General features: G+C 54.6%; 3 protein-coding genes across 5 annotated transcripts; 1 reads left to right on the top strand and 2 right to left on the bottom strand.

The window, feature by feature from the left end:
* Nucleotides 1–7,683: 7,683 nt before the first annotated feature.
* Nucleotides 7,684–10,381, bottom strand: LOC111525372 (cytochrome b-c1 complex subunit 9). 3 transcript variants are annotated; one of them, XM_023190751.3, is made up of 3 exons: nt 10,072–10,275; nt 9,037–9,173; nt 7,940–7,952 (listed from the first exon to the last, which is right to left on the bottom strand). In XM_023190751.3, exons 1-2 carry the CDS (start codon nt 10,219–10,221, stop codon nt 9,054–9,056), a joined length of 270 nt encoding a protein of 89 aa, XP_023046519.1. In that variant the 5' UTR covers nt 10,222–10,275; the 3' UTR covers nt 7,940–7,952; nt 9,037–9,053. The 3 variants fall into 3 exon arrangements, with proteins under 3 accessions (XP_023046521.1, XP_023046520.1, XP_023046519.1); XM_023190753.2 differs by lacking the exon at nt 9,037–9,173 and having other exon boundaries at nt 7,684–7,952; nt 10,013–10,275; XM_023190752.1 differs by lacking the exon at nt 9,037–9,173 and having other exon boundaries at nt 7,686–7,952; nt 10,072–10,381.
* Nucleotides 10,382–10,560: 179 nt separating this feature from the next.
* On the top strand, nt 10,561–45,070 carry ZMAT5 (zinc finger matrin-type 5). Its single transcript, XM_023190756.1, has 6 exons — nt 10,561–10,685; nt 29,323–29,475; nt 35,713–35,775; nt 37,477–37,557; nt 38,254–38,365; nt 44,677–45,070. The coding sequence occupies exons 2-6, from the start codon at nt 29,349–29,351 to the stop codon at nt 44,804–44,806; spliced, it is 513 nt and encodes a 170-aa protein (XP_023046524.1). The 5' UTR covers nt 10,561–10,685; nt 29,323–29,348; the 3' UTR covers nt 44,807–45,070.
* Nucleotides 44,182–55,970, bottom strand: CABP7 (calcium binding protein 7). Its single transcript, XM_023190754.2, has 5 exons — nt 55,435–55,970; nt 48,197–48,340; nt 47,249–47,361; nt 46,784–46,937; nt 44,182–46,549 (listed from the first exon to the last, which is right to left on the bottom strand). Exons 1-5 carry the CDS (start codon nt 55,541–55,543, stop codon nt 46,422–46,424), a joined length of 648 nt encoding a protein of 215 aa, XP_023046522.1. The 5' UTR covers nt 55,544–55,970; the 3' UTR covers nt 44,182–46,421.
* Nucleotides 55,971–68,401: the final 12,431 nt, after the last annotated feature.

Below are 68,401 nucleotides of genomic sequence, written 5' to 3'. Positions count from 1 at the left end.
TTGAAGACAGCACAGGATAGAGAATGCAACCACCCCCGCCAACATCTCTTACCTGAGTTTAGATTCCTTGAAAGGTAAATGACTCCAGGCTGGGCGTGGTGGCTCACCCCTGCAATCCCAGCACTTTGGGAGGCCACGGTGGGCGAATTGTTTGAGGTGAGGAGTTTGAGACCAGCCTGGCCAACATGACGCAACCCTACCTCTACTAAAAACATATAATTAGCCAGGCATGGTGGCAGGTGCCCGTAATCCCAGCTACTTGAGAGGTTGAGGCAGAATTGCTGCAACCTGGGAGGCGGAGGTTGCAGTGAGCTGAGATCACGCCACTGCACTCTAGCCTGGGTAACAGAGCAAAACGGAGCACAATGACTCACGCCTGTAATCTCAGCACTTTGAAAGGCTGCGGCAGGAGGATTACTTGAATCCAAGAGTTCAAAACCAGCGGCCGGGCGCGGTGGCTCAAGCCTGTAATCCCAGCACTTTGGGAGGCCGAGACGGGCGGATCACGAGGTCAGGAGATCGAGACCATCCTGGCTAACACGGTGAAACCCCGTCTCTACTAAAAAATACAAAAAACTAGCCGGGCGAGGTGGCGGGTGCCTGTAGTCCCAGCTACTCGGGAGGCTGAGGCAGGAGAATGGCGTGAACCCGGGAGGCGGAGCTTGCAGTGAGCTGAGATCCGGCCACTGCACTTCAGCCCGGGCGACAGAGCGAGACTCCGTCTCAAAAAAAAAAAACAAACAAACAAAAAAACCAGCCCAGTCAACATAGCAAGACTCCATCTCTACAGAGGAAGATTTTTAAAATTAGCTGGGTGTGGTGACAGGCAACTATAGTCCCAGCTACTGGACAGTCTGAGGCAAGGAGATCCTTTGAGCCCAGGAGTTGGAGACTGCAATGACCCATGATTGTGCCGTTGTCCTTTGGCCTGGGCAACAGAGACCGTTTCAAAAAAAAAAAAAAAAAAATTCTTAGTAAGCCTAATTCTTGGCTAGAGTGCAGTGGCATAGTCTCAGCTCACTGCAATCTCTGCCTCCCAAGTTTAAATGATTCTCTTGTCTCAGCCTCCTGACTAGCTGGTGTCTCCAGAATTTGTGGGTTCTTGGTCTCACTGACTTCAATAACAAAGCCACAGACCCTCTCAGTGAGTGTTACAGTTATTAAAGATGGTGCATCTGGAGTTTCTTATTTCAGATAGTTCTGGAACTTCTTCCTTCTAGTGGGTTCATGGTCTCGCTACAGACTTACCCATGGTGTTACAGCTCTTAAAAACAGCACGTCTGGAGTTGTTCATTCTTCCCGGCGGGTTCGTGGTTTTCTTGGTTTCAGGAGCGAAGCTGTATGGTTTTCTTAGCTTTAGGAGCAAAACTACAGACCCCTGCAATAATAGCTAGAGCTCACAGAGTGACTAGGAGCCCAAAAAAAAAACAGCAACATTTACCACACAGAACAAACCCTCCACAGCCGGAAAGGGAAATCCAGCAGGTTACCACTTGTTGGGTAGGGCAGCCTGCTTTTATTCCCTTATCTGGCCCCACCCACATCCTGCTGATTGGTCCATTTTACAGAGAGCCGATTGGTCTATTTTACAGAGAGCTGATTGGTCCGTTTTGACAGCGTGCTGATTGGTGCGTTTACAATCCTTGAGCTAGACAGAGTCACAGAGTGCTAGTTAGCTAGATACAGAGTTAGCTAGATACAGAGTACCAATTGGTGTATTCACAAACCTTGAGCTAGACACAGAGTGCTGATTGGTGTACTTACAAACCCTGAGTTAGACACAGAGTGCTGATTGGTGCATTTACAATCCTTGCGCTAGACAGAGTCACAGAATGCTACTCCTCCAAGTCTCCACTAGGTTAGCTAGATACAGAGTACCAATTGGTGTATTCACAAACCCTGAGCTAGACATAGAGTGCTGATTGGTGTATTTACAAACCCTGAGGTAGACACAGAGTGCTGATTGGTGCACATACAATCCTCCGGCTAAATGTAAAAGTTCTCCAAGTCCCCATCCGGTTCAGGAGCCCAACTGGCTTCACCCAGTGGATCCTGGATAGAAGCTGCAGGCCGAGCTGCCCACCAGTCCTGAGCTGCACTTGGCATTCCTCAGCTCTTGGGCGCCACGGAGCAGGGAGCGGCGCCCGTGGGGAAGACTCAGGCCGCGTGGGAGCCCACCGCAGCGGGAAGAGCTCAGACATGGCGGGCTGCAGGTCCTGAGCTCTGCCCCGCCGGGAGGCAGCTAAACCCGGTGACAATTTGAGTGCAGCGCCAGCGGGCCGGCACTGCTGGGGGACCCGGCGCAACCTCCGCAGCTGCTGGCCCGGGTGCTAAGCTCCTCACTGCTCTGGGCCGGCTCAGCCGGCCGCTCCGTGTGCGGGGTCCGCTGAACCCGCGCCCGCACCCGCAGCCGCCGGAACTCGCACTGGCCCGCGAGCGCCGTGTGCAGCCCTGGTTCCCGCCCGCGCCTCTCCCTCCACACCTCCCCACAAGCAGAGGGAAGCAGCTTCGGCCTCAGTCAGCCCAGAGAGGGGTTCCCATGGTGCCGTGGTGGGCTAGAGGGCTCCTCAAGCGCTGCCAGAGGACGCCGAAGCCGAGGAGGCGCTGAGAGTGAGGGCTGCTAGCACATTGTCACCTCTCACTGGGACTACAGGCAGACGCCACCACACCCAGCTAATTTTTGTATTTTTAATAGAGACAGCGTTTCACCACGTTGGCCAGGCTGTTCTCGAACTCCTGACCTCAAGTGATCCACCTGCTTCGGCCTCCCAAAGTGCTGGGATTACAGGCATGAGTCACTGCGCCTGGCCTCTGCTTTATTGTTTACCAGAACGTTGCCCTCAAATCATTGGGAACAATTTAACATAAATCGCAATCTTCAACCCCCAGAGTCATTCTCTACGTGATGCTGAAATCATTCATAAGTCTGAGACCGGTCGGGCGCGGTGGCTCACGCTTGTAATCCCAGCACTTTGGGAGGCCGAGGCGGGCGGATCACGAGGTCAGGAGATCGAGACCATCCTGACTAACACGGTGAAACCCCGTCTCTACTAAAAATACAAAAAAAATTAGCCGGGAGTGGTGGCAGGCACCTGTATTCCCAGCTACTTGGGAGGCTGAGGCCAGAGAATGGCGTGAACCCAAGAGGCAGAGCTTGCAGTGAGCCAAGATTGCGCCACTGCACTCCAGCCTGGGGGACAGAGCGAGACACCGTCTCAAAAAAAAAAAAAAAAAAAACAGTCTGAGACCAGGGATAGTGCCTCACGCCTATTTTCCTAGTGTTTTGGGAGGCCAAGGAGGGAGGATCACTGGAGGCCGGGAGTTTAAGACCCTTCTGGGTAATGGCAAGACCACGTCTCTGTGGAAAAACTAGCTGGGCACAATGGCACACACCTATAGTCCCAGCAACTCAGGAGGCTGAGGTGGGGGAGCCCAGGAGTTCAAAGCTGCAGTGAGCTATGGTGGCGTCTCAAAATCGAAAGTCTTAGAATAGCCTCTGCTTTGGTTCAGGTCTTTTTTTTTCTCTCAAAAAAAAAACAAAACAAAAAAAAACAAAACCGCAAAAAACAAAAAAAAACTTCTGAATAAAACTTAGTTTAATTTTTTATGTGTTTTTTGTTTGTTTTGAGATGGGGTCTCGCTGTTGCCCAGGCGGGAGTACAGTGGCACAATCTCAGCTCACTGCAACCTCTGACTAACAGGTTAAATCGATTCTCCTGCCTCAGCCTCCCGAGTAGCTGGGATTACAGGCACGAGCCATCACACCCAGCTAATTTTTGTAGTTTTAGTAGAGACAGAGTTTCGCCATGTTGCCCAGGCTGGTCTCCTGACGTCAAGTGATCCACCTGCCTTGGCCTCTCAAAGTGTTGGGATGACAGGCATGAGCCACCGCGTCTGACCGTGCCTGGCCTGGCTTAGGTCTTAATTTGACCCGCAGAGCTGTACTATCTCTGGCAGGTTATAATTTTTCTAGGCTTCAACTTCATCTTCACAAAGATATGCCTCAGGTAGGAAAAACTGGACGATTTCTAGGGTCTCTCCTACCTCTCCATGGGTTTCCTGACCTGAATCTTCCTCCGTCAGAGAAGATTCTGGATAATCCAGCTCTGGCTGAATCACATCAGGCTGTAGGTGAAAGATGGCAGACTGGTGAGTCATTTACCTTACCCAGTCCAGGCAGCTTCCCCAGCTACAAAACAGAGCTGCTGTATCCCTGCTCAGGGCTTCCCAATGTTCTCCTCTGCCACTCCCAGCCAGGAGGCACAGTTTCCAGCCAGGCTGCAAGGTCTCTAACAGCTATCGGCTCTAACCAGGAGCCAGGTATCAGCCTCCTAGTTACCCTCTCTGCTTTTATTCCCACCCACTTCCAATCTAATTGCCCCACAGTTGCCAGAGTGAGGTTTTTATATGACAGAGCTTGTTGCTCCCTTGCTTAGGAAATTTTCAGTAGTAGCTACTCATTCTAATTTTGGTAAAATCCAGATTCTTTTTTTTTTTTGAGATGGGGTCTCACTCTATTGCCCAGGCTGGAGTGCAGTGGCAAGATCTCAGCTCACTACAACCTCTGCCTCCTAGGCTCAAACGATTCTCCTGCCTCACCCTCCCAAGTAGCTGGGATTATAGGTGCACGCCACCACGCCCTGCTAATTTTTGTATTTTTAGTAGAGACGGGGGTTTCACCATGTTGGTCAGGCTGGTCTTGAATTCCTGATCTCAAGTGATCCACCCGCTTGGGCCTCCCAAAGTGCTGGAATTACAGGCATGAAGCATACCGCACGCAGCCCAGACTCTTCACTGTGACTTACAAGGTCCTGAATGATCTGGTCTCGTGTATTCTCCACCTTCAACCTCATCTACCTGGCCTCTTAGCTCCTGCAACACAGCAAGTGCTTTCCCCACTTAGGGGCCCTAAAACCTGCTACTTTCCCTGCTTTGCCTCTGACGCCCAACATAAGTGGCTCATCTTTGTCACCTATCAGTCTCAGCTCTTCTGAGGCCTCCCTAGACCAGCTGTCACTCCTGGTTAATCCCTCCCTCTCCTTGCACTGCTTCCCAGAGCCCTTGGCTCAGTCTGTAATAATACAGGATGGCTTTTGGTGTCTTCCCCATAGGAGTTTAAGCCCCAAGTGCTATATTACCACTGTATGTCCTGCTAGCACAGTGCCTCACAGTGGCCAGCCAAACGCTTGCTGAATGAATAACCAGACGTTTCTCCAACTCCTCCTCTTCACATTCCTGCTGCTCCAGCCTTCCAGCAGAATCATCTGGTTTTCTGAGTCCTTAGCATCCATGTCTTTGCCAACAGTTTCTTCCATGTGCCAGTATCTGTGACTGTGCTAACTGCATTACAGCTACTCTTTTTTTTTTTTTTTTTTTTTTTTTTGAGACGGAGTCTGGCTGTGTCCCCCAGGCTGGAGTGCAGTGGCACGATCTTTGCTCATTGCAACCTCCACCTCCCCGGTTCATGCTGTTCTCCTGCCTCAGCTTCCCAAGTAGCTGAGACTACAGGCGCCTGCCACCATGCCCGGCTAATTTTTTGTATTTTTAGTAGAAATGGGATTTCACCATGTTAGCCAGAATGGTCTCGATCTTCTGACCTCCTGATCCGCCCACGATAGCCTCACAAAGTGCTGGGATTACAGTCTTGAGCCACTGTGCCCAGCCTACAGCTCCTCTATTTTTAAAAATTTAATTTAAAAACATTTTTGGTTGGGCATGGTGGCTTGTAATCTCAACACTTTGGGAAGCCAAGACAGGAGGATGTCTTGAGTCCAGGAGTTCGAGACCAGCCTGGGCAACTATGGCAAAACCCTACCTCTACAAAAAATACAAAAAAACTAGTGGGGAGTGGTGGCGCACACCTGTAGTCCCAGCTACCTGGAGGGCTGAGGTGGGAGGACTGTTTGCACCCAGGTCAAGGCTGCAGTGAGTGGAGATCGAGCCATAGCATTCCATTCTGGGTGACAGCAAGACAGAATCTTGCTGTCTCCCAGGCTGGAGTGCAGTGGCGCGATCTCCGCTCACTGTAACCTCCACCTCCCGAGTTCAAGAAATTCTCCTGCCTCAGCCTCCTGAGTAGCTGGGATTACAAGCATATGCCACCACACGTGGCTAATTTTTGTATTTTTAGTAGAGATGGGGTTTCACCATGTTGGCCAGGCTGGTCCTGAACTCCTGACCTCAAGCAATCCGCCTGACTTGGCCTCCCAAAGTGCTGAGATTACGGGTATGAGACACCATGCCCAGCCAAAAATTTTTTTTAAAGACAGTGTCTCACTATGCCCCAGGCAGGAGTGCAGTGGCACAATCGTAACTCACTGTAACCTTAACTTCTGGGCTCAAGTAATCCTGCCACCTCAGCCTCCCAAGCAGCTGGGATTATAGGCTTGTGCCACCATGCTCAGCTAATTTTAAATTTTTTTGTAGAGGTGGGGTATCTCACTGTATTGCTTAGACTGGTCTCAAACTGTTGGCCTCAAGCAATCCTCCCACCTCAGCCTCCTAAAGTGCTGGGATTACAGGCACAACTCCTTTGAATACTCCCCCAAATCCCATACAGTATGTTCTACTACCCCATTTTACAGATAAGGAAACCGAAGTTCAGCAAGTTCAAGTGCCTTGCCGTTGTGTATTAGTTCATTTTCACGCTGCTAATAAAGACATAACCGAGACTGGGTAATTTATAAAGAAACAGAGGTTTAATGCACTCACAGTTCCACGTGGCTGGGGAGGCCTCACACTCATGGTTGAAGGCGAAAGGCCGGTCTTACATGGTGGCAGGCAAGAGAGAATCAGAGCCAAGCAAAAGGGGAAACCCCTTATAAAATCATCAGATCTAGTGAGACTTATTTACTACCATGAGAACAGTGTGGGGGAACCACTCCCATGATTCAGTTATCTCCCAGTGGGTCCCTCCCACAACAAACAGAACTATGGGAGCTACAATTCAAAATGAGATTTGGGTGGGGACACTGCCAAACCGTATCACCTTGGTTCCCATAGCTAGAGTCAGTGGCGTGAGGATTCAAACCCACCAACTGAGCACCTTTATGAACTGAACTAAGCACCTTTACAAACTGAACTCATCAGAGTGGAACGGTGGCAGGAGGCTGTGAGCCAGAGAGGTATGACAGCTTACCAAAAGATACTCAGTAAGAGGCAGAATACACCAAGCTTGTCCAACCTGAGGCCCACAGGCTGCATGCAGCCCAGGATGCCTCTGAATGACTTTCTTAAACCATTACAAGATTTTTGCACAAACCGTTTTGTCTTTTGTTTTAGCTCGTCAGCTATCATTAGTGTTATTTTATGTGTGGCCCAAGCCAATTCTTCCAAGGTGGCCCAGGGAAGCCAAGACTGGATACCCCTGAACTAGACCCTAGGATGGGGAGTGGCTAAGACCCCCAGGCCAGGGTCTTTCCCCCAGCTGAGGCCATAGTGCTTCCTCATGGCCAAGACAGTGAGTTATTTAAGAATGGAATTAGTGGCTCAGAAGCCAAAGTTGACTGTAATATCTCCAACTCTGGCTCCTGTTTTGAAAAGCAGAATTCTTTGGAAGTTAATGGAAAACTCAAAATAGCAGACTCTGCCCTTGGGGTGTTTGCAGAGGGCTTTGAAGTGGTCTCAAATTACTGACAAGTGAAGATCAGGTAGAGTTAACAACGCAACCAATGCAGAAGCAGGTCTCAAGGGCAATTCAGATTTATTTCCTGAGCATGCTCACTAAACATACTTCAAACACAGCAGAAGGTAAAGAGTCTGTTTTGTAAGTAAAGCCGTTTCTTGCCAATGGCGAACGGTGGTCCATGAAGAGTAACTTGAGCATCATCTTCAAGCTCAGCCTCCAGCTCTGGGCAAACAGCTGCTGGGTGGACCTGGTCCTTCTGGCCTGGATGGGGGCCTTCAAGGAACTACTTGTTCTCATACTTGTGCTTGATGTGTTTCCACAGTTTCTGCATTTTAAAGACAAGAGCCACAAACTTTGACCTTTGCCTCTCACATTTTACAACTACTCCCACTGCCCTGGTCTCTAAAATGAGCTTGGGAGAAACACATGCCATGTCCTGATTAAAAAGATACACTTGTGGTGGGCAAACTCGCAGCAATCCTATGCTTGATGCATTTTTTTTTTTTTTTTTTTTGAGACTCCTCTGTTGCCCAGGCTGTAGTGCAGTGGCGCAATCTCAGCTCACTGCAACCTCAGCCTCCTGGATTCAAGCGATTGTCCTGCCTCAGTTTCACGAGCAGCTAGGAATACAGGTGTGCGCTACCCGGCTACTTGCTGTATTTTTAGTAGAGATGAGGTTTCGCCATGTTGGCTAAGCTGGTCTCAAACTCCTGACCTCAAGTGATCTGCCCGCTTCAGCCTCCCAAAGTGCTGGGATGACAGGCATGAGCCACCGTGCTGAGCCTTCATGCATGATTCTTGGCATTTATAAAATACTATGATGCTTTCAATCACGAGATGAAGTAGAAAGGGGTGATTTTAATTTTATAGGAAATTCAGGTTGAGATCGAGGGAAGTGCCCCAAAACACACAATTATTAAGGAAAACAGCCTGGAAGATGTCTCAGTTCTTTAACTCCCAGGTATTACTGAAGAGGTTGTAAGTGTGTAGTCCCAAAACATTTCACCATGAGCCATTTAAAACATTTCCTGGGACCTAAATTGGCCGAAATTCTCATTCCCAAAAGCACAAGAGGTTGAGCACAGTGGCTCACACTTGTAATCCCAGCACTTTAGGAGGCTAAGGCAGGAGGACAGACTGAGCTCAGGAATTTGAGACCAGCCTGGGCAACATGGTGAAACGCCATCTCTACAAAAAATACAAAAATTAGCTGGGCGTGGTGGCACTTGCCTGTGGTCCCAGCTACTCAGGAGGCTAAGGTGGGAGGATCACTTGAACCCAGGAGGTCAGGGCTGCAGTGAACTGTGATCATGCCACTGCACTCCAACCTGGATGACAGAGTGAGACCCTGTCTCAAAAAGGAAAAAAAAAAAAAGCACAGGGAAAATAGGTGAGTTATAACAACATACTTGGATGTCTCTCCAGATCAGTGGGAGTGGTCAACAGAACCAATTGCAAGAGACGGTACAGTGGCAATGCTTTCATATGGGCAGGAAGTTGCACTGGTCACAGGCAGCATAGCACTAGTGGACAGTGCCTTCTCAGGCTGCAGAATCAAACAGTCTCAAATTAAAAACACAAGTGAGTGGTGGAACAGGGCTAGATGTATAAGGCCTACTCCAGTACAGCCATAATTTAGTGATATAAAGCATGCACTGCACCTAGCACAGTGCGTGATACATAAAAGTCAAAAATGTGTTGCCATTCCTACCTCATGCTTCCACTTTCTCCTGAGGAATGTAAGCAGTGATTATTTTTCAGTGGTACCACCTACCAGGCATGTGGCACCCTGCTGCATCTCATGTGATCCTCACAATAGTGCTCAGGTTACTACTATTAATATCTCCATCTCGGAGTTAAAACGGAGTTCAGAGAAGAAACTTGCTCAACTTAATGCCACAGTTAAGTGACAAGAACCAGTGTTCCTATCCAAGGCTTTCTGATTTCATAGCTCCCACTCGCAACCATTAATAACAACTGCCTACGTGGGAAGCCTTGGGGACCGAAAGCGTCACCTGAAACTTCAGCCACGGCGTCTAATGTGTCTAATGTCCTTTTCACGACCGTCGCCTGCTCAAATCTGCCCTTGAAACCCTGAGAGACGGGGTCCCGTTTCTGGCCCTGACTTGCCCCTGGCTTCCTGTGCACCTAGTAAGTCCTTTGCTCTCACTAGCCTTTAGATTTTGCTTCTGATAATGGACAAGTGGGTATGTGGGGTGGCACACAGCAATACTTACAACCCCTGTAAAGTGAGATATATTAACCTCGCTTAATATTTTATAATTCACATCAAGCCAAGGGGACAGACGGCGGACTCGAGACAGAAGACGCCGACGATTTACCCCTTACCCCCTTCCTGGTTAAGGTTACTGAGTCCCGTCCCACCTCTACTCCACTGTCACCCCTCAGGCGGGTCCAAGGTCAAGGATGGCACAGGCCCTCACCCCCTCGTTGATGTGGTCGTAGATCGCGTCCGCGCCTTGATCGAAGGCGCGCTCGAAGAACACGACGCCCACGACGATGGTGAGGGCGAAGGTGGAGGTCCTGCGGAACAGCAGGGAGTACAATTTCGAAGTAAACGTCGCGACCGCCATGTTTCTTTCTTCACAGTCCAACTCGCGCCACCGCGCCTGCGCCTGCGCCGGGGCCGACCTCGTTCTCCAAAGTCCCTAGACGTGCAACAATTTATGGGATTTGTAGTACCTCTGAATCTCGGCTTTGGTTGTTTTGAACCACAGACGTACTGCTGTCCTGGGCATGAGAAAAAAAAAATCTCATAAGATTCATATCAGGACAACCCAAATAATCTGATAAAATTTATTACCCAATTTTTCCTCTCCAGAATTCCTGGCTGTTTGAATATGTTAAACTACAACTCCCAGAAGCCCTCGCGCGCCATCACCTTCCCCCCGCCCTCCGCCCGGTCCTGGCTTCGAGTCCTAAAGCTCTCTGGGAAGCGCGAGCCGATGGCCAAGGCGAGACTACGAATCCCAGCAAGCAGTGCGCGACGTGGGGACGCAGGAGGAGGAGCGCGGAGCTGCAGCCACCGGGGAGCCAGGTACCTTCCGCGAGACGCCGAGGGGCGAGTCCTAGTGTCTTTTCCCCGCATTGGAAGACTGGAGCGCTTCCCTCTTTGTCCGTACGCCCTGCGGCGGGACGCACCATTTCTTGGGATGGGGAGTGGATAGAGGGGTGAGGGGATCTGGGTTCCCGAGACCCTGGCTCATCTCTTCACCTCGTCCCCTCCATCAGCCCCAAGTCTAGGCCAGGAGCTGGAGCCTGTGGCAAAAGTCTTGTCCTGGAGGTTAAACCCTTCACGCTGGCTTAACGGCAGGGAGGGATCTGCCCTGCTTCCTGTTCCTCTCACACCTGGGCTTCGCACCCGGCAACCCTGGTCTGGAAGGCTGGAGACTTGGGACCTGCTTGGTATTGAAAAGAGCAAGGGTTACCTGGGACTTTCAACAGATGTTTTCCCAGCGCCTGTTCTGGTCCTTGCTCTGGGGACCCAGCAGTGAACAAGTCCCTGCTCTCATAGAGCGCTCAATCTACTGAGTGGGCGGGTGGGGGTGGTACAGTGCAACAAACACACAGTGCTTTGGTTGACTGGAGAGGCAGTGGTGGTGACATTGCACCCTGGGTGGCTGCTCTGGGGGTGACACTTAACTAGATACCTGAATGAACAGTAGAGTTGAACAGGAAAACGGTGCAAAGGCCTTGAGGCAGCTACAGTCCTGGGATGTTTGAGGGAAAGAAGTAGAGTGGACTATGAAGAGGTGGACTCCGGTCAGCTGATATCTGACCTTGAAACCCACGTTACGGAGTCTTGTTTTCTTTGATTTTTGTTTTTGATAAGTTGGTGTGTCCAACTTCTGGGCTCAAGCGATCTTCCTGCCTCGGCCCGGCAAGGTGCTGGAATTACAGGTGTGAGCCACCGCGTCTGGCCAAGGAGTCTTGTTTTTTCCTAATTGCACTAGGAGGCCACTGAAGGGTTTTCAGCAGAAATGCGACAAGATTTAATTTGCACTCTAATGTCATCATCCTGGCTGGTCTATGGAGAGTGGACTGTGAGGGGGAAGTTATTGTAGTAGATCAGTTGAGGGAAGTTGGGTGATTATTTATTTATTTATTTATTTATTTATTTATTTATGATGGAGTCTCGCTTTGTTGCCCAGGCTGGAGCGTAGTGGTGCTATCTCAGCTCACTGCAACCTCCGCCTCCCGGGTTCAAGTGATTCTCCTGCTTCAGCCTCCCGAGTGGCTGGGATTACAGGTGCCTGCCACCATGCCTAGTTAATTTTTTTTTTTAGTAGAGATGGGGTTTCACCATGTTGGCCAGGCTGGTCTCAAACTTCTGACCTCAGGTAATCCTCCCACCTTGGCCTCCCAGAGTGCTGGGATTACAGGTGTAAGCCACCACGCCTGGCCTGATGGGTGGTAATTTAGGTTAGGGTGTGGAGCAGAGGAGTGATCAGATTTGGGATGTAATTTGGGAGGTAGGGCAGACAGAGCAAGCTAGCAGATGTGTGTAGGGTGCACAGGAAAGAGGAATCAAGGAGGATAATCTAAGTTTTTTTGTGTGGTTTTTTTGTTGGTTTGTTTTTTGAGACAGAGTCTCGCTCTGTTGCCCAGGCTGGAGTGCAGTGGCCATCTCGGCTCACTGCAACCTCTGCCACCCAGGTTCAAGCAATTTTCATGCCTCAGCCTACTGAGTAGTTGGGATTACAAGCAGACGGCAACACACCCAGCTCTTTTTTGTGTTTTTAGTAGAGACAGGGTTTCACCATGTTGGCCAGGCTGGTCTTGAACTCCTGGTGTCAAGTGATGCACCTGCTGCGGTCTCCCAATGTGCCGGGATTACAGGTGTGAGCCACCACGTCCAGCTGACATCTAAGTTTTGACCTCAACAATTTAAAATCAACAGGAATTATCTTAAGTTCTGTTTTGTCCATGTCAATTTGAGCTGGCCCACAGACATCAAGTGGAGGTGTCTAGAGGCAAATGAGGACACGGATCTGGAGTTTAGAGGAGAGATATGAGCCTGAGAAGAGTCATCCGGATAGGAGTGGCATTCAAAACCAGGGACTGGGCTGGACGTGGTGGCTCATACCTATAATCCCAGTGTTTTGGGAGGCCAAGGCAGGAGGAACACTTGAGGCCAAGAGTTGAAGACCAGCCTGGGCCACACAGTGAGATCGTCTCTATAAAAAGCAAACTAGGGGCCGGGCGCAGTGGCTCACACCTGTAATCCCCGCACTTTGGGAAGCCAAGGTAGGTGGATCACTTGAGGTCAGGAGTTCAAGACCAGCCTGGCCAACATGGTGAAACCCTGTCTCTACTAAAAATACAAAATTAGCCAGGTGTGGTGGTACCTGCTTGTAATCCCAGCTACTCGGGAAGCTGAGGCAGGAGAATCACTTGAACCTGGAAGGTGGAGGCTGCCACGAGCTGAGATCGTGCCACTGTGCTCCAGCCTAGGTGACAGAGCTCAAACGAAAACAAAACAAACAAACAAAAACCAGGGATTGGATTATAGGCCTGGCTCTGCCTCTGACTCTGTGACATTGATCAGGCTTTGACTCTCTGGGCCATCTTGTAATTCATCTGTAAATAGCAACAGTAATACCAGGTTAGGGGATCAGAAGGTAAAAAGTGAAATGCTTTACATCCATGAGTTATCCTTACTGTGGTTTTTTACTATTTGCAAAGCATCCTGGGAGCCCCTCAGAGCAGGAAGTTGTGAGACTCTAGGGGAAGACTACTTAGGTCTTGCTGATCATGTCCAACCAATCTGGCTGATGGGAAGTTCAGAGGAGAGAGAATCATTTTAGGTGCAATGAGTAGGGAAGACCACAGGGAATTAAAGGTGTGGCTTGTTTTATTTGGTTTTATTATGTTTTATTTTTGTAGAGACAGGGTCTCCTTCCATTTCCCAGGCTGGAGTACAGTGGCACATAATTCCTGATTGTAAGAATCATAGTTCCTTGTAGCCTGGAACTCCTGGGCTCAAGCAATTCACCTGGTTCAACCTCCCAAACAGCTGGGATTACAGGTGTGCACCACCATGCTGCGTTATTATTATTATTATTATTTTGAGAAGGGTCTTACTCTGTTGCCCAGGCTGGAGTGTAGTGGCATGATCATAGCTCACTGCAGCCTCCAACTCCTGGGCTCAAGTGATACTCCCACCTCAGCCTTCCAAGTAGCTGGGACTACAGGTGCATGCCACTATGCCTCACTCATTGGTTTTCTGGTTTTCTTATATATTTTTTGTAGAGACAAAAAAATTTTAGGGGTGTCACCATGTTGGCCAGGCTGGTCTCAAATTACCGAGCTCAACTGATGCACCCACCTTGGCCTTCCAAAGTGCTGGGATTACAGACATGAGCCATCTCCCCAGCCTAATTTTTATTTTATTTATTTATTTATTTTTTGAGGCAGGGTCTCGCTGTGTTGCCCAGGCTGGAGTGCAGTGGTGCGATCTCAGCTCACTGCAATCTCCGCCTCGTGGGTTCAAGCGATTCTGTTTTCTCAGCCTCCCAAGTAGCTGGGATTACAGGTGCCTGCCACCATGCCTGGCTAATTTTTGTATTTTTAGTAGAGATGGGTTTTTCACTTCTTGGCCAGGCTGGTCTCAAACTCCTGACCTCAGGTGATCTGTCTGTCTGTCTCAGCCTCCCACCCAGCCTAATTTTTTAAAAAATTTTTGTAGAGAGAGGGTCTTGCCACGTTGCCCAGGCTGGTCTCTAACTCTGGCCACAAGGGATGCTCCCACCTCTCAAAGTACTGGATTTTGGTTTTATATTTTACCTTTTAAATTCTCATTCAGAGGTAATCATTTAAAAAACTTAATTTCCCTTAAACTAGCAGTCCCCAACCTTTTTGGCACCAGAGACCAGTTTTGTGGAAGACAATTTTTCTACGGACAGGGTACGGGAGGGGGTGGTTTCAGGATAATTCAAGTGCATTATATTTATTGTGCACTTTATTTCTGTTATTATTACATTGTAATATATAATGAAATAATTATACAACTCACCATGATGTAGAGTCAGTGGGAGCCCTGAGCTTGTTGTCCTGCAAATAGACAGTCCCCTCTGGGGGTGATGGGAGACAGTGACAGATCATCAGGCATTAGATTCTCAAAAGGAGCGTGCAACCTAGATCCCTCACATGCGCAGTTCACAATAGGATTCGTGCTCCTATGAGAATCTAATGCTGCTGCTGATCTGACAGGAGACCAAGCTCAGACAGTAATGTGAGCAATGGGGAGTGGCTGTGAATACAGATGAAGCTTCGCTCACTCACCTGCCACTCACCTCCTCCTGTGCGGCCCAGCACCTAACAGGCCATGGACCGGTATTTTTAGTAGAGTATTTTTACTCTAAAATAATGGCCTGCAGGTTGGGGTTCCCTGCTTTAAACCATGTATTTCAACTTAGAAATTATTATTCAATACATAAATATCGGAAAATAAGTCAAATGACCTTAATCTTTTTTTATTAATATTTGAACTCAAGTTGAAGATTCTAAATTTCTGAAGACAGTCATCCCTATTTACAGCTTAATTTCATTCCTGCCAACATTTCTTTTTTTTTTTTGAGACAGAGTCTCGCTCTGTCACCCAGGCTGGAGTGCAGTGGCGCAATCTTGGCTCACTGCAAGCGCTGCCTCCTGGGTTCACGCCATTCTCCTGCCTCAGCCTCCCGAGTAGCTGGGACTACAGGTACCCACCACCAAGCCTGGCCAATTTTTTGTATTTTTAGAAGAGATAGGGTTTCACCATGTTAGCCCAGATGGTCTCAATCTCCTGACCTCATGATCCACCTGCCTTGGTCTCCCAAAGTGCTGGGACTACAGGCGTGAGCCACCGTGCCCAGCCACCTGCCAACATTTTAAATCTATTTGTAAATTTAAATCTATTTGTAAATCTAAATTGTAAATTTAATATATTTGATTTTCTTTTTAAGTACTTTATATGTATAACATAGCAAGCACAATTTTCCCCAGAATAAACAGTTACTACAAAATCTAATCAATTAAACTTATAATGAATTTCAAGTTCTGGTAAATAATTGTTTTTACAGACTTAGTAAAATTCTCTATGTCAGTAGCTCTTCGTATAGGGAGCTAAAAAGAACAAAAACAAAAAAACAGTCTATATTTCTGACGTGAAATAGGAATATATGGGGGCCCCTTAGTAGCCTTTACAGCACGCCAGGCAATTCTGTTATGCAGTTCATATTTCCAATCATTGCTAACCTCTCAATCTAAAATCACAACTCTAATATCAATTACTGACATATATTTTATCACTTACTAACTCTATATTTTAACTTCTGTGTTTTAAATAGGAATCACAAAGCTTATCTGTTAGACACTAAACATATCACATTATTTTTCAATATTACAGATACTTTTTTTGTTTTAGGCATTAGATTCTCATGAGGAGCACATAACCTAGATCCTTCACATGCAGAGTTCTAGTAGGATTGTTTTGAGACAATATCTCACTCTCTCACCCAGGCTGGAGTGCAGTGGTACAATCTTGGCTCGCTGCAGCCTCCATCTCCCCAGGCTCAAGTGATCCTCCTAACTCAACCTCTTGAGCAGTAGCTGGGACCACAGGCCCGAGCCTGCACCACCACGTCTGGCTAATTTTTAAAAAATTATTTGTAGAGACAAGGTCTCCATATGTTGCTCAGGCTGGTTTTGAACTCCTGGGCTCAAGTGATCCTCCTGCCTCCCAAAGTGCTGGGATTACAGGTGTGAGCCACCATGCCTGGTCTGCAGCTACTTTTCTTTTCTTTTTTTTTTCTTTTTTTGAGACGGAGTTTCACTCTGTCACCAGGCTGGAGTGCAATGGTGCAATCTCGGCTCACTGCAATCTCTGCCTCCCAGGTTCAAGCAATTCTCCTGCCTCAGCCTCCTGAGTAGCTGGGACTACCGGTGCACGTCACCAAGCCCAGCTAATATTTGTGTTTTTAGTAGAGACAGGGTTTCACCAGGTTGGCCAGGATGGGCTCGATCTCTTGACCTTGTGATCCGCCTGCCTCTGCCTCCCAAAGTGCTGGGATTACAGGCGTGAGCCACCATGCCTGACCTACAGCTACTTTTTAATTCCAAAAATATACTGATTATTACTCAATTTAGGATAAGAACATTAATACAGTGAATTTGATTTGCCCTTGTGCTTCTATTTTTTAATTCTAAATTTTCCAGGAGTGTGACAAGACGCTTATCTAGTAAGAAAACAGCTTTATCCACTTTAACTAATTGTGCTTAGCATGCAGTTGTATTACCACTTCAGTGACCTGAGATTATTCTTCATTGAACTGATTTCTAGCTGGGACAGGAGTCCAGGGGGCTGTGTCTACCTGGAGTAACTGTCCCCAGCAGAGGCTGCATTTGGAACTCGAGGGAAAGCTCATTCCTCCAGGCTTTTGCTTCTTAAAGGGTATTAGACTTGCTAGTTAAAATGCAGGTTTCTAGGTCCCCCTCCAGATCTGCTAAATCAGGATTTCTGGGGACCTGACCCAGGAGACTTTTTTTTTTTTTTTTTTTTTTTTGACACGGAGTCTTGCTCTGTCACCCAGGTTGGAATACAGTGGCATGATCTGGGCTCACTGCAACCTTCACCTCCTAGGTTCAATCTCGTGCCTCAGCCTCCCAAGTAACTGGGATTACAGGTGTGCACCATCACGCCAAACTAATTGTTTTTTTCTTTTGAGATGGAAGAGTCTGTCTCTGTCACTCAGGCTGGAGTGCAGTGGCGCAGTCTCGGCTCACTGCAACCTCCGCTTCTCAGGTTCAAGCAATTCTCCTGCCTCAGCCTCCTGAGTAGCTGGGATTACAGGCGCCTGCAACCATGTCCAGCTAATTTTTATTTTTTTTGAGACAGACTCTTACTGTGTTGCTCAGGCTGGTGTGCAGTGATGTGATCTCGGCTCACTGCAACCTACACCTCCCGGGTTCAAGAAATTCTCCTGCCTCAGCCTCTTGAGTAGCAGGGAGAAAGAGGTGCATGCCGTCATGCCCGGCTAATTTTTTGTATTTTAGTAGAGTTGGAGTTTCACCGTGTTGCCCAAGCTGGTCTCGAACTCCTGAGCTCAGGCAATCCACCCGCCTCTGCCTCCCAAAGTGCTGGGATTACAGGCGTGAGCCACCATGCCCGGCCTTTTTTTTTTTTTTTTTTTTTTTTTTGAGACGAAGTCTTGCTCTGTCGCCCAGGCTGGACTGCAGTGGCCGGATCTCGGCTCACTGTAAGCTCCGCCTCCCAGGTTCATACCATTCTCCTGCCTCAGCCTCCCGAGTAGCTGGGACTACAGGCGCCCACCACCTCGCCCGGCTAGTTTTTTGTATTTTTTAGTAGAGACGGGGTTTCACCGTGTTAGCCAGGATGGTCTCAATCTCCTGACCTCGTGATCCACCCGTCTCGGCCTCCCAAAGTGCTAGGATTACAGGCTTGAGCCACCGCGCGCGGCCCTAATTTTGTATTTTTAGTAGAGACAGGGTTTCACCATGTTGGCTAGGCTGGTCTTCAACTCCTGACCTCGGTAATCTGCCTGCCTTAGCCTCCCAAAGTGCTAGGATGACAGACATGAGCCACCGCTCCCGGCCCCCTTTTATTTTTTATTTTTTCGAGACAGGGTCTCAGTCTGCCGCCGAAGCTGGAGTACAGTGGCATGATCAGAGCTCACTATAACTTCAAACTCCTGGGCTCCAGTGATCCTCCCATCTTAGCATCTCGAGTAGCAAGGACTACAGGCACATGACACCCCAACTGGCTAATTAAAAAAAAAAAAAATTTTAGAGACAGGGTCTCACTATGTTGCCCAGGATGGTCTTGAACTCCTGACCTCAACTGATCCGCCTTGGCCTCCAAAAGTGCTGGGATTATAGGTGTGAGTCACTGCATTTAGCTGAGATTCATTTTTAATAAGGTTCTCATTTGGAAGCCATGGAAAATTTTGAGCAGGGATGATTTAAGAAGAGTTGATCTGATGGTGCTTATGATACAGTGAACAGAGTGGGCTGTCCAGATGTGAGGAGTCCAGAGGTGAGGAGCTGAGTTCTGTCTTGGGCAGTAGTGACAGTGGAGATAGAGGATCAGATGATATTTGGCGCCCAGACTGGGGAGAGAAGAAGCGGGAGGCAGAGACAGTTTTGAGTCCAAGTATCTGGTTCAGGAGCCTCATTCAGACTATTTTTACCTTTCCTATTTGGAAACTCTGGCCTCCTGGGACCTATAACTATCTATTGAGAAACTGTGTCTCCAGCCCGCAGTCCCTGGAGCCCAGATTCAGGCTCAACCGACCTTCACCAGGCCTTGGGGTGTGCTAGGCCAAGTCTGGTTGGAATCAGGGTTTGCCTTGTCAGTTTTCATCCGGGGGCTGCGGGGAATGTCTGCTCTGTTTCTTCCACTCACCACCCCTGGCTGGTTCATCCGAGTGAACCAGGTCTCTGGAACCCTCCATGGCAGCCTCCGGAGGGAGAAGGAATAGGATTTTTCCCTGCCTTACAAATTTCCCACTTGTTCTTTTTCTCTTTTTTTAGAGGCTAGTCAAGCAAAGCAGTGGGAGTGGAGAAGGAACAAAGAAATCTGTATCTGGTTATGATCAGTTAGTCACCAACACCGCTGCATTCGGACTAGCCCCCACTTTTTTTGAAGAGAATTTATTTTTTATTTTTTTGCGAATTTTAAAACAATACATGCCAAATATAGAAACTTTAAAAAATAGATATCAAATGAAAAAAAATCTGCATGTAATCCTATTAAGTTTTCTTTTCTTTTTTGAGACGAGGTCTTGCTCTGCCACCCAGGCTGGAGTACAGTGGCATGATCTTGGCTCACTGCAACCTTCATCTCCTGGGCACAAGCAATCCTCCCACCTCATCCACCCAAGTAACTGAAACTATAGGCATGCATCACCATGTCCACCTAATTTAAAAAAAAAAAAAAAAATACTTTTTGTAGATATAGGGTCTTATGACGTTGCTCAGGCTGGTCTTGAACTCCTGGACTTAAGCAATCCTCCTGTCTTGGCCTCCCAAAGTGCTGGGATTACAGGAATGAACCACTACGTCCAACCTAAAGCAACAAACTTTTATTCTCATACTGTTTCTGAAGGTCAGGAATTTGGGCACTGCTTAGCTGAGTGGTTCTGGCTGAGTCTCTCAGGAGGTGGCACTCAAGATAACAGCCAGGGTACAGTCATCTGAAAGCTTAACTGGGGACAGAGGGTTTGCTTCCAAATTGATTCACATGGCTGTTAGCAGGGGGTCTCAGTGCGTCGTCACGTGGGCCACCCTGCAGGGCTGCTCACAGTGTGGCAGCTGGCTACCGCCAGACCAAGTGATCAGAGAAAGAAGACACTGAGATGGAAGCGGCAGTGTCTTTTGTGTGTGTGTGTGGCCCCGGCTGGAGTATAGTGGTGATCTCAGCTCACTTCAACCTCCGTCTCCCAGGTTCAAGCAATTCTCCTGCCTCAGCCTCCCAAGTAGCTGGGACTATAGGCGCACGCCGCCACACCCGGCTAATTTTTTGTATTTTAGTAGAGACAAGGTTTCCCCATGTTGGTCAGACTGGTCTCGACCTCAAGTGATCCACCCGCCTTGGCCTCCCAAAGTGCTAGGATTACAGGCGTGAGCCACCGTGCCCTGCCTGCCGTGTCTTTTATAACCTGTTTTTGGCAATGGCATACCCTCACCTCTGTTCTGTTGGTCACACAGACCAACCCTGACCCGGCTTGTGAGGGGACTACACAAGGTGTGAAAGTCAGAAGGTAGGATTGCTGGGGGCTTGGAGGCTGGCTGCCACATGCACAAGCGTGTATGAAGCACCAATGGCGTGCCAGGCACTGTGCTAGGCACCTAGCACGTGTGATTTAATTCTCATAGTAATCTTATGAAATAGAGTCATTACCCTCATCGTCCAGATGAAGCTTAGAAGTAAGTAGTTTGCTGAGAGTTACACAACCTGAGAGTGGCAGGGGTTGGATTCAGACCTGGGTTGGTGATTAGAGTGTTGTGTTTAAGGAAAAACAGCTTCAAAGGATTGTTCTGTGTGACCTTGAGCATGCTCTCACCCTCTCTGTTCTGTCCATCATCTGCTACCTTAGGCTAGCGTTTCTTTTTTTTTTTTTTTCTGTGAAGTCCTTTTTGTTTTTTGTTTTTTTTTGGTTTTTTGGTTTTTTTTTTGAAATGGGGGTCTCACCCTGTTGTCCAGGCTGGAGTGCACTGGCGTGATCGAGGCTCACTGCAGCCTTGAACTCCTGGGCTCAAATGATCCTTCTACCTCAGCCTCCCAAGTAGCTGGAACTACAGGTGTGTGTTACCATACCTAGCTAACTTTTTAATTAAAAAATAATTTTTTTTTTTTTTTTTTAGATAGTCCAGGCTGGAGTGCAGTGGCACAATCTTGGCTCACTGCAACCTCCGCCTCCCAGGTTCAAGTGATTCTCCTACCTCACCCAACTAGCTGAGATTACAGGCATGCACCATCCTGCCCAGCTAATTTTTGTATTTTTAGTAGAGATGGGGTTTCACCATGTTAGCCTTGAACTCTTGACCTCAGGTGATCCACCTGCGTCGGCCTCCCAAAGTGTTGGGATTAAAGGCGTGAGCCACCGTGCCTGGTCAAATTAAAAAAAAAATTTTTGTAGAGATGGGGTCTCATTATGTTGCCCAGGCTGGTCTTAAACTCCTGGGCTCAAGTGATCCTCCCATCTTGGCCTCCCAAAGTGCTGGGATTGCAAGTGCGAGCCTCCGTGCCCGGCCTGGACTCACATTTCTCTGTGGAGTCTGAATCAGGGCTTTCTTAGATCCTGGCCCTGTCCTAGACCTGCCCAGTTAGAAATTGCAGTGGGTGGGCCCCTCGCTGCCTTAGACCTGTGGGAATAAGATGATGTGCCTTACCCCAGAGGAGGGCAGGAGGCAAACATAGGGATGAGGTCGGGATGAAAAAGGTGTGTGGCTGCCACCCAAGGATCTCAAGGATGCCTCTAGCATACAGGGATCCGGTCAGGAAAGACATCTGGATTTCCTTGGCACTTCTTCGGAGCAGGGTCCTGCACCAGCAGTCTGCAGGCTACCCCCACAGGGTGGTTCTGATGCCATCAACTCCAGATGGCAGGCATATGTGACACTGGGACATTACTGAGCTCCTAGTGGGCGTGCAATAAAACCGTCCTCTGGCTGTGGTTTACTGTTTACCTGGGGTCTGGAGGTGCCATAATTAGAAAATATAACAGGTGAGCTTCAGGGTCGCCCATGGTGAGCACAAGTCCAGGCTAATTACAGTGTGCATCCCGGCCCTGTTGGCTTACTCTTGCCTTGTGCCAAAGCCAGCTCTGTCTGTACCTGAGACACACACAACGAAAGGAATGGAGAATATTGATGAAGCACAAATGTTTGCCCTGTAACAGCCTCACGGCAGGATAGTGGGATGGGGAGAGAGTGGGCTCTGGGGTCAGCCAGACCCAAGTGTGCGTGCCAGCTCTGGTGTGCCTTGGCTGTGGGGCCTTGGGCACGTGGCTTCACAGTGTCACAGTGAAGGCTCCACAGGAGGGGATGTGGGGGCCCCTGGCACCCTGGCCCACTGGCAGCTCAGGATGATGAGACGTGATTGTTATTGGTTACTGATGTGAGTGTCATTACTGTTGCCGACACTAACAGTCATTGTTATGATTATTGTTAGAGTCTTTGTGGCCGTGCCTGTGAACAAATTAGGACTGAGCATTCCCAAACCTGTTTTCTGGTCTGCAAAATGGACACTTGATATTGATATCTATTCAGAGCGTCTCTAGGAGGATTAAATAAGGGAATGAAAGTGAAGTGCCAAGCAAGCGGGAATCAGATCTGAAGCTGTCACCCCTCACCCACCATCCCCAGCCTCTTTTCTCCCCTCTGCCGCCCCACAGTGCCTTGACTAGTTTTTGCCTGCCTGCCTGCCTTCCTTCCTTCCTTCTTCTCTTTCTTTCTTCTGTCTTTTTTGACAAGGTCTCGCTTTGTCACCCAGGCTGGAGTGCAGTGGCACAATCTTGGCTCACTGCAACCTCTGCTTCCTGGGTTCAAGCAATTCTCCTGCCTCAACCTCCCAAGTAACTAGGATTATAGGCATGTGCCACCATGCCCGGCTAATTTTGTATTTTTAGTAGAAATGGGGTTTCACCATGTTGGTCAGGCTGATCTCAAACTCCTGATCTCAGGTGATCCACCCACCTCCCAAAGTGCTGGGATTACAGACATGAGCCACCGTGCCCAGCCTTGACTGCGGTTTTAAAGCAGGATTCAGAGTGTGTTCACTTAGAGGGCCAGGGGATGGGCAACCTGAATGATAATAGTAACAACAGTAACAGCCTCCGTTATTGAACGGGAAATGTATGCTAGGCACCTTTTTTTCTTTGTTTGAGACAAGGTCTTTGTCACGTAGGCTGGAGTGTAGTGGTGCAATCTCAGCTCACTGGAGCCTTGACCTCCTTGGGCTCAAGCTATCCTCCCACCTCAGCCTCTCAAATAGCTTGGACTACAGGTGTGCACCACCATGCCTGCCTAATTTTTTTTTTTCTTTCTGTAGAAATGGGGTCTGCCCATGTTGTTCAGGCTGGTCTGGAGCTCCTGGGCTCCAGTGATCCTCCCACCTCGGCCTCCCAACATGTTGGGATTACAGGCCTGAGCCATTGCAGCTGGCTACTAGGCATCTTAATGTACTACTGCCTCGGTAAATCTCAGCAGCTGTGGGATCCATATTTTATAGCTAAGGATAGATCCACAGAGATGAAATGACTTCCCAGGGGTCACCCAGCTTATAAGCGGCAGAGCTGGAATTCAGATGTGACCCATGTGACCCAGAGGTTGTCCCACTAGCCTTGCCCGCTGCCCCTTGGCCACGAGGAGCCAGCACTGTCGCCCCGGAGCCAATGCTCCGGGGATCCAGCAGATGCCTTTGCAGCCATGCATCTGGTCCCTGGGAGTGGGTGGATGGCACCACCTGTGTTTCTGGCAGGGAGTGAGGCCGGATGGTTCTGTGTTCCGGACGGGACCTCGCTCACACTCTGCTGTGCGTGCCACCCTCAGAGGATGGGGATGAATCACAGCAGAGGGGGCCAGCTTAGTCAGCACCCCGTGCTGGTGTCTGGGCGCTGTTTAGAGACACTCCAGCTGTCCCCTCCCTCCCCCGTCCCTGACCCCCGCCTTGGCTGCCAAGTACGGTGGTGCAGGTTGCACCTTGTGCAAGGCCACCTGGCTGAGGGGTGAACTGGAGCTGAACTCCAGCCAGCATTCTGCTTGCCAAGTTGTGTGTCTGGCAGGGCGCTGCATGTGTCCAGAGGATTCTGCAAGTTGAACCCTATCCTAACATGGGCAAAGGCATCAGAGCGGGAGGCATTTGGTTCAGGAGCTCTAGAATTTTACACCTGAGCGAGGTCATCTTGTTGAAGGCCAGCCTCTGTCTAGGAATGTGGCCTCAGTCACATGCCTGTGGGGACAGGCCTGTGAAGTAGGTGGAATGTGTGCCCCCTTACCCCAATGCCATCCCTGGGCAGTAGGGGATCTGCACAGCTGATTCTTTTTTGTTTTGTTGGGTTTTTTTATTTTTTTGCTTTTCTTGAGAGGGAGTCTCACTCTGTCACCCAGGCTGGAGTGCAGTGGTGCGATCTTGGCTCACTGCAACCTCTGTCTGCCTCCCGGATTCAAGTGATTCTCCTGCCTCAGCCTCCCGAGTAGCTGGGATTACAGGTCCGTGCCACCACACCCGGCTCTTTTTTTTTTTTTTTGAGATGAAGTCTCAGGCTGGGGCAGTGGTGTGATCTCTGCTCACTGCAACCCCTGCCTCCCGGGTTCAAGCGATTCTCCTGCCTTAGCCTCCTGAGTAGCTGGGACTACAGGCACCTACCACCGTGTCCAGCTAATTTTTGTATTTTTAGTAGAGACAGGGTTTCACTATGTTGGCCAAGCTGGTCTCTAACTCCTGACCTCGCGATCCACCCTTCTCAGCCCCCAAAGTGCTGGGATTACAGGCGTGAGCCACAGCGCCCGGCCTGAACACTGTTATTATCCCAGTTTTCATAGCAAGAAAACAAGGTCAGAAATGCCAGGATCACCAAGTGAGAAAATTAGGAAGCAGTGGTGACTGGATGTTAGCCCTGACATCTGACTCCAGAGACAGCTCTTAACCCTGTCCCCGGACAGCCTCCCCAGGCACGGAAGTGCAGAGGTAGCCGGTCCTGGTGTTCAGTGCTGTCCCCAAGCTGGGTATCCCGCTCTCGGAGGTGAGATGGGGGTGCTGTGACCTGCTTCTCAGGGCGAGAGGGTCAGGGAGGGGCCCGCCCAGGCGGTGCTCAGTGAGAATGCTTTCCTGTCTCAGAGGGACTGTGCTGACCGCCGGTCTCCCTGGCCTGACACTGCGCACGTGTCTGTGACAGGTAGATAGAAAGCATTGCCGGCCGGGCACGGTGGCTTGCGACTGTAATCCCAGCACTACGGGAGGCAGCGATGGGAGGATCACTTGAGCTCAGGAGTTTGAGACCAACCTGGGCGACACGGCAAGACCATTTTTTAAATTTTTAAAAAAAAGCATTGTTGTGGGCATCTTCTCATCTGATCACTGGATATTAGAACCAGGGAGGCCTTTAGAGATCACCTGGTCCTGCCGCTTCCCACATGGGGAAACTGAGGCCCAGAGACGACAGGTGGCTGAGTCACAGACTGAGCCACGTGGCAGAGCTGGGACTAGAATGTGGGGTCCTGTTGACCCGTCCAGGATGGCCAAGCACTTCCCATGTGCTAGATGATGGATGGGCAGAGGAGGGCATGGGTGGGCAGCCATGGCCCTGAACTGAGGCTGACCAGGTGATGAAGTGGATGGAACCATTAGCTGGTTTGCCCCCTGTGGAGTGGAGGGGATTGGGGGGGGAACGCGAACACCCACACATATACACACACATACAGCCCACCGAAGGGGCTTACCATTTGGGTCAGAGTGTGGCTGGGGAGGCAGACCCACAGGAGGAGCCTGTGGTCCAGTTTCCTGGTGGGCTGGTGTTTGGGACAGCTAGCACTGCAGCATGAACACAGGCTTTCCTGGCAGACCTGAGCGCAGGAACCCTGAGGCCTGCTCTGCCCTTCCTACATGTGTGAGCTGGGGTCCCTCGTGGCACCTGTCTGAGCCTCAGTTTCCTCATTCATGAGTGAGATTATAATCCACAACTCTTGGGGTTTGAGGGGCTAGCATGGTCCTAGGGTATAGTTAGTGGTTAATAAAGGAAAATTGGAAAATTGTCATTAGTATGATTTGTTGGAAGGAGCCGGTTTTTTTTTTTTTTTGGCTGGGGATCTTGTTCTGTTGTCCAGGCCAAAGTACAATGGCTCAATCTCAGCTGTCTGCAGCCTCTGCCTCCTGGGCTCAAGCCATCCTCCTGCCTCACTTCCTGAGTAGCTGGGACTACAGGCATGCTCCACCATGCTCAGCTATTTTTTGCATTTTTTGTGCAGATGCGATTTCCCTCAGGCTGGTCTCGAACTCCTGGACTCAAGCAATCCACCTGTCTCAGCCTCCCAAAGTGCTGGGATTAAGGAGGAGACATTCATTATGTGATTAGGAGTGGGGACCCTAGAGGCCTGATACCTGGATTCCAAGCCCAACTGGGCTTCTTCCTAGCAGTGTGACCTTGGCTAAGTCACTTCATTTCTGGAACCTCAGTTCCCCCATCTAAAAATGCATAACAGGCCCTACCCGACAGGTTGTCCTGGGGATTAAATGAGATGATGCATATAGAACTTTCAGCTTAGGGCCAGCACATAGTAGGTATTCAGTAAACCACTAGCCCTAATAATAGGTAACATTTATTGAGCACTTGCTTAATGCCAGACATTATCAGCATCTTTTTCACCATTTGCATTAGCAAACTTCTCTGTACCACTTCCTGAGCAAGCAGCCATTGCCTCATATTCCCACGGCGGAAGTAGAGGCCTAGAGACGGGAAGTGACTTGCCCAAGGTCACACAGGCAGCAATGCCTGTGTGGTTTTGTCCAGCTAAGTAGGCTGCAGAGCCACGGTTCTGTTCCAGTCTGTCAGAGAACCGCCCTCCCCGTCCCCTCCCTTCCCCATTACTCTCCGGCGCCAGCAGCTTCTTGGAGCTTCAAGCTTTCTGAATGGCTTAGTTTAGCACTCGGCCGTTAAACGTTCATCTCTTACAATTTCAATCCAATTCCTATAAGTTTATTGGCAAGACGGGGTGTATTAGAGCTGCCAAATTTAATATATCAAGTGTGTGTGTCTGAAACACGGTCTCTCTGCAGTAATGGGAGAAGAGAGGTTTTATATGTTTTCATTTTGAATGACTGGCTATTCCTGATCCCATTACAGCCCCTGACTTAATGGTTGCTGTCCCTGTCTGCTGCAAGAGTGGCTTTCTCCATCAACCGGCTTGGCTGCTGGGACTGTCTGTGCATCTCTCTGCAGTCTCCTCCTCCTGAGCTGTGTTCTCCCATCAGTCCACTGTGGTGCTCAGGTCCTGGGAGTCTGGGGCTTTGGCTGCCAGCCCCGATAGCTACCTTGTGACCTGGGGGAGATCATTTCTCTTCCTCACCTGGGCCTCAGGAACCTGTTCTGTGAAGCGAGGGGTCTGACCACAGGGTGAGCAGTTGGTCTGGGCTCAGCCTTGGCAGATCCCCCTTGGCAGCCCCAAGTGGACCCGTCTGTCCTCCTGTCTTGCAGCACCAAACTCGCGGACCCAAGGGCTGGCCGCGAGAGTCATTGAATTGCCACCCACCTTGGGCTGCAGATCTCCTGGGTCAGGAGTGGTGGCTGTGGTCACCACGGCTGAGGGGTCTTAAGACCCCAAAATGTTTTCATTTCCCTCTATGACTGGATTCAGATCTGCCACCTGATAATTTAGTGATCTCCTTGGGAAGCTGTCGGCATTTACTGCCTGAGCCCTCTGGCTTCTCTAAGCCTTGAACTGGCTGTGGAAGAGAGGATACCCGGCAGTGTGACATTGGGAGACCTGGTTTGCCTTCTGCTTATCAGGAGGAATCACACCTCCTCTCTGAACCTCAGTTTTCCCAAAGGGAAAATGGAAATTGATTCATTTAACAAGTACTTCAATGCCTACTCTGCAGTGTGCACTATTTTAGATGCTGGGGCTCCAGCAGTAAACAAAACACAAACCTGCCCTCGCGGGTTTATAGTCTTACTGGGGGAGAAAGACAATAAACATAATAAGTAACTTATTGCATGAAAGGTGTATTAGTCCCTTCCCACATTGCTATAAGGAAATACCGCAGACTGGGTAATTGACAAAGGAAAGAGGTTTAAGTGACTCACAGTTCCGCATGGCTGGGAAGGTCTCAGGAAACCTACAATCATGGCAGGAGGGAAAAGGGAGGCAGGCACCTTCTTCATAAGGCAGCAGGAGAGAGAAATGCTGAGCAAAGCGGGAAGAGCCCCTTATAAAAGCAGCAGATCCTGTGAGAACTCTTCACTGTCATGAGAACAGCAAGGGGGAAACCACCCTCATGTCAGTTACCTCCACCTGGTCTCTCCCTTGACACGTGGGGATTATTGGGATTTCAATTCAAGATGAGATTTGGGTGGGGATACAAAGCCTAACGGTATCAAAGGGTGATACATGCTATGAGGGAAAATAAAGCAGGGAGTGGAGGAAGTTAAGTGGAAGATTCTGCCCTCTTGAATAAAGTAGCATTGGAGCAAAGATGGAAGGGGTCAAGAGGGGAAGTGAGGCGGGTGTTTGCAGGAGGGCACACCCCTCCTTGGGGAGCCTCGGGTGCAAAGGCCAGGAGGTGGCCATGTGCCTGGCATGTGTGAGGAGCAAAGGGGAGGCTGGTGTGGCCTATATGTTGCAAATGTGGAGGTCAGAGGTACGGTAGGGGGTGGGGTGGTGGCTCACACCTGTAATCCCAGCACTTTGGGAGGCCAAGGCGGGAGGACACTTGAGCCCAGGAGACCAGCCTCTGCAACATACCGGGACCCCATCTCTACAAAAAAATTGTTTTTTTAAGTTAGGCATGATGACACGCACCTGTAGTCCCAGCTACTCGGGAGGCTGAGGCGGGAGGATCACTTGAGCCCAGAAGGTTAAAGCTACAGTAAGCCGTGGTCGCACCACTGCACTCCATCCTGGGTGACAGAGTGAGACTCTGTCTCAAACATAGAAAACTCTGTGTGGTAGGAGACAAGGGAGGCCAGCCACAGGGTATAAGGTGGCAGTCCTTCAGCCTACTTACATGTTAGAATTACCTGATAGACTTTAAACAATACCAAATAGCAGCCAGGCACAGTGGCTTACGCCTGTAATCCCAGCAGTTTGAGAGACTGAGACAGGAAGATTGCTTGAACCCAGGAGGTCGGGGCTGCAGTGAGCTGTGTTTGCACCCCTGCACTCCAGCCTGGATGACAGAGCAAGACCCTCTCAAAAAAACAAAAACAGTGCCCAGGTCTCACCCACTGAGGTTCTGCTTTAACTGGTCTGAGTTGCAGGCTGGGCATCAGAATGGTTAACAGATCCCTCTGGCATGAGGCCTCTTAGGCCATACTCATCAGCTTGACACTCCTAATGGGGCGGGGTGCATGTGAGTAAAGCCTGGGCTCAGGCCTGGTCCTCAGGAAGGATTCGGGGGGCTGGTGAGGGGTATGTTTTCTCCAATGCTCTGATCTGAGCTCTTTGTGGCTTCCTAGGCAGCAAACACCTGCTCTGAGTGGCCATGGGGAAGCGATACTTCTGTGACTACTGCGACCGCTCCTTCCAGGACAACCTCCACAACCGCAAGAAGCACCTGAACGGGCTGCAGCACCTCAAGGCCAAGAAGGTCTGGTACGACATGTTCCGAGGTGGGTGCCGCTGGCTGGGGGCTGGGCTCCTGGAGCCCTGCTCTCTGATCTTTCTTATCTTCAAAGACCCCCGTGGGTCAGTGACAGTCTAGGTCTGGGCTCTTTGAGGATCAAAAGAGAGGGAGGCCTGGGCCACTGGACCCTCAAAGGAGCAGGCTGGTAGGTGAGCTCTTTCCCCAGCAACCCTGACTGAAGGCTGTGTGCTCCAGGCACCTGCCACGCTCTGTGGACAGGAAGAAGGCCCTAGAAGGAGGTGATGTTTGAGCCAACAGCTGAAATAGGGGAAGGCCAGCCACATGGTTCTGGGTGGAGGGTGTGCAGAGAAGCAGGCAGCCCTGAGTCCAGCACCAGGGTTCTCGGAGCAGGAGGGAGAGGGTGTGGCTGGGCGGAGCAGGCCAGGGGAGAATGGTGGGGCTCAAGCTGGCTCTGGGACAGGAATCTTCCAAGCCTGTGGAGGCCGTCGTAAGCAGGGGGTGGAGGGGGGGAATCCCTGTTCCAAGGGCAGAGAGCAGCCTTTGAAGGGCTTTAGCTGCCGTGCCCAGACCTACCTTGATAGCACAGACTGCTTCGTGGGGAGCAGTTGGGTGCGGTCAGTGGCAGTTGAATGACTGGCTACAGTTGGGTGAATAACCCAGTTGCAGAAGGGGGGCAGGCTCTTCTGAGAAAGGCCTCTCAGAGCAGGAACAATTGGGGTGAATGAGCTAAGGTCAGAAGTGCCTAGCACGGGGCCTGTTTCCCGGGAGGTGCCCAGAGAGGGGAGTTGTGCTATTGCATGGCTGTTATTAGACATTCACCCTGAGGACCAGCCAGGGAGGATCCAGGGCATGACTGGCAGGAGCCAAGTTGAGAGGTATGGGCACTTAGTGGTGGGGCGAGGGTGGGCCGAGAGCTCCTGGAATGAGCCAGAGTGGGGCCAATGCCCTGTAGGTTGGTGAGCAGGATTCTGGGATAGGGCCTCTAAAGAAGGAACCAAATCCAGCAGCCAAGAAGGGAGGAGAAGTGGAGAGAGAGTTTCTGGTTGGGGCTAGGTGTGGTGGCTTTCACCTGTAATCCTAGCACTTTGGGACACTGAGGTGCGAGGATTGTTTGAGCCCAGGAGGTCAAGAGCAGCCTGGGCAACATTGTGAGACCCTGTCTCAAAAAAAAGCGGCCTGAAACTGAGAGTTCACAAACAGGGAATGAGCATGGATCGAGTGCCTGCTACAGGCCGGGTGCTTTTCATAGTTCGTCATTTGTTTTCTGGGTAACTCTCTAGGGCAGTGATTCTTAACTCTGGCTGCAGGTTAGGATCATCTGGAGACCTTTAGGTTAAAACCACTGATTCCCCAACCCCATCCCCTCCCCAGAGGCAGGTCTGGGGACTAGACATGGTGTTGCTAAAGGCTTCCCAGACTTCCGCATTTCACATGAGGGAGCTGAGTCTCAGAGGTTCAAGTGAGGGGGTGGCCAGGCCGCTCAGCAGGCCAGGCGTGGCTGTGGTTGGAAGGCCACAGGAAAATTCATGGGCAGTGGGGTCTCCTAGGTACCTAGGAGGCCTCTAACCCTAGTGTTACGCTAACGCTCTCTCTGTTGTGCAAATCCATTGTGGGCTGTGATCTGGAAGGAGCTGGGCCAAGATCACCTAGTCCCAGATTCTCAGCTGTAAACAGCTGGATTCTGGGGTCCAGGGCTGATTGGCAGAGGTCCCTGTGTCACTTACAGAAAAGATGAAGCAGCAGGCGACAGGAGTCCCCCAGGGCTCCTGCGTTCTCAGCGTCCTCACATCCCCAACACATTCAGTCCTTAGAACAGCTCTGTAAGAGGCTGGGCAGGCCAGGCCAGTCCAGGCATCCCCAGTTACAGGTGATGACTTCAAAATCCAGAGCAGGCCGGGTGCAGTGGTTCACACCTGTAATCCCAGCATTTTGGGAGGCTGAGATGGGAGGATCGCTTGAGTCCAGAAGTTCAAGACTAGCCTGGGCAACATGGTGAAACCCCATCTCTATTAAAATAAAAAAATTTGGCCAGATTCCGTGGCTCACACCTGTAATCCCAGCACTTTGGGAGGCTGAGGCGGGTGGATCACCTGAGGTCAGGTTGGCCTGGCCAACCTGATGAAACCCTGTCTCTGCTAAAAATATAAACATTAGCCGGGTGTGGTGGTGGGTTCCTGTAATCCCAGCTACTTGGGAGGCTAAGGCAGGAGAATTGCTTGAACCTGGGAGGTGGAACTTGCAGTGAACTGCAATCACACCACTGTACTCCAGCCTGGGCAAGAGAGCAAGACTCCATCTCCAAATAATAAAAAATAAAAACAAAAATAAAAAAATTAGCCAGGCGTGGTGGCCCATTCCTGTGGTCCCAGTTGCTCAGGAGGCTGAGGTAGGAGGATCACTTGACCCCAAGAGGTAGAGGCTGCAGCAAGCTGAGATCGCACCACTGCACTCCAGCCTCGGCAACAGAGTGGGACCCTGTCTCAAAAAAAAATAGTAATAAATGAAATAAAATCCAGAGCAGTGGGTTCCCTCGCCTTGGGTCCCCAGCTACTAGGGGCAGAGCTGGCACATGACGTCTTTCCACTTCCTCAGGAGGCTGCCCCAGGGCTTCTGCTCACCCTGAGCAACCACAGGGACTTGAAGATATGCTGTGTGACTGAACTTGACTTCAGCTCTGCTCCCAGCTTCGCGGCCTGGGGCACATCCCTTAGCCCTCAGAGAGGCTGGTGATCCATCTGCCGTGGTCAGGTGCAGGGCACCAGTCCCCAGGTGTCACTCATCACACTGTGGCTCTCATTTTGTCATGTGTAAAACAGCTACAACAGTCCCCACCTCCCAGGGCTATGACCGGGGCTCAGTAACCTCCTGATGACCGCATGGCACTTAAGGGCTTAAGTAGGCACGGTGCCTGTGGGTCCTCAAAAGGATTCCCTCTGGCCTTCATCTCACGGCTCATTCATTCAGCGTATCCTCGGCTCCCAGGCAGGCTCTGAAGATTCAAAGGTGGATAAAATAGGGCCCCTCTCCTTAGCAAGCTTGTGCCCAATTACGATGGTGTGTTCTGGGCAAAGCCCCTGTCCTGCCAGCCTCTCCCTCCCAGCTGCAGCCACCCTGGCCACTGCATCTGCTGGGCATAAGCTGTCCCCTCTGCAGACATGCCCTTCCTGCTGTCCTCCCTGCCCCAAGCTAGGCGCCCCCACCTCAGAACTCAAGTCAGGCAGCAAATCCTCAGGGACATCCTCCCCGACCCCTAGAACGGGTCAGGTCATTTGGCTACACACTAGATGTTTACCCCGCTTACATCCATGGGGATTAGTGTGACTGTTGGACCAGAAGGAAGGACCAGCTCCGACTTGTTCTCCACTTAAATCCTCAGCCTGGCCTGGTGCCTGGCACACAGGACATGCTCAGTGAATGTTTGGCAGATGAATGTCTAAGTGAATGAGCAAAGAAACATGGGGCACCAGGGGCAGCTGTTAATTCTGGGAGATGAAGCAAGAAGGACCCATAGGGTCAGATCATGAGGGGCCTTGAATACCCGTTGCCAGAGCACGGGCTTCCTCGTGCAGGGCCTGGGCCAGGGATTCTCAACCCTGAGTACACTTCAGAGTCACTGAGGAGATTTAAATGATTCTGATGCCCTCCCTTTCAATGAATTAAAGCAGAACCTGGGAGGGCTGGGGCTGGGTGTCCATGTACTTTAAAAACTGCCTGGTGATTCTGATGTGTGGCTGGGGTCGGGAACTACTGAGCAGATGCAGGCAGCCTGGAATACTCCCACGCCAAGCCACCTGGCAGAGACCCTTGTCCAGGACTCAGGCTCAGCCCTGCTGCCAGCCTCAGCCGTCACAGCCTCAGGGGGTTCCAGGGCAATGTCCACATGCCCTCCACTAGCCTACCCCCTCAGGGAAGGGCGGGCAGTGGTGTCTGCAGCACCAGCTGGGTGCACTGAGTCTGACAAGCCCAGCACTGACAGATGGACCCTCCCCACCCTGCTGGTCCCCCTGGCATGAGTTCTCTGATAACCAACTCCCTATCCCAGCAAACCACACGCTCACAGCCACCACCTGCCCTTGGCGAATCACTTCCCCTGTCTGAACCTCCGTTTTCCCCTCTGCAAAATGGGGATATTTGCGCTGTTCAGAGGGTTTGTGAGGAAAAAGTGAAGAATTGCTACCATTTGCTGTGTACTCATCCAGTCTTGGCCGCATACCTGGAGAACATGGTGCTGAGGCCACTGCTGGCCCCAGAGGCAGACCTGGTCATTTTCCTAGTGATTCTCATGTGCCACCAGGGTTGGGAACCATGGGCCTCCTCTGCAAAGCACTCTCCATTCATTATCTGATGACATTTTCATAGCAGCCCTGCCAGGTGGGAACTGTCCTCCCATTTGACATATGGGGAAACTGAGACTTGGAGATTATACAGCTTGCATGTGGTCTTATGTTGTTAGGATTAGAGCTCAGGTTTCCCGGACTCTGAAGCCCGTGGTGTTTCCTTGGCCTCTAGAAAAGGTGGTGGGTGAATGTCCAGCCCAGGCCTGGCCGCTCCCCTCCCCTGGGGTGGATATAAGGGCTCCTGAGTCAGGATACCACCCTCAGGTACCCTACTTTCTTACAGATTTTGACTGATTAATAGCTTGCCTATCAAGAAGCAAATTTAAAACCATAACTATATGATGAAAGTAAAGATAGGCTGGGCACGGTGGCTCATGCCTGTAATCCCAGCACTTTGGGAGGCCAAGTGGGGAGGATCACTTGAGCCCAGGAGTTTGAGACCAGCCTGGGTAACGTGGCAAAACCCCATCTCTACAAAAAATAAAAAAATTAGCCGGGCGTGGTGGCGGTCGCCTGTAGTCCCAGCTACTCGGGAGGCTGGGAGGGAAGGATCACCTGAGTCCAGGAAGGTCGAGGCTGCAGGGAGCTGAGATTGTGCCACTGCATTCCAGCCTGGGTGACAGAGTGAGACCTTGTCTCAAAAAAAGAAAAGAAAAATAGGAAAAATCAGAGGAAACTAGGGTTAAGGTTAGGATCAGAGTAATTGCCGATGCTACAGAATGACTGCCGGAAGTCCTGTCCAGGGCAGTGACTGGTCTGGCCCTGAGCACCCTACAGCTGGCGGAAGGAGGGAAGACAGAAGCCAGGGATTGCAGTCTTGCCTGTGGAGCAATGCCTGAATCCTGGGATTAGCCGATGGGCTTCCTGGGCACTAGGATTTATGTAAATTTTTTTAGCATTTTATTTTCAAATAATGATGGATTCACAGGAAGTTGCAAAGATAATAATGAGAAGTTCCATAGGGCCAGGATTTTTTAAAAGTATGATACCTCCAGGCTGGGTCCAGTGGCTCACACCTGTATTCCCAGCACTTTTGGAGGCCAAAATGGGAGGATCATGTGAGCCCAGGAGTTCAAGACCAACCGGGGCAACATAATGAGACACCAGCTCTACTAAAAGATAGAAAATATTAGCCAGGCATGGTGGCGCACAGCTGTAGTCCTACCTACTTGGGCGGCCGAGATCGGAGAAGGATCACTTGAGCCCAGGAGGTAGTGGCTGCAGTAAGCCATGATTGCACCACTGCACTCCAGCCTGGGTGAGACCCTGTCTCTAAAAAACAAAAATCCCGAAGTCCCCAGACTTCCCAGGTGACTCCCTTGTGCCAAGTTGAGAACCTCTGGCATGAAACCTGGTCCTTGGCCGGGCGCGGTGGCTCAAGCCTGTAATCCCAGCACTTCGGGAGGCCGAGACGGGCGGATCACGAGGTCAGGAGATCGAGACCATCCTGGCTAACACGGTGAAACCCCGTCTCTACTAAAAAATACAAAAAAAAAAAAAAAACTAGCCGGGCGAGGTGGTGGGCGCCTGTAGTCCCAGCTACTCCAGAGGCTGAGGGAGGAGAATGGCGTAAACCCGAGAGGAGGAGCTTGCAGTGAGCTGAGATCCGGCCACTGCACTCCAGCCTGGGTGACAGAGCCAGACTCCGTCTCAAAAAAAAAAAAAAAAAAAAGAAACCTGGTCCTTGCCTTTGGCCAGTCCTACTTGGGGTGGGAGGGGTTGAGGTCACCTGCAGCTTGGATCCATCTGCCCAGGCAGGACTCCCACCTGTGGTCATCTCCTGCTTCCACTCCTCCGTGGATAGGAAACTATCCTTTCTGCACAGCTATGTCTGGATAAAGAGTCCATGTCCCTGTGGCTTCCACCTCCCGCCTCCCTTGGTAGAGCCTGAACCGTCTGAATCCCGTCCCTCTCTTCTCTCGCAGATGCAGCTGCCATCTTGCTGGATGAGCAGAACAAGCGGCCCTGCAGGAAGTTTCTACTGACAGGTAAAATGCTCTGCACAGCTCAGGTCCCTGCGAGGACCTGCGATGTCCAACCTGGCCCACTTGGACCTCTGCAGAGTGTCTTCCCTGACCTGGGCCACCATCCCAAGCCCACTTTGCAGCGGTGGCTCCAGCTGACTGGCCAGTCAGGGCCTTCCCAGGTGTTATGTCTTAGGACCTCCTAGAGACTGGTCCTCAGCTCTTCAGATCTAGAATGTGATTGTATCATCTCATCTAGAACAAGCAAGCCATGGGAGATTACAAGTAAATCCAAGAGACACTTATGGGTGGAATAGACTTGTTAATTAAGTTAGCCTGGGAGCCTGGCCTCCTTCCCAGCAGGCAGAACCTCAGAGAGTAACAGGGTTGATGATCTGAGGAAGTTCAGGATCAGAACCAAGGATGCTAGGTGTAGATCTGACTGCTCAATACTCAGCTACTAGAGATGCATATAGGTCAGAGAGATAAAGGGCCAAGCATGGTGGCTCACGCTTGTAATCCTAGTACTTGGGAGGCTGAGGTAGGAGGAATGCTTGAGGCCAGAAGTTTGAGACCAGCCTGGGGAACATAGCAAGACCCCATCTCTACCAAAAAAAAATTTTGTTTTAATTAGCTGGGCATGGTAGCACACGTTGATAGTCCCAGCTACTAGGGAGGTTGAGGCAGGAGAATCTCTTGAGCCCAGGAGTTCAAGGCTGCAGTGAGATGTGATTGCACCACTACACTCCCGCCTGGGCAACAGAGTGAGGACCCTGTCTCTTTAAAAAAAGAAAAAGAGAGAGAGCAAGAGATAAAAACCTCAGTAAGTGAATGAACCAAAAACAGATAAAAATAAGGGTAGGAAAAATAAGAAAACCAAGAGAATAGTCTCCTCCATGCGTGCCCTTGAGGTCCTATGTATTCTCTAAGGGTTTGACTCTGAGCTTCCTGGTAGCCATGGCAAAGAGGAAAACTATGATGATTCATATGGTTTGTAAGGGAGCTTAGCACTGGGGAGAGGTGCTTCAGCTGAACTAGGGAAACTGGGTAAATGTCCAAGCTCCCCTAGGATGGGCACCAAGCCTGCAGATCAGGGGCTTCCCCACAGACTTTGCCTTGATGTGAATATGTCACTGCTAGGTTACCCTGGCTTGAGACACCTCCAGCCTCCCAGTATCTCGACATACATTTTGGTCTCCTTGGTTGAGAGAGGGGAAGCCACCCCAGATTTTGGTGCCTCCTTGGCAAAGCTGCCACTGAAGCCTTTCTAAGGAGCAGTCCAACTGCTCCCGTGAGCCAGGTAGGCAGGCAGAATACTAGGCTGGGCATAGCACGTGCTGCGGCTTGGAGGGGATAAAGGAAGCATGGCCCTTTCAGGAACCCATATGTAGTTCATTGAGGCAGGGCTGGGAGGGCTGGTGGCAGAGAGGCTGCAGAGGCTTGCGAGGCCCACTCATGACACGCTTCAGTTGGCAGTGATCCCCAGCACCAGGGGCAGCTGGAGAAGGGTCGTGAGCATGTGGCATGATGGGTGAGAGGTTGCTCTGGCTGCTGAGTGGGCAGGGCCAAAGAGATTCCATTTTCTGTCCAGGATCAGGGTTGCTACTGTTTAGGCCCTGAAGTCCTGTCCTGCCCTTAAGATTCTGGGGCCCCTCACCAGGGCACCCCTCAGCCCCCATGGGGAGCCCCTCCCAAGCAGCGAGTAACTCTGTTTTCCTGCTGCAGGCCAGTGCGACTTTGGCTCCAACTGCAGATTTTCCCACATGTCAGAGCGAGACCTGCAGGAGCTGAGCATCCAGGTGGAGGGTACGTCTCGGGATGCCCTGGGCTAAGAGTGGGGTGCTAGGGCATGTGGGCTCTGAGACCGGGGAAGCTGGCCTGTGCCTCCCCATCTCCCCGTCATTGGCAGCCAAGGGCTGCCCAGGGTGATGGGGAGCCCTGAGCCCCTGGTTTGGGCCAGGTGTCAGGAACAGCCTCAGCATGAGTGGAGAAGGCAGGCCTGTGTACCCTGATAGCGAGCCTGCGTGGCTTCCTGTCCAGGAGCCTGAAGGTGCACCTCAGCCCCACCTGGACCCTGTGGCCAGCCCAGCAGTCACTGGCAGATACACCCCATCCCTCCCTCAATCAGGCAGCATACCCAGTCTCCACGTGGCACCAAGCAGACCTCTTACGACAGTCTGGGAACAAGGAGTTTAGGAACACACCTTCCCTGCCCTCTGGAGTCTCACAGCCTGGTGATTCCAGGAAGGGGCAAGTTCAGCTTCCATGGAAGCTGACATCTCGCCTTTGGGAAATTCACTCCTCTAGTTAGAGCGAGGCCGAATGCTGGGCCCTCGTGTGCAGATGGCCTGGAGAAGTGGTCCAGGTGCATCTTCCTGGAAGGTTGCTGCAACTTCCCAGGGCTTGCTCAGGGCCTACCAGTTGCTTCTGCTTTGTGGGAGGGTAGGGTTCTGGCAGGCAGGCGTGTACCCCTCACTTGCCTTTGTCTCCCTGTCCCCACAGAGGAGAGGCGAGCCAGGGAGTGGCTGCTAGATGCTCCCGAGCTCCCCGAGGGCCATCTGGAGGACTGGCTGGAGAAGAGAGCCAAGCGGCTGAGCTCAGCCCCAAGCAGCAGGTACAGGTCCCCAGGATTCCCTCCCTCAGTGCCCTCGGGGGCAAGACCCCAGCCTGCCTACCCCTTCCTGAGGCTCAGGAATCTCCATGAACTGCCCAGGCCCAGGGGGCAAATAAAGATGCCTCCACAGAGCTCTCCGAGGGGCCACGTTGGGGGCTCTTGGGGCCCCAGGCCCTGGCCAGAGACTGAAGGGTGTTTGAAGGAGCCTCTCCCGAGGCTGGGCTCCTGTTGGAGTCTGTGCTGGCTGGAGGGGAGGCAGGCAGGTGAGCTGATTTGGCTGCACGTCACCAAGTCCATTGCCAGAGGGAGAGGCCTGGGCTGTGGTCACCATGCACTGCTACCCACTAGGGCCTTGCAGAAGGGAAAACAGGCTCACGAGAGGGGTATGACTTGCCCGAGGGCACACAGCTGGGAAAATGTAGAGCCGGGATTGTACAGGGTGTGATGACAAGGTCCTGATCCCACTGCCTTTCTAAGGAAGGGGGTCTGGTGATGGCTCCAGCCCTCGGGACACTCACAAGTTAAAGGGGAGCTGCTGGGTGAGGGTCCTTGGGGTGTGTGCTTCGTGCTGTCCCTGGTCCTCTTTGAGGGAAAGGACTCAGGTGATATTCACATCAGCAGAACGGGACACAGGTCAGGCAGGGGCATTGTGGCCAAAACCAAAGCCTGAGCTCCTGGGCTCTTCCTCCAGGGACTGAAGCGGGGAGGGGAGGAAAAGGGGATAAAGCTGCGCCCAGGAGCCGCGTGCGACTTTGACACATTTTCCCATCCTGGCCACCTTGCTTTCCCCATCTTGCAACAGGACTTCAGACCTGACAACCTCTGTGGTGTGGCTTTGCAGGACGGTGGCCTGGCCTGGTCTGGGCTGAGGGGGCCTGGCCAGTCTGTGGGGTGAGGCCTTCCCTCAGGGCTCTGCCAGAAGGTGAAGGCCAAACTTCTTACCTTCTCTGTGCCCCAGTGAAAGAGACTGTGAGGGTGTTTTTTTTCTTTCTTTTTTTTTTTATTTTTTCTTTTTTTTTTTTTTGAGATGAAGTCTTGCTCTGTGGCCCAGGCTGGAGTGCAGTGGCACAATCTCGGCTCGCTGCAATCTCCGCCTCCTGGGTTCAAACATTTCTCACGCCGCCGCCTCCCAAGTAACTGGGAATACAGGTGCATACCACCATGCCCAGCTAATTTTTGTATTTTTAGTAGAGACGTAGTTTCACTGTGTTGGCCAGGCTGGTCTCGAACTCCTGACTTCAGGTGATCCACCTGCCTCAGCCTCTCAAAGTGCTGGGATTATAGGCATGAGCCACTGCACCCGGCCAGTAAAGGTGTTTTAAAACTAACTTTGTCTTTACCTTTATTTTAAATCTGTGTTCAGTTTTTGTCTCCCCACCTTGAAAGTATATATGATACACACATGACTCAAACGTTGGAGTGTGACATTCTCTCCTCCTGGTCCTATCTGAAGGGTCCCATCTAAAGGGGTTCTATCCTGTCTTTGGGCATATGAGTACCTCCCTTGGGACTGGCTGCTATCCAGGGATCCACATCCTACACCCCAGACTCCTTCAGCCCGTGTACGAGAGGTTTGGGCTGGTTGGGGGTTGCCCAGAAAGCTCTGGCCCCTGTGCCGCTCCTTGGACAGGGGCCCCTATGGGTCCCATCCTCACTCTGCCACCCACTAACCGGGTTACACCAGCCCCTCGCCTCCCTGCTCTGGCTCCATGGTGTCCTCCGCTGGGAGCGAGTCACAGAAGCCCGGCTGTCACTTGGGGCTGTGACAAGGTTTCATAGAGTGCCTGTGGCTGAACTGGAGTGAACGCCAATGGGTGGGGTAGAGATGGGGTGTCCGAGAGTCCTTGCCTGGGTTCCAGACAGATGCATCCCTGTGCTGACACAAGGCACTATGAATTTGAGACTCGGGGGACTAGGGGACAAGATGGGGAAACTGAGGCTGAATGACTGGCTCCAGTCACAGGTTGAAGTGGTGACCATGTGAGAATTGAGTTTGGTGCTTACGGAGTTCCCAGTGTTTGGGGCATTTGGGGAGATTGGCACCCCCATTTTGCAGCTGAGGAATCTTAACCTTTCCCAGAGACGGGGCCATCCTGATCACATGTGCCTGGCTGCCCTTAGCCCTCATTTGAGAGACAGAGCTATGTCCCCGCTCTGTGTCCAGACCCCAGGCTGCCTTTGACACGAAGTTCAGGGCTGGCCCAGGGCTCCGTGCAGCTGTGGGTGGTGGCAGTGGCAGCAGCAGGCTGCCCGGATGGCAGTGACTGTTTTGGGAATGGGGTCTGCAACTGGGGCCCACCTCGGCTCTCGGGGGTGTGAGCCCTGTGCTCTGGGCCATTCTCCCTCTGGCCACCCAGCCTGGCCCCTTCCAGGGGATCTGCCACCTGACTTCCTCCAGCCTCCTGAGGGCTTGGGGCCAAAATGAATTATTCTCTAGGCAGAGCAGGCCTGTCCAGCCTTGAGAAAAAGGGGCTGTGGGAAGGGAGGTGACCGTTTATTCCTGCTTTTGCTATTGCTGCCTTGGACGTCCATAACCGTCTCCGGGCAGGCTGGTCTCCTGAAGCCTAGCAGCCTTTCCCTGGGCCCCGGGCTTTGAGCCCCTCCCCTGCATCCACGCCCCCTACCCTGCTTGATGGGAGGGGGTGGATTCCAGTCCCAGCCCCCCACAAGGCTACCTCACTGTCTTCCTGGCTCCCTTTCCAGCCTGGAGGCAGTGCTGCAGGAACAGTGTTCTTCCTCCGCCCTGGCTCTCCTGGGGGCTATAGCGGCCCCTCCCTGGTCTCCATCTTCCCTCTGCTCCCACAGGGTATCCTCCACACAGCAGCCCTGATGCAGCCTGGCCCCACTTCCTCCACGTCTGCCTCCACAGCCCTCCGCAGCCAGTGGGATCGCATTCTCACCTCTTGCCTCTGGTCTGACTGTTGGTCCCACTGGACACTCGGCAGCTTCTTAGATGTGGCATCATTTGTGATTTCGGGGCATCTTGTGCACGCTGTTTTCTTGCCTGAAACTGCCTCCCACCTCTCTGCCTGGCAGAGTCAGACTTGTCCTGGAAGCTCTAGCTGAGACTTCACCCCTCCCAGCCCCCGCTTCTCCCGCATGGCCTGGGCAGACTTGGGGGGCCCAGGACAGGTTGACTACATGAATGAGCATTTAGGCTGCTATCTGGGCTTTCCCCGGGTGTTAATGCTGCGAGCCTCTTGCGGGGCCTGGGCTGGAAGCCTGGGGGAACCCCCTTTTCCTCTCAGGGTATCTGCTTCCTCCCCCAGGGTACAGGGCACAGAGGGCTGCCCACCCCACCTGGGGGAACCGAGACCTGCAGGCTCCAACCCCCGCTGGCTGAGCCGAGCCTCCCCGGTGAGCCAGGCCAGCCCTCCTTGTAAATGTGGGGAAGCGGAGGGTCCACGAAGCCCCAGCCTGGTGGCATTGCCCTTCTTCCCCTCCGCAGGCTGACCCTGAGGGAGCTGTCAAGAGCAGCGGCGGCCTCAGACACACAGACTAATCCCCCGGCGAGCCAGGCCTGGCCCTGCTGGCCACTGTTGGCTCTTCAGATTGCGACTCTATCCCTCTTAATCTCTCCTTTGCACCCCTCTCTGGGCGGGCGCTGCCATCCTGGCCCATCCTCCTCCCTCGACTCTATCTCCTCTGATTAGGACCGAGGCTGGGGAAATGCAAGAGAGTGGCTCCTGTCCTCACGCACAGGACAAACAGGTCACTAGAGAAGATACGAGCAGAGTTGTGCCAGACACGCACCTCAATGTCCCCAAGGCTTTGGCTCACGTGTCTGGAGCCCTGGCAATGTGCCAGTGTGTGTGAGCAGGCGCCGGGTATGCCTGTCTGTTGGCGGGGCCTCAGGGCAGGCAGGGGCATGGGGCTGAGACTTGGACCCAGGAGATCCCAGCTTCCCGGGAATCTGCCCCATTTTCCAGAGGAAGGGCCTGAGGCTCAGGGGAAGGGGCTCCCCAGGATCACAGCCTCCCTGGGGGATCCCCACTGTCCCTGTGGCCCTGCAGGGAGTCCAGGCTTGGGTGGCAGCTGGGGCACTCCCTTCCAGCAACTGCGGAGCCTCCCCGCCTTCTCTGCGGCTGGTGGAGTTTATGAAATCTCCCCAGTGCCATAAATCATGTCAGGAGCTGCCTTCTGCGCTTTCTAGCAGGCAGTGAGCCATGAAGCAGGGGATGTCCCTGTCCTCTCACACCTGGGGGTCCTGGAGGCTGCACCCAGAGCTCCCCAGAGTCCTTGACTCTGCATGGCAAGTCTGGCCCAGAGAGGGGCAGGCTGGGTGGGTGCAGCAGGGGAAACTCCCAGAGCTCCTGACCCCGGCTCCCCACCTCCCCCTCGGAGGTCAGAGGCCTCTCCAAACCCCTCTCAGCAGGCCCAAGCCCTTCTCTGTCTGCAGAGGGCTGGCCACTGGGCCCCTGAACCTGCCAGGAGCTGCCAGGGCCTCACCTTGCCTAAAGGCTGGATGTTGGGGTGTGGGGGTGTGCCGGAGCAGAGGGAGCTGAAGTGGGAGGGCCGTGTCTGCAACCGATGTGGGGCTGGCATTCCAGGCCCTCAGGCCTCATCCCGAGGGTGTCACTTGGTCACGTGACTGACTCCTTGCACCACAGTTTCCTTATCTATAAAATGGGGTTTGCCTGAGGATTCTATTTTTTTTTTTTTTGAGACGGAATCTTGCTCTGTCGCCCGGGCTGGAGTGCAGTGGCTGGATCTCAGCTCACTGCAACCTCCCCCTCCCGGGTTTACGCCATTCTCCTGCCTCAGCCTCCCGAGTAGCTGGGACTACAGGCGCCCGCCACCTCGCCTGGCTAGTTTTTTGTATTTTTTAGTAGAGACGGGGTTTCACCATGTTAGCCAGGATGGTCTCGATCTCCTGACCTCGTGATCCGCCCGTCTCAGCCTCCCAAAGTGCTGGGATTACAGGCTTGAGCCACCGCGCCCGGCCGCCTGAGGATTCTTAAGGTTTCTGTTGGTCATGGTGTGTGGCCCAGAATAGCACCTGGTCAGTAAGATCTTTCAGCATTGCTGTTTGTTGTTCCACAGTCACTCGGTGGCCTCCTGGCACCAGGCCTGGCCCTGCGCATTTGGGTACAAATGCACCCTACCCCTATCCCCTGGTATACATCCTCTGAGAACTCCAGTCCTATGTGGAAGACAGATGAGTTCCTGCCTGAATTTTGGTGGCGGCTGCATGGCACTCTACTGTGGATGTGCCCATGTACTTAGTCCCCCACAGCTGGACATGAAGGCTATTCCCATTGTCTTACAGCTGTTGCTGTAACTCAGTGTCTGCCCACAACCTCGCTATTTCCTTGGGCTCAGTTCCCAGAGGTGAGGTTGCTGGCTCAAAGGGTCTGCATGTTTTCTAGGCTCTGCCTTCCAGAAAGGTTGTTTATAGGCAGCTGGGGTGTTGGGAGTTCAGAGTGCTCAAAGGTTCAAAGTACTCTGAAACCTGAGAAGGGCCCTGTGGCCCTGGAGATGCAACCTGGGTGGGGCCCAAGGCCAGAAGAATCCGAGTGTGGGACAGGTGGAAGAATGGGGGCGACCCTCACTGGGCCTTGGCAGGGTGCCCCAGGCTGGGCATGGAGGATGCCTCTCCTAGGGCAAGTGCTTACATGGACCCTGAGTTCCAGGGGAGGTGGCTCGGGGTGGATGTTGAGGAGGAGGACAGTGAGTAGCATGAGAAATGAGGCTTTTTAAAAAAAATTAGACAATTTTTTTTCTGATTTCAAAGGCTTGAGTGCTTGTAAAACTTCTGAGAAGTATAAAGGAGTAAAAAAGTCACCCATAATGGCACCACTCAGATAGAACCACTGTTAACATTTTGCTGTGTCTTCCAGGATTTTTTTATGCATTTATATATTTTATATATTTTTAAACAAAAATAGTATCATGCTATATACATTATTTTATAAGCTGCTTTTTCTCCCTATCACACAGTATGTCTTTCCTCATCAGTGCATATAAGTCTGCCTGAATTCTTACACAGGCCGCATGGCATTCTCTGCTGTGGACGTGCATATGTATTGAATCAGTCCCCCACAGGTGGACACGAAGGTTATTCCCATTGTCTCATGGCTGTTCTCGTAGCTCAGTGTCTGCCCACAACCCCGCTGTTTCCTTGGGCTCAGTTCCTGGAGGTGAGGTCGCTGGCTCAGAGGGTCTGCCTGTTTTCAAGGCTCTGCCTTCCAGAAAAGTCGTGCAGGCAGCTGACCCTCCCCACAGCCAGGGTGGTGAGGCAGGTGGGCGGGGAGTGGCATAAGCCTGGGCTGTACCCTACTCTAATTCTCCCCCCTTCTCTCTCTCTCTAGGGCTGAACCCATCAGAACCACTGTCTTCCAGTACCCCGTGGGCTGGCCACCAGTCCAAGAGCTGCCTCCATCCCTGCGGGCACCCCCACCTGGGGGGTGGCCCCTGCAGCCCAGAGTCCAGTGGGGCTGAGCCCCTTGCCCCCGACCGACCCCCACGTGGTCACTTTTCTCATCAGTCACAAGCAGGAAGCCAAGCCCTGTTCCTGTGACGCCCCATGGAGGCTCTGAGACCATGTGCCTGGCCTCACTGAGGCTCAGGACACGGCCACAGCAAGTGTAGCCCTGGGTCTGCACCGGGCAGCTCCTGCCTCACTCTCCTCCACCTGCCTCCTCCTCCTTATCAAGATGGGGGAGAAAACTTCCAGATGTTTATAAAGAAAGTCTGTCACCACAATGGTCTGGCTGTGTTTCCCCACGCTGGGTGCTCTGAGCTCTGTTCTCTAGCCCCTGGCAGAGATCGGGCAGGGCGGGAATGAGATGAGATTTTCCCCAGGTGACCCAGCTCACTCCCTCCTCCCTTGGGACCAGCAGAGGTTCAGCACAGCCAGGCAGAGGGTGTGCCAGGGTGGCTGTGCCCGTTGCCCAGTAAGAAGTGGCTCTAGGCCCAAGGAGCCCAAGGGCTCCATCTGCCATCCCCGCCCTCAAAGAATCCACAGCCCCCATGTCTGCCCATGCTGAGCTGCTGCCCACGTGTTTTGGATGGCACAGCTGGGGCATGGGAGCGGGGTCTCCAGCCTTGAGGGTGTAGAGAAATGAGAGGACACAGGAGGGCAGGCCCTGGGCTGAGAGAGTGGCCTGGCGCAGCCTCTTGGCACTGACTGTGCGGGGCTATGCCAGTTTCTTGGCCCAGGAGGTAGTACAGGGGCCCTCCTGAGGTTCAGCCTTGGACGAGCCCCCTGGCCAGAGGCTGCTCAGAGCCTACAGGCCCCAGCTCTGCCTCGTTCCTCAGCTGGACTACAGTTCTAGGCTCTGGGCTGGGGTGGTGGACAATGTGGCCTTGGTGGCCGGGCCTCTGGTGGGAGGGCCAGAAGGTGGGGGTCTGCAGGGCCACCTCAGCTTCTGCCTTTCCTGAAAATCCCTGTGGAAGGAAGAACTGAGGCCAAGTCTCAGGCCCCTGAGCCTCGGGTTCCTCACCTATGAAATGGGCTGGCCCAGCAGGTACATGGAAAAAAGGGGGTCTGGGTTGGGGTCCAACAAGGGTCAGAGGAAGGGACCCAGGAGAAGACCAGGGGCCTTCTCAGGCCATGCCAGGCAGCAGGGCCCAGGACACCCTGGCTTCCCACCCTCCCCAAGGAGGAGGCTTTCTGTCCCCTGCCCCCCGACCCAGTGCCCTGGGCAAGCCTCAGGGACCAGGGCTGGGTTGGCTGTGTGGCCCCAGATAGGCTGCTGTCTCCAGGCACAGGGTGCCCACTCCTGCCCAAGGGACCACAGCAGCGACTGGGTCCTGGGGGTTCTTGTGCAAATCCCTCCTTAATTTCCCAGGAGCCCCTGGATGGTAGGAAGAGTGAGTGCTCCTTACTGGACAGGGTGGGGACAGGACACAGCCACCACCCGGCCCTCCACAGCCAGACCACAGCTCCAGGTGAGGCCTGCGGGTGGGTGGGGAGGGCTCACCAGATACCCAGGCCCTGAAGTACACGCAGATGATGGCCCAGGGAGCCGGCCAAGGGAGGGGTCTGCAGGTGGCGGTGGTGTGGGGCGGGCCGCGGGCACCGCATGCGGTGGATGGGGCATCCAGGTGGCGTCTACTTCATGCCACTGCGCAGCACCTGGTTGGCCGCAATGAGCATGACACTGATGATGAAGGCGATGGCGAAGGCGCAGATGAGACTCTTGCGCACGCACGTCTGGCGGATCTGCTGGTTGGAGCAGGCTGTGGCCGCCCACCGGGAGCACCGGGGAGACAGAAGGGGACATGGAAGCGATGGAGTCAGGAGCTGCCTGCCCTTCGGTACACGGGCTCATCCCATGGGGTGCCCCAATGGGACAGAGGCTTGGGACAGGCAAGGCGGCCCCCAGCCCCCCCCCGCAGGCCCCCCCCCCCCCCGTGCATCCCCCTGGTCAAGCCATTGAGCCCACCCGCGGGGTTCCAGGGCCAGTCACTCACTCTCCACGTCCACGGGGCACTCCTCGGCTGTGCCCAGGTGGCTCTCCTCCTCCGTCATGATGATGTTCTCTATGTCCTTCATGGACAGGTGCTCACAGAAGGTGTCATAGAGCAGCCGCTTCAGCTCGTCCACCGTCAGCTTCTGCATGTCGCACTTGCGGGGGGGAAAACACGGTGCTCTGACAGCCACCACCGCCCCCACCCAGCACCCCGCGGCCACACAGGCCCAGTGACAGGCCTCCAGATTCTGGGGGGCTGGAAAACACTAGCTCCATTCCCCCAGAGAGTCCTTGACCAACAGCAGCCTCCCCAGGGAGCCCATGGCCCTCTGAGAGGTGAAATGTCCAGTGGACACAAGCCTGAAGTGGTCATCCCCCCTTTACAGTGCAGGCCCAGCCATTCACCGGCCCCAGAACAGCACTCCACAGTGTGCACAGACCTGGGTCCCAACTAGCCAGGGCATACCTTCCAGAAGACAGTGTCAAAGTCGGTGCCATGGAACTTCTCTGGGATCCCTGACGTGGAGAGTTTGGGTCCCAGGAGGGTCACAAACTCCTCAAAGTCCACTTGACCGTCACCTGTAGGAGGCACAGGGCCAATCAATCAGTGGGTCGGGCCCAGGCCCAGGCCCGCAGCCCAGGGCCCAGAGGACCTGGGATGGAGTCTTGATATACCTTGGACCTACCGGGTGGCCTTAGGCAGGTGCCCACCTTCTCTGAGCCTTGAGTCAGTGTCAGGGGTATCTACCAAGTGCCAGGCTCTGGGCTGATGCTGAAGCCACCCAGTGTGATGAGGCCTTACAAGGGGAGGTGGAGGTAGACAGCAGGTGGGCGTGACCCTCCTATTTCACCCAGAACCCTCCATTGCTCCCAGCACCCTGCAGCCATCCTGGGGTGAGCCGTCCTCTACCATATAGACAGGAACTGAAGCTCAGAGTGGGGCAACCTGCCCAGGCTGTTACCTGGCCTCTGGATGGAGAAGAGGAGAAGGGCCCAGGCAGGATAAAGAGGGGTCTTGGCATCACCATTCCTTCTCATGAACTTTTCCTTAATAAAATGCCAGGTGGCAAACACAACTCATGTAGCGATTTTATCTCAGGTGGTGGGAACTGGAGTATTTATTGCACCCTTTTACTTCTCTGTACTTTAAAACTTGTCAACACAGAGTGAGAGGAGCCGTCTCTGAGCCCTGCATGTGGCTGGGACTGTCACTAGCTCTCTGGCCTCAATTCTCCAGGCTGAGAAATGGGGCCAGACCGGGCTGCAACCTGCCACGGACTTTGAGGGTGGGAGTCAGGGGAGCGAGAGACCCAATTTGGATGCAGCCTCAGCAGCTCAGGCCCCAGCCCCAGCCCCTGCCCCACCTCCAGGGCCCAGGTGCCAGGTGGGGAAACCGAGGCAGGGGGGTGCTCACCATCCATGTCCAGCCGCTGGATGATGACCTCCAGCTCCACCTCGTTGGGCATATAACCCAGTGAGCGCATGGCTGTGCCCAGCTCCTGCTTGGAGATGAAGCCATTGCCATCACGGTCAAACACCTTGAAGGCCTCTCGGATCTCTGAGGAGAGAATGTAGCAGGCTGGGACTTCACTCCAGTCCCCAACAGACCCCCTTTCCAGACCCCCAGGATCACCGACCCCGCAGCCTGAGCATGGCTTTGAGAGCCCAACCCAGAGCCTGCAGATCTGGTGAGAGCACGGCCCGAGGGTACACAAGGGTGCCCTATTCTGGGACTTCTGAGCAGGCTGAGCAGGGCAGCAAAGCAGGGCTCAGGGCCCCCCAGCAGTGACTTGTCGGGGTCCGATTGTGCCAGGTTCTCACGGCCTCTGCTGGTGTGCTCACAACGACCCCATGTGGTGGGGACCACGTGCAGGGGAGGACGCTGGATCTCCCCGGCCCCGCTCCTTCCATCCCCCCTCCCCCGCCATCCCCATCCCGCTGCGCCTCCTCCCCCAGGCTCAGATCCTTAACACCGGCCAACACTCGCTAATGGCAGCCACGTGAGGCAGCACGCTCCAGACTAATGGGCTGACAGGCGGGCGGCACAGACCTGTTTGGTTCAGGGAAGACAGAGGGGGATGCAGGTCCCCCCAGGTCCAGGCCAGATCAGACTGGGTGGGGGTCGCCCTCCACACTGTACGGAGTAGAAGACTGAGGCCTGGCGACCTCGGTGACTCAGGTGGTGAGCAATGCACTGTGCTGGGAGCCCGGGGAACAGGAACCCAACCTGTGACCTTGGGCCAGACTCGGTTTTACCCACAGTGAAATGGGCAGAATGATGGTGGGACTCCCTGGCACACAGTTGAGGGGGTCCTCACCTGTCACCTTAGCTGTACTTCTGTCTCTTCTGTTTCTCTGTTTTTAAGGGCTGCTGTCCCTTAATCATCACAGCCCCAGCAGGGCCCTAAAGGGCATCAGCCTTTGGGGGTCGGGGGGGGGGCTCAAAGCGCTCTCTCCAGCTCCCTGGGGGTCCCCTTGTTTGCTTGCCAGCCACCTGGCCTTTGCCTAGGCTGTTCCCCTGGGTGGGCTTTTAGCTTTCAGCAGGCAGAATCAAGCTTCTCATGCGAGAGAGGGTGTGGATCTGTGTTTGAAAGTACAGACATAGGCGAGGTGCCCGTGCTGCAGACCAGAAACAGGCTGAGAGAGGCCGGGTGGCCGGCCCAGAGTCAGCGTGGGCTCGGAGCTGCTGCTGCTTGGGCTGGCCCAGGCCTTGCCTTAAGAGTCCATGAACCCTGAAACTGCTCACAGGACCTTGCACTTTGGAGTCATTCCCTAGTCTTGGGGGGACAGGGGAGCCTAGCCCAGCCTGTTGGTCTCACCACAGACTAGGGGCCGTGGCCCAGAGAGGATGGCCACATGTCCCAGGCCACACTGCAAGGTGGCTTGGACGGAGGCCCCACCCTTATCAGGCTCATCCCACCGGTGTCCATACCCAAGCCCTGAGGGTCAGACAGGCTCACGTGTGTGCACCAGGGTTGCCTGGGCCCCCAGACTTTCTGACTCTGGACTTGCCCTTCACTCACCCCCGCCAGGACCTGGGAATCTTGTCTCCTATCCAGTGGCCCCGGGGCCAGGGAAGCAGCTGGGCGGGAGGTCTGTGCCACGGCCACAGGGTTCTGCAAACCCTGGACTCTGGGAACTCCAGGCCAATTCCCACCTCGAGTTTTCCTGGGTCACCAAAGAGGTGGTGTGCTCCCCGTCACGGGAGATGTGTGAGCTGAGGCCTGACAGCCACGGAGGCTGCTGAGGGGATTCCAGTCCCTAGAGCCTCCAGGTAGAGCTGCAGGCATCTGCACACACACGCTTAGGTTTCCAGACACTGCTGTTGGCCTCCTGGCCCGGCCGCATGTTCTGCCCATCCCAGGTGTCCTGACCTCCATCCAGGCTAGGGGCCCTCTCGGTCCTGTGGGCACCAGGACTGCTCCATCTCCAGTCCTTTGAATACGCGGCCCATTTTGCCTGAAGTGCTCTTCTTGCCGTGGCAAACCCCGACACAACCCCAGTTCTCAGCTTGAACGGCACCATCTCCCTGGTGCCCTCCCTGTCCCCCACTGGCCAGCTCTGGCCCTCCTCTGGGACCCCACAGGCCCTGCTCTTGTCCCATCCTTGCATGGGCCACGCTGGATTGTGCACTGCGAGGGCCATGACAGCAGGGAGGGGCTGGTCTTGCTCATGGCTGTGTCCCTGTCCTGGAACGGGGCCTGCCTCTTCAAGCATAAACATTTGCTGAATGAATGATGAAATGAATGAATGACTGATGTGAGGAGCCCACCCATCTGGAGCACACAGAGTTTTCCGGCTCTTCTGAGCGGAAGTTCACATACTGCTCGCTGTAGGCCGCTACTCAGAGCCCACGGACAGTCCTGGTTAGGGGACGCGTTTATTTCCACTCCCCAAGCAGCCAAGAAGCAGATGGGGAGGCTGAGGAGGCTGCTTGATCCCTTCTCCAGACCCAAAGGACGCCATCCCCACCTGCCTGCGGACCACCCGTGCAAGAGGGGCATCAAGCTGAAGACGGGTGGGGGCCAGACGCTGGTGTGGGGAAGGAGGACCAGGGTCCGGCACTGCTGTTCTCTGTGTCCTCCTCCTCCTCCGTTTCCTCCTCTGCGGGGTCCAGCTTGGGAGATGTCAGGGTGGGATGACAAAGTCCTGGACTCACAGTAGGGGCTGCAGTGTGAGCCGCCCCTCCCCTGCCTGCTGTGAGCTGAGCTCCATGCCATCCCTCGTACACTCTGGGAGCTCCCAGAGCCCAGGGCTGCTTTGCTGGAGCCCCTGGGTCACTTTGCTGGAGATCCTGAGAAAATGCACTCAGCCGAGGAGAGCGAGGGAAGGGCAGGTGAATATTGGGATGCACAGGCAGGCGATGAGCTCAGAGACGGCTCTGCGGGCCCAGTAGCTGTTTCTCAGGCAAGGCTAACCTTCCAGGCCACTAGGTAAATCCACACACTGCCACCTCCCCATGCATGAATCCCTTCGACACCCCTCCTTGGTGCATCCAACACACCACAAAGTTTCACCTCGGTGCCTTTGCCTATGCTGGGAACCCTGCCCCAGCCCAGCCCCAGCCCCAACCAACTCCCACCCACCCACAAAGGCCAGGTTCAGGCACCACCTTCCCGGACAGGGAGGCAGCCTGAAGTGGCAGAGACAGAGGGTCAAGTCCCAGCCCTCCTACATCCTGGCGGGGTGACCTTGGGCAGGTATTTGCTCACCTGTACAATGGGGCTGCTGGGATGATTAAGCAAGAAAATCAAGCATGTGTCTGGCTGGTCCTGGCTCAGAGATGGATGCTATAAACCAGAACGTCCCAGATAGCAGAGCCGGAAGAAGAGGGAGGACTGAGTGAGCTTGGGACGCCAGGCCGCCCTTCCTGTTGGCAGTTGCCAGGACCAGAGGCGTGGGCTTGGATTCTAGCTCTCCTGCTTAGCTGCCCAGTGGCCTGGGCAAGTCACATCCCTCTCTAAGCCTCGGGTGTCTCATCTGTGAAATGGGGAGCAACTCTGGCACCATCACCGAAGTACAGACTCTGCTGGGGGCTCCCTGAGTGGGGCGGGCGTTGCAATTTCCTGCCACCGTTGTGCCATCAGCACCCCACAGCTGGGTGCATTTCCCCGAAAGCCTTGCTCCCTTCCCGTCCCGTGGGGCCGAGGGAAGCCTGCCGGGCTCCATCTTGGCATGGGGATGCTGGTCCGGGAATAGGCTGGCAGGGCAACCAGCTTTCCAGGCTGACCTGTCCCCTACCTGCCACCTCCAGCCTGACACCCCCCAATCTCCTTCCCAACCTGTGGAGCTCATCACAGCCCAAGTCCCCAGCAGACTCCAAGGGACGTCCACACTCCATCAGGGAGCCAGAGTCCAGAGGACGGGTACTGGTTGGAGGTCACTGAAGGGGGTAGCGTCCATCCTCCGCAGCGGCTGCTACTCTCCGCGGCACTGGCCCCGTGCCCCACCACTCTGGCCTCCCTGAGCTTTTGGCTGTGCAGAGGCGGCTGCTGGGCTTGCAGGGCAGAGAGGTAGGAAAGGGGACTCCCCAGCCTCCCCTGCCCTAAAGGCCCCTGTTCGGCCACTGTCAATGAAGGCTCCACTCACTGACTGGGCAGGCCAAGTGTCAGCCCCAGAGCCCTGCCCTGGGGACTGTCTGCCTGGAGGTCTGACTCCTTCCTCCTCTCTTCGGCCAGAAAGCGCTAGGACTTGCAGCCACCCCATTCCCACCCTCAGGTACTCAGTCCGCTGATGATGCTGGGACCAGCCTCAGCGTTCCTGGAGGACTCTGCTGTGTGTGTATGTTGGAAAAGGTGTGTGTCCCAGCCATGGTGGGCACACAGAGGTGATCTAGGAGAGCCTGTGCCTCTCCCTCATAGGGCCTGGGTGGGCCTCAGGCCAGCTCTGCACAACCACGTTCCTACCCTGCCAACTGCCTTCCGTGCCTCCCCGGGGCCACAGGTCCCCAGGCACCTTTTCCAGACCTTCAGGGCCTTTTCCACCCAGACCTCCCTGCCAGCCTGCCCTTCTGGCCCAGCCTCCTGCACACCCTCACGGGCCTGGGCCCTGCACGCTGCAGCCTCTTACCCCTGCAGGGCCTCCCCTCATGTTGCATCTGGGTCGCTGAGCCCCTGTGCTAGGTACTTTCACTGCGTGCTCCGTCACCAGCCCCCCTTTATAGGTGGGGAAACCAAGGCTCAGAGAGGTGAGCGATTGCCCAAGGTCACTCCATGAGCTGAAGGTGCAGAGACTCAAACCCAGCGCCGCCTGGCTGGGAAGCCCTCGTCTTAACTCTGTGCTTCCCACCTCCCTGCCTGGTCCTCCTTTCCGCTCAGACTGACCGCCCCCTGGATTTCTGCGGCAGGCACGTACTGTCTGCAGCATTTCATCCCGGGCTGCCCAGCTCCCTCTTCCTGGCACATGTGGCTCCTCCGCTGATGGCGTCCTCCCAGCAAAGGGCCTGGGTCTCGCCCAGACTGCCCTGGGGCAGGAGCACTCATGAGGCCCTGGAGAGGGCACAGGGGGATCCGTGCCAGGAACGGCCAGCCCTGGCATCCAAGGACTGCTGAACGGGACCTGGGGCCGGCAGAGGGCTTTTAGGGCACCTGCAGCCAAGAAGGGGGCTGGTCATGGAAAACTTCTTGCCTTCCTCTGTAGCTGCCCACTGGCCCAGAGATGAGCTGGGACCACCCAGGCATCTGTCTACTCCATGACCCCACCTGCTCATCCCAGGGAGGGCCCTGCCCTTCAGATGCCCCCTGAGTCAGGGCCCCTCAGCTCCCCAGGGCCCAGGAGAAGGGGACAGGAGTGAAGCAGGGAGGGCACTTGTTGTGGCTGGTGACTAACGCTGCTGGGCTCCTGCCAGCACACCATGTCGTTGGTTGGGGAGCCTGCGGCCTTGCCCTGGCGCTGCCCACCCTGCGGCCCCTCGCCCCCGCAGCCAGCCTCTCAGCCTCTCCCCTTCCTCAGGGAGTGCACTCCAGGACTGGGAGATCAGGAGAGGAGGAACCCAGCAAAGCCTAGAGTCGGGATGCCAGGGTCCTGGTGGGGGTGCTGGGAGCAAGGGGAGGGAGTGAAGTAGAAGCTACCTGGGGTCTGGGAGACATGGTGACTCCTGCCTGGATGGCCAGGAGGAATGAATGCACGAGGACCTCTGGAGGGAAAAACCGGCAGGAGATTTGAGGTGGCCCAGGGCTGGAGGGGACAAAGATGGGGAGGAGAAGGCCTATGCTCCATCTCCTGATCTTTTGCCCCCCATCATACCCCTCCTTTCCCCAGGCTCTGAAGGAGGCTCTGGCCCTGGGTTTTAGGGATGAATGGTGAGGTCATGTCGGGGGGCCCCAATCATCCATCTGTCCTGTCCGCATCAGACCCCAGACCCTGTCTCCACAGCTCTCCCAGCATCTGAGGGCTTGCGGGGGCAGCTGGTGAGGAGCCTGTGGCTCATGCCTGTGGTGCAGTGAGCGTGGCAGAGGCTGCCTTCTCTCTCTGGATCTTCCCCTGACTCAGTCTGACTCCTCTAAGATCTGCCCTCACCTGGGCCTGGGTTGAAGGAGGACCTCCCTCCATGGCTTCTCCTGGGTTCCCACCATCCTCCCTGACTGTGCTGGTCTGGGCAGCACCCTCCCAGGCCCTAATGAGCCTCCAGATCTCAGAGACCCCTGGATCCAAGGTACCCCAAGAGGCCCATCCTCTGGGTGAGCTCAGCCCCTTGGCAACAGCAGACAAGCAGATCCCAGGAGGCCATGACCCCCATCAGCCCAGATCCCCCACTCCACTCCATATGGGGGCTCCAGGAGGTCTGGGGGGAGGGGAAACCTGAGCACCTCCCCCAGCCCAGCAGGGAAGGAGCTGGGCAGGCCCCAGGGGTCTCACTGCTCCTCAGGACACACTGTCCCGGACCCCTGCCCCTGCCCTCTACTCTGACCTCGCCCAGCCAGCGGCCTGCCATCCTCCTGCGTGTCTGAGAGGCAAGGAGAACGGGGTGGGGGCAGGTTTGGGTCCTGGCCTCTCTAGCTTTCCCTTCCAGGCTTGGCTATCGCGACTGAGCCGCCCAATCCGGCCACTTGTTGTCGCCACCGCCTCCCGGGCCGCCTTCCCGGCGCGCCGGGCTAGGGGTCCCCGCAGGGCTGCAGGGAAGCGGCTACGGCCTCAGGTGGGGACGGGGACGGCCCCGCAGCGGGCAAGAGCAGGGCAGTCGCCCTCTCCCCTTCTTCTGCTGCCCGAGCAGATTGAATTCTTAAAGCGACACGAGCGGAATGTCAATGGGAGCAGAGAGCCGCGGGCGGGCGCCGCGGAGGGGATCAGGATGCGGGTGCTCCGGCCGGGCCGGCGCTGGGGGCTCAGCGCGGACCCCAGCCCGAGTCTGCCGCGTTGCCGCACCGTCACCGCGGACTGCGCGGCCCCGTGACCCCGCTGCGGGGCCCGGCAAGTTTCCGCAGCGCGGGGGGCCACGCGGGTAGGGTCTGGGCCGCCCTCCGCCTGGGCGACCCCCACAGCGGCGCCTCGGAGTGCCGACCGGTCCTGCCGCCGCGCGCAGCTGCTCGCTGGGGCGCCCACCTGGCAGCCGACACCTGCGGACCGCCCCCCGCCCCCGCGCCCCTGGCCGGCGCTTCACCTGGGCGCACAGGTAGGAGGGCCGGCGGGGCGGGGGTCCCGGCGGACACTCACCCTCCAGCTCGTCCTCCGGGATGTCCACCGGGCGCTGCTCCGACAGCAGGTTGGGCACGGTGTAGATGCCCCGGTACATCAACGCCGCCGTCACCGGGTGGAACGGCATCTTGGAGGCTCCGCGCCCGCCCGCCCGCCGCAAACTTTGAGGCCGGGGCTCATGGGCCGGTGGCGGCCCCGGGGGCGGCTGGAGCGGGCGGGGCGCGCGGCTGCGGAGGGCGGCGGCGGCAGCGGCGAGGCGGGGGGCGCCCCTCCGGGGGCCTAGCGCCCCCGCGCCCCCGGCCGCCAGGCCATGCCGCCCGCTCCCTTGTCGGGCTCCCAGCCGGGGCCCCGCAGGGGCGGCGTGGGCGGCGCCGCTCCGGCCTTTCCGAGAGCTCCGGCTGCCGTCCGCGGTGCCCGCCGCGCCCGCTCCTCCGTGCCCCGCGCGCTCCGCGCTGCTCGCCGCCCGCTCGTCCGCTCGCCGGCGCGGCCGCCACCGGCCCGGCGCTCAGGCTCTAGGCGCTTCTCCGCTTGGCTCGCTCGCTCGCTCGCTCTGTGCCGCGCTGGCTGCGCTCCCCGCCTCCCCCGCCAGCCGCCCGCCCCCTCCGCGCTCCCCACCCCCAGCCCGCCCCTTCCCGCCGCCGGCCCCTGAACGGCCGCCCCAAACCTGCCGGGGGCTCCCTCTCCCCTTCGGCCCCGATTCCCCTTTCCCACTAGGGCTCCCCTCTGATCACTGGCTCCCCTCACCCTAAGTCTGCAGCCACTAGGATCAGGGAGGGGTTGGGTTGCGGGGGTCCTCCTTCGTGCCCCTTGGCTCACCTCCCCCCATCCACGCACCAGGAGCGGAGAGCCTCCGGGAACTAAGAACTAAGAACAGGAGACCCAAAGAGGTGAGACCGGCCCCAAGCACCTGGGTCCTCAAGAAGAATCACCGTTTGCGTGCTAGGAGGCTCTAAGGTGGGGAAACTGAGGCTGAGAAGGACGTTGACCAAGGTCACAGGGCAGAGACAGCAGGTAAGAGCTGGGTACTCCTCTGGGGTAGGCTTCCAGCCCTGCCTATGACTGACACTCTGCCGCTGATTTTGCTCCCCACAATGGGGCCCCAGTCCTGGACCCTTCCCAAGCCCCTACCTTTCAGCTTGCAGAAGAGAAGCCAATGTGTCTCATGGCCCCCAGGGCAGTTCGGGACAGAGACATGGCCCGGTGCCTGTGGGGTCTGGTGTGAGGGCCTGCCAGTTCACATGGCTGCAGGTCAGACCTAATGTATGTGCAGGGCTTCCCCAGGCCCCAGGGCACGTGGGCACCCCAGAGCTGGGGTGGGGGCAGGTGTTTGAGGGAGCAGCCTGCGTGTGCGTATGTCTGCTATCCATGAGGGCGTGTGTGCCACTGGGCACGTGCACAGGTGTCTGTGACTCCATATGCAAATGGACAAATGTCGGGAGCGTGTGGCCACCTGTGTGTGCAAAGGTTGTACGCCGGCAGGTCCGGGGAGGCGTGCAGGCCATGGGGCTGGGAGTGGTGTGGGCATGTGGTGCACAGATGTGCATGGGAGGAGGTGACCTTCTGGCCTGGCTGTGGCCCCATGTCTGGGTGCTCCCCTGAATCCCCCTATTGGGACCACCTTCCTGCCCCCTTTGGCCCAATCAGCTAAAGGTCCCAGCAGGAATGCTGATTGCATAGCTCTACCCAGCCCTGCCCTGCCCTTCCCAAGCTAATTACACTTTTCTGCTTGTTGCTGTTTTTGTTACTGATTAATCACAGCCTTGTCTCAGGGTCTGGGGAGAAGGGGCTCAGTGAGAGATGCTAGCCCCAGCCAACTGGGGTTGGCCCAGCCTGGGCCCAGCACTTCCTGGGCCCCGCTCTGGAGGGAGCTCCTAGAAACATCTGTAAACTGCAGAGGAGCCAGGAAGGACCCCAACTGTCTGTCCGTCTCCCCAGGCCTCTCCAGGCTAGCTGGATGCCTGCTGGGACGAGGGGCTGGAGGTGAGAGCAGCCCCAGAAAAGCTCCCACCCCACTCCAAAGCTCTGCTCGCCCACCTGTCCCATCTTCTGAACTTCCGCTGCTACAGCTGAATGCCTTGAGCTTCCCCGGTGTTTTTGATGGAGCAGAGACTTGAGGAAGAAAGAACCCAGCACCAACAGCCAGGCAGATTGGGGCTTCTGTATGCACCATCTCCTCACTGTGGGACTACGGTCATGTCCCTTAACTTGCCATGGCCTCAGTTTCCCCGCCTGTGAAGTTAAGGTGGCAGTGCGGCACCCCAGGCAGTGGTGAGGATGAAGTGACATAATGTAGGAAAGGTAACACCTCCCTGAAACTCTTGGGAGTTTCCTATTGGCATGACCATCACCCCCAAGGAATAGGAATTAATAATAATTACAGCTTTGAGAATTGACTGAGAGAGTGAGCCACAGCAGCAGCTCAGTCGTTCCACGTTTATTAAATGTCCAGGCTGTGCCGGCCCAGGTCCGTCAGTTCTAAATCGGAACCCCTGGTTCAAGGGAGGGTGGGCTAGAGCCTGCTGAGAAGTTGGCAGGAAACCCAGCTCCCAGTGACTTCCTGGGAGGCTGCTGCAGAGTGTGTTGATACTTGCCCTGTGAAGGGGAAGCTCCTGGCCTTGCTGTCCAGGTGGGTATTTTTTTTTGAAGCGGAGTCTTGCTCTGTTGCCCAGGCTGGATTGCTGTGGCATGATCTCTGGTCACTGCAACCTCTGTCTCCCAGGTTCAAACAATTCTCATGCCTCAGCCTCCCGAGTAGCTGGGACTATAGGCACATGCCATCACGCCCAGCTAATTTTTGTATTTTTCATAGAGAACATGTTGGCCAGGCTGGTCTCAAACTCTTGATCTCAAGTGATCCACCCACCTTGGCCTCCTAAAGTGCTGGGATTACAAGCGTGGCCCATGGTGGCTTTTTTTTTTCTTTCTTTTTTCTTTTTTCTTTCGAGATAAAGTCTTGCTCTGCCGCCCAGGCTGGAGTGCAGTGGCCGGATTTCAGCTCCCTGCAAGCTCCGCCTCCCGGGTTTACGCCATTCTCCTGCCTCAGCCTCCCGAGTAGCTGGGACTACAAGCTCCCACCACCTCGCCCGGCTGATTTTTTGTATTTTGTTAGTAGAGACGGGGTTTCACCATGTTCGCCAGGATGGTCTCGATGTCCTGACCTCGTGATCCGCCCGTCTCAGCCTCCCAAAGTGCTGGGATTACAGGCTTGAGCCACCGCGCCCAGCCGGCTTTTTTTTTTCCCAAGTCAAGGGAATTCAGGAGGAGGGTGGGCAAAAGCTCAGAAGTGTGAGAGGACCTCTCTTAGCTCTGAAGGGCAGGTCTAGGTCTGGGTTCCCCAGACCCATGCTTGGCACAGGACTGGGATGGGCTAAGGTGGCTGGGGCTGGATGAACATCTGTCAAATGAATGAATGAAAGAATTAATGAATGAATGACTGCCCGCTCAGCCCCCGCCCTTCAGCATTGCAGCCCCGTCCTCTCCTCTGTGCGTCATGGGGGAGCAGATGGCATGATCACAGGGTGTGAATTATGTCTGTCGCTCCCCCATCTGGGGAAGGTGCTGCTGCCATCACACTGCACTCCTTGGGTGCCCACCGGGAGATGCCTGGGCCTCAGGTCCTCCAAAGAGGGGTTCTCCACAGGCCTTGCTGACTAATCATTGGCTCAGGGGGCTGGAGACACTGGGAGAGGTGACGCGCTGAAACCTGTGATTCCGGGGATGGGGCTCCCCGAGTGGGGAGGAGACAAGGGGAGAGAGGTGGGAACTACCATGTCCAGAGGCCAGACTCTTCACCCCTGAGACTGGAGCCCACTCCTTTCAAGAGCAGCATAATCCCTGCCCTCCTGGCCAGAGACTTCTTGTCTGAGGCCAGCATCCTCTTGCCACATTCAGCACCAGGGAGAGCTCCTGGCGAAGCCCAGGGCCCAGTGTGCAGCTGTGAAGGGACCCACGAGTGCCGGTCAAGGCTATCAATGAACCCACTGTCCAGACGAGGAAATCAAAGTGAAGAGAGTGTAAGCATCAAGTTCAAGGTCATGCTGGGACCAATAACTGCAGCCTTACCCAAGCCAGGGCTCCTGCTGGGGGAGAAGGTACTGGAGGAGGGGAGGTAGTGGTGGTAGGGAGGGGGTGTCCCGGGAGGCCAGAGGCTATGGCCTCTGCTCCTTGGCTGAGGAACAATATAGTTCCAAGAACCCACTGGGGACAGTGTCTGGAGGTGAACAAAATATTCATTGTCCGGGCAAACTCCCGAAGTCGGCTAATGAATAATGGAATTTATAGACTCGAAGATGCAGACCGGGCTGAGAGGGGGTGCAGGCCAGAACCCAGAGGCCCCAACTGCTGAGATCCCTGCTCTTCTCTGGCCACTTCCTTCTGAACACTCACATGCCCAGCTCCTGAAGGTGACAGAAGTGGAAAGGACAACAGGGAAGAGTCCATGTGAGGGAAACAGAGTGAAGGGGACAGGCCCTTGAATTTGTTGCTATTTGGGGGAAGGAACTTGGTGATGGGAAAAGAGCACTGGACTCGGAGTCCACTGTGACTGGGATGAAGCCTGACCCCTGCTGCCAGCTCTGTGCCTTGACTGTAGCCCCTACCCTGGCCTCAGTTTGCGTCCCTGTACAATGGAGTTGCTGCCACCACACAGCTTGCTGCAGGGATCTGCTGAGGTGACAGTGCCTGGTGCTGCTGTCCGAGACTGGACCTTCCGAGCCTCCCTCTCAGGCTAAGGGCCCAGCTGCGGATGGTGAAGCTATGCAGGGACCTAGGAGAGCTGGCCAAGGCTATCAATGAACCCATTGTCCAGACAAGGAAATCAAAGTGGAAAGGGTATAAGGATCAGGTTCAAGGTCATGCCAGGACAGTCTCCCCTGGCTGCACTGGGTTCAGCTGGAAGGGAGGGGAGACATGTTCCCCAGAGGAAAGAAGCTCCCAGACTCAGGGCAGGGATGATGTCAATAACTGCAAAATCCTGGCTCGCCCTGCCACACATTCAAGTCCATGGCCCTGCATCCCCCCGAAAAGTTCTGCTTCCGTTGGTCTCGGCTGGGAGCAGAACTTTGCAGGAGTATTCTTCTAAAGCTCCTGTACATGCTTCCAGGGTACAGCCAGGGTTAGAACCAATGCTCCAGAGGGAAACTGAGTCTGGATAGGGGTGAGAGGAACCTGGGGATGTCCCGCTTAGGAAATCACAGAGATCCTGTCCCTCGTGTCCTCTGGTCCTCCATCTATGCCCAGTGCCTGTCCAGGCTGCTGGCTGGGAGGCTGCCCCAGGGATCAGAACCTTCACAGATGGGAGGGGGACCATGGGTACTGCAGGCCTAGCCCTTGCTCCCAGCCCACTTCCTGAGTGACAGCTGTGGCAGCTGGCGGGAGACGAGGCAAGAGGCAGCTCCTAATTGCTCTGGGCTCCCAGATCCCTGGATCTGGATTGCCAGATCCAGGCAAGTTGGTCGCTTCTGATGAGACCAACTTGCCTGGGGCGGCTGCTCCCTGAGAAGAGGCCAGGCATTAGCCTAAGGTGATAGGTGGAAGAAAGTCACCTCTCCTTGCCAGGTCCTGGAGCAGAACTAGGCTGGGACCCTGCAGTCCCCCAGGGCCCTGTCCCCCTCCTCTCTGCATCTCTCTGTGTCACATAAAGGGTTTGTGCATAAGCTTCCACTTCAACCAGGAGCTGTGCAGGTGTTGAAATAGGGAGACTTCAGGAGTTTGCGGGTAAATTAATATTTTATTCACCTCCAGACACTGTCCCCAGCAGGTTCTTGGAACATTGTTCCTCAGCAAGGAGCAGAGGCCATAGATTCTGCCCTCCCTGAATACCCACTTCCCACCACAGGTAATTCCCCTCCTCCTCCTCTCCTAGCAGGACCGGCAGCTCCAGTAGGGCTGTGATCAACGGTCCCAGGATGACCTTGAACTTGGTGCTATGTTACACTCTCTCCACTTTGATTTCCTCTTCTGGACAATGGGTTCATTAAAATATACAGGTGCTGCCAGATCAGCTCGTGGCCTCGCCGGGCACACCTTGTCCTGCTAGGGGGCACAGGCATGGCTTCATTAAGGGGTTCATCAACCCCTGGGCAAGTCATTGGAGCTCTGAGTTTTGGTGCCTCACCTGGGAATAAGGGTACCTGTTTCTCAGGATGAGTAAGGGATGAGAGACGCTGAGCCCAGGGCCTGGGACAGCACAAATATTCTGGCGTCAGCTGGCAATGTCATGGACCAGGAGCCTTAGGACACCTGCCTTGGGCTGAGTGTTCACGCTGTGGCTGCCTCCCCATCTTTGGCTGACTGGACCCTTCCTGCTGCCCTGCCCTGCCCCTGTCCCTCTCTCTTTGTGGAAGTACTTCTAGAGCAGGAATGGAGAGCAGGAGACTGAACCTCTCGAATTCTTTCCCAAGAGGACCAAATGATTGATCTGGCTTCAGTTATCCAGTCCAACCCTGCCCCTTCCCTGTGCATGACCTGCTGTCTTTGCCTGCCACCATGTGGCCTGGGTGCAGCCTGTTTGCACACCTCTAGAGACAGGGAGCTCACCCCTCTGAAGTCAAAGGCTAGTATGCATCGAGTCCCTGGGCTAGACCTTTTTGCTCCAATATATTTCCCATTTTGAGATAAAACACTGGGGGTCCCTACAGGGGCACCTGCTCATCAACTGGGAGAAGGACAATACTAACCTGTGACACCGCATCGGAGTAGAACCTCTCTCCACACTGGGGGACACCCTGTGAGGTTGGCACCCTGAGCCTGCAGCAGCTAGAGGAGCAGAGGAAGGAAAGCAGGGGACGTGGAGGCCAGGCCTTCAGATGAGCACCCCCGTCCCTTGTCTCAGGGCTCAGCTGCTGAGAGGAGCCCAACACTGAGAGTCTGGAACATAGAATAGATGTGTTTTGTCCCCAGGGAACATGAGGGAGGCCCAGACTGGAGGCACTGCCAGGGAGAGGCTGGGCTCAGGGAGCCCCGGCACTGCCACCAGCAGATCTACAGGGAACTGGGCTCTAATCCTGTGGAGTCCCTGATGTTGGGGACTGGACTGGGCTGGGGTCTGAGGGCCCTGGTGGATGGAGGGACTAAGCTAGGCCCACAGCCCTGGCTGGCCCCCCACCCGAGGGTCCGAGGATGGGCCTTGAGGCCTGCAGTGCCCCATTTGTGTCGAGTCTAAGTGATGATAAAATCGACAGCAGTTTAATTGGTAATTTTAGTCCTGGACAGAGCAGTAACAGCGTTACTAATTGGATCGTTAGAGATTTGTGCTTTATGGCTGTGTAATTAGAGGAGCTGCAGGGGTCCGGGTGAGCTGGGGGGCTATGCAGGGCCAAGGGCAGGGAACAGGGGCGGGGCCCCTTCCTGGACTACAACTGGGTCATTGCTAAGACCTCCTGCTCTCCTGCTACTCCTGAGGCAGCTGGGTGAGGGGGGCCTGGCCAAGGGTCTACACACCACTCCTCCTAGACTCAGGGTCCCATCAGGTCAGGAGGAAGAGGGCCATGAGAGCGTTTCACACAGGGCCTCCAAAGCTCACTGCCCAGGTCCCCACAGGCCAGGGTGGAGGGGCTCCCCCAGCCTAGTCCCTCTCCATGTCCTCACACACCTATCCCCTGGGCTTTCTGGGGCTCACAGGGCTCTGTGCAGCCTGGCCCATGGCCACAGCCTGCACTGGTGCCCAAGCCTGCATTGGTGCCCAAGCCTGCACAGGCAGAACCATAGCACTGTCCCCTGGCACTGGTGACCCCCAGGGCACTGGGTAACCACAGTGTGTCTTCATTTTAGAACAGGACAGGCTCTTAGGTCCTATCCTCCAATCATTTCTCAGATGAGGAAACTGAGGCCCAGGAGGGAAGAGGACATCCTGTGTGCTCCAGGCTGGTCCTAGACGTGTGTGTGACAGCCCTGTACACCAGTACACGGGTGTTCATTCTACACCCACAGGAGGCGGCACTTGGGCTGACCATCTAGAGTGTGGAGAGGGGCTGAGGTGGCCTGGCCTCCACCCCAGGCTGCAGGGCGGACATTGGAGGTGCCTTGCTAGCGGGTGGGGAGGGCGAAGCGTCCCTTAGATTGAGTTCATAAAAGGCTAGACCTGTGCTTGCACTCGGCAAATACCTGCTGGATGAATGAGTGAGAGGAGGCAAAAAAAGGGAGCAGAAGGGAGAGCAGGAGGACAGACAGACGGCAGAGGGCCTCTGTCACGTGCTCGGACCCTGGTCCTCTAGGCCCCTCCCACTGACCCTCCGGCATCACCCTTTGGGCCCCTAAGCTACCACCGATCACCCCTCCAAACTGCACGGCCTCTTCCCAGTCCTCCAGTGGCTCCCACCCTATTCCAAGGAAGAGCTGAAGTCAGCAAAGTTGCCCCAGGACCCACAGTGTCTCCCTCCTCCCCTTTCTACTCTCATTTCCTCCCCCAGCTCCCCTACTCTGCTGGCCTCACCTGGCAGGCACAGTCCCACCCCAGGGCCCTTGCACTTGCTGTGTGTTCTGCCAGGAATGCTCTCCTCCCAAACACATTCACTTTTTCAGGTCTTTCTTTCTTTCTTTCTTTCTTTCTTTCTTTCTTTCTTTCTTTCTTTCTTTCTTTCTTTTCTTTCTTTCTATCTTTCTTTTTCTTTCTCTCTCTTTCTTCTTCCTTTCTTTTTCTTTCTCTCTTTCTTTTCCTTCCTTCCTTCTTTCTTTCTTTTTCTTTCTTTCTTTCCTATTCTTTTTCTTTCTTCTCCCTTCCCTCCCTTCCTCCTTTCTTTCCTTTCTCCTATCTTCCCTCCCTTCCTTCCTTCCTTCCTTCCTTCCTTCCTTCCTTCCTTCCTTCCTTCCTTCCTTCCTTCTTCTTTCTTCTTTCTTTCTCTCTCTCTCTCTCTTTCTTCTTCTCTTTTTTCTTTTTTTCTCTTTTTTAGAGACAGGGTCTCGCTCTGTCACGGAGGCCAGAGTGCAGTGACTCAGTCATAGCTCGCTGCAGTCTCCACCTCCTGGGCCTCAGCCTCCCAAGTAGCTGGGACTACAGGCGTGTGCCACCACACCCGGCTAATTTAAAAAAATTTTTTTTTAGAGACAGAGTCTCACTATGTTGCCCAGGCTGGTCTCCAACTCCTGGCTCAAGCGATCCTCCTGCCTCGACCTTGCTAAGTGCTAGGATTACCGAGTGGGAGCCACCACGCCCAGTCAAGGTCTTTACTCAAAATTCACCTTCTCCCTGGGTCTTCTCTGGAGACCCTAGCTTCAAAAATAAATAAATAAAAGACAAACTTCGCCCTTCTCCTGGTGACACCGCAGACTCCTTCCTTGCCTGGGGCTGGGTTTTGCTCACTGCTTCGTCCCTCATGTTGGGCCACACACTGGGTGCTTGTACTAGTTGTGGGAGGATGGAGAGCTACAGGCTGCCTGCAGGAGCAGCCCTGGGAGGCAGGGCCAGGTGGGAGGCAGGGCGAGGTCGGAGGCAGGTGTGTGGGTTTGGGGACAGGAGTGGGTTTGGGGCTGAGACGCCCCTCGCTGTGACCCCTTTTCTTCCAGCTGCCCCGGCTCCCACCTGTCCCCCCCCAACCCCCTGGCAGCAGCTCAGTCAGGAGACAGCGCCCCAGCGACCTACATCAGCACATTGCATGGCGAGGTGGGGGGGTTGGGGAGATAAAAATCTCTGTCCTCCTGCCAAATGCCACAGAGCCGCGCCACCCCGGACCTTCCTGGCTGTCAATCTGACCTCCACTGCCGTTCGGCCAGGTCACCCTGTGGCCTCCAGCTGCCTCCTTCAGGCTCCTGCCATCTGCGGGGTGGGAGTGAGGTTTGGGGCCCCAAGAAGACCCCTGTTCCCAGGCAGGTGTCAGTGCCTGCCATCCCACAGAGGGGGTCGCACCCGAGCCCAGAAACACCCTGCCCAGCTGCCTGGCCCAGCCTCCTCGGCATGGCCAGGTGATGTATGGCCCACTCGCCCTGCCAGGAAGCAACAGCAGATGGACGGGCAGTGCCGGGGCGGGCTCAGAGCCAGGAGCCTCGAGCAGGGGGTGGGGAGAGGCCTGGCTCTGGAGACAGCCATTCCCGGAATGCCACCTCCCTGGCTGAGGGCAGGACAGCGAGTGCGGGATGTTTTGGGCATGGCTCCCACGCTCCAGTCCTCGGTGTAGGGAGTGCAGGGAACTGGAGGGGGGGGTTCTTGCCCTGCATAGTATCTCTCCAGGCCTCAGTTTCCTCATCTGCAAAATGGTGACGAAGTCCCATTGGGAGACAGGGGGAGGGGGGAGAACTGAGAGAATGCACTAGAAGCAGAGCCCTGAACCCAGCGCTGCAGGCCTGTCCCCAAATCCCTGCTTCCTCCTCCTGTATCTCCCCACCATAGCCCTGGCCCCCACTTCCTGTCCTGGCCTTTGGGAGAATCCCACAGTCAGATGTGGACAGGACCTTGGAAAGCCAGTTCAGCCTCCCTCCGATTTTCCAGATGGGAAAACTGAGGCCTCGAGAGAGGAAGGACCTATCCAAGGTCAGGCAGGAGGGCTGCAGAGGCCCCTCGTGGTAGCTGCTGCAAGAAGCCCCCTCCCCACCATGGAGACACCGTGGGTGGCGTGTAGCAGCTGCTTCAGCTGCCCAGCAGGTGGGGAAGGGCAGGCAGGACAGCCCTGGGCACAGGGAAGGGGGCTGGGGGTACTGGTGCAGCTGCTGCGGCCGTGTCAGGATGCGCCAGACGCTTCCGTGGGCTCTGTCTGCGTCCAAGGAGACCAGGACACTTGGCGGACGGACGGTGTGTCCTTGCTAGCTGGGCCCAGAGGAAGGATGGGGGAGCAGGAAGGGGGGTCATTCTGGGAACCAGGGCTGCCAGCGGGGCCAGGTGACATCTCCTGCCGTCTGCTCACCTGCCCTGCTCCCCAGAGGAACAGAGACCCCACACGGACTCTCAGTGTCTGTGGGCATGTGACACTGGTGTGCACGAACAGGTCTGGGTGGACGTGGGCTGTTGGTGCAGATGTATGCATCTGTGGCTGAGCGTCTGGATGCCGGGGGGATGTGCACACACAGGGGTCTGACACCCTGAGGACCCGGGGCCAGGGCAGACACAGGTGGAGACATACATGTGGCGAGTGTGCATACATCACAGGCATCGAATGTGCTGTGCACCATGCACAAGTTACAGGTGCTCACTCCATGCCCATCAGGCCCTGCACAAACTCAGCCTCAATCAGAAGGAATGGGGCTGGCCAGGCGCGGTGGCTCATGCCTGTAATCCCAGCACTTTGGGAGGCTGAGGCAGGCAGATCACCTGAGGTCGGGAGTTTGAGACCAGCCTGACCAACATGGAGAAAACCCATCTACTAAAAATCCAAAAATTAGCTGGGCGTGGTGGCACATGCCTGTAATCCCAGCTACACAGGAGACTGAGGCAGGAGAACCCCTTGAACCTGGGAGGTGGAGGTTGCGATGAGCCAAGATCGAGCTATTGCACTCCAGCCTGGGCAACAAGAGTGAAACTCTGTCTCAAAGAAAAAAAAAGGAACAGGGGCAGCCTCCCATTGCCAGATGGGGAAACTGAGGGCAGCAGCCTGCCCAAGGCAGCCAGGTTCCTGCCTGGTCAATTCAGGAGAATGACCCCTGCCCTGACCTCCTGACAAGGTGGGGCTCAGACAAAATCAAGTCCTGCCCTGGTGGGAGGTAGGGTTGACCCTGAAGACGGGCTCTGCAGCGGGTTATGGGTTGGGAAAATATCCTGAGTTGTGGGTCATGCTTTGTTCTTGTTCTTCTGAGCAGGGGCAGGACATGGGCTATGGAATGGCAGGGATGGCAGGGCCTCTGCTCAGGTCCAAGCCAGGAGCTTTGCAGAGGGGTGTCCTACCTGGAGGGTCTCCTCTCCAAGCCTCAGTTTTCACACCTGTAGAATGGAGCCCCTACTTCTCCCGGGCTCCTGCTGGGAAGTGCTGATGGGATCCCAGACACCACAGCCATGCCATGAAGCAGAGGTCTGGGACTCAAGGTCATCTCAGGGGTAAGGCGATGGTCCCGACCACACCAGGCCATACCCCGCACAGGCTCCCCCGCCCACCTGCCAGTCTGGGAGGGGAGATGAGCCTGGGGGAGGGACGGGGGACTGAGGGATCCAAGGCAGGGAGGCAGCCCTTCCGGTTCAGTTAGTGAAGGGATTTGTCATTTTAATGATGTGATATTTCTTGCCTGGCTCCTGTCCGTGGCAGCGCGAAGGGGACAGCTGCCTCCCTGAATGAGGAGGTGCTGGTGCTGGTAGGGGTGTCCTTAGGCTGCTGAGCCTCTATAGGCTGAGGGGGAGGACTCCTGGACGTGGAGGTCCAACAGGCTGAGAGCTCTCATGGAGCATTGCCTCCTGCCCAGCTCTGTTTCTCTGCCCTGCATGACCTTTTGGGAGAATCCTTCCCCACCTCCGAGCCTCAGTTTCTCTGAGCCTCAGTTTCTCATCTTTAAAATGGGACAGATACCACCCCTGGCTTCCGGCACTGACCGCTGTTGGTTCCAGGCTTTCACATCCCTCCTCTTTGCTAGCTCTTCCAGTACCCCCTGCACCGGGGCCCTCTGATCTGCTCCTGCATTTTTCTTTTCTTTTCTTTCTTTTTTTCTTCTTTTGAGACAGTCTCGCTCTGTCGCCCAGGCTGGAGTGCAATAGCACGATCTTGCAACCTCTGCCTCCTGAGTTCAAGCGATTCTCCTGTCTCAGCCTCCCAAGTAGCTGCAGCACCACATCCAGCTAATTTTTGTTTTGTTTTGTTTTGTTGAGACAGAGTCTCGTTCTGTCACCCAGGCCGGAGTGCAGTGGCACGATCTCGGCTCACTGCAACCTTCACCTCCTGGGTTCAAGCGATTCTCCTGCCTCAGCCTCCTGAGTAGCTGGGATTACAGGCGCACACCACCATGCCCAGCTAATTTTTGTATTTTTAATAGACGGGGTTTCACCATGTTGGTCAGGCTGGTCTTGAACACCTGCCTACCTCGGCCTCCCACAGTGTTGGGATTACAGGCGTGAGCCACCACGCCTGGCCATTTTTGT

Source organism: Piliocolobus tephrosceles, chromosome 19 (genome assembly GCF_002776525.5).
Source record: "Piliocolobus tephrosceles isolate RC106 chromosome 19, ASM277652v3, whole genome shotgun sequence".
In the NCBI taxonomy this organism is placed as follows: Eukaryota; Metazoa; Chordata; class Mammalia; order Primates; family Cercopithecidae; genus Piliocolobus; species Piliocolobus tephrosceles.
This window is presented reverse-complemented; position numbering and strand designations above follow the sequence as displayed.

What these genes read in the sequence shown, in the direction of transcription:
- LOC111525372 (XM_023190751.3), bottom strand. Translation starts at nt 10,221, where the DNA reads ATGGCGGTCGCGACGTTTACTTCGAAATTGTACTCCCTGCTGTTCCGC. An exon ending in ACGACCACATCAACGAGGGG is followed by an intron (nt 9,174 to 10,071) that starts GTGAGGGCCTGT and finishes TTGATTCTGCAG; the next exon opens with CCTGAGAAGGCACTGTCCAC.
- CABP7 (XM_023190754.2), bottom strand. Translation starts at nt 55,543, where the DNA reads ATGCCGTTCCACCCGGTGACGGCGGCGTTGATGTACCGGGGCATCTAC. An exon ending in CCCGGAGGACGAGCTGGAGG is followed by an intron (nt 48,341 to 55,434) that starts GTGAGTGTCCGC and finishes TTCTCTCCTCAG; the next exon opens with AGATCCGAGAGGCCTTCAAG. An exon ending in CCAGCGGCTGGACATGGATG is followed by an intron (nt 47,362 to 48,196) that starts GTGAGCACCCCC and finishes TGCCTCCTACAG; the next exon opens with GTGACGGTCAAGTGGACTTT.
- ZMAT5 (XM_023190756.1), top strand. Translation starts at nt 29,349, where the DNA reads ATGGGGAAGCGATACTTCTGTGACTACTGCGACCGCTCCTTCCAGGAC. An exon ending in CAGGAAGTTTCTACTGACAG is followed by an intron (nt 35,776 to 37,476) that starts GTAAAATGCTCT and finishes TTCCTGCTGCAG; the next exon opens with GCCAGTGCGACTTTGGCTCC. An exon ending in AGCTCAGCCCCAAGCAGCAG is followed by an intron (nt 38,366 to 44,676) that starts GTACAGGTCCCC and finishes CTCTCTCTCTAG; the next exon opens with GGCTGAACCCATCAGAACCA.